Source organism: Acomys russatus, chromosome 13, assembly GCF_903995435.1.
Source record: "Acomys russatus chromosome 13, mAcoRus1.1, whole genome shotgun sequence".
Classification (NCBI taxonomy): domain Eukaryota; kingdom Metazoa; phylum Chordata; class Mammalia; order Rodentia; family Muridae; genus Acomys; species Acomys russatus.
In genome coordinates, this window is record NC_067149.1 from 57,556,734 (window position 1) to 57,612,026 (window position 55,293).

Below are 55,293 nucleotides of genomic sequence, written 5' to 3' on the forward strand. Positions count from 1 at the left end.
GGAACCAAAGCCGAAGTCAAATAAAGGAGAGGTGGAGTTGGAGGGAGGGAGGGAGGGAGGGAGAAAGGGGAAAGGATAGCTCACCAATTAAAAGCACATATTGCTCTTGCAGAGAGGACCCAGGTTTGGTTCCCAGCACCTGTGTTGGATAGCTCATAACAACCTTTAATTTCAGCCTCATGGGATCCAGTGCCCTCTTCTGGCCTCTGTGGGCACACTTACACATAAGTAAAATCATCATCATCATCACCATCATCATAATAATTGTAATTACAATAAAAGGCCTGAATTTACAAAGAAAAGGTAGTTGAATCTTGCCCTTGGTGTCCTGGTGGGTCACAGTAGGACCACAGCAGAGTACATAAAAACACCATTCCTCTCTTTGGCAAGCTTAGCCAGGACACGTGCTCAGCGAAGGCAATACCTGTCGTGGGAACTGTGTGGATGGGCCCTGGGTGAGGGAAAGAGCACATTGACTTCAAGCCTTAGTCCAGCAGGAAGGTACCGTGGGGTAAAGTTCCTGCTCTCAAGCCTCAAGACCTGAGCGCAAGCTCCAGAACCCACACAGCAGAAGGTGAGAACAGACTCCTGCAAGCTGCACCCCACCACCACCAATAAATAAAATGAATTAAGAGGGGGGGAAAAAAGGATTTTCAAAGCTTCAGCAGCTGCTTGGATTAAGGAAGGATGAAAACAAGAAAGGGCAAGGAATGTAGGTGACTCTAAGTATTCTCTCCCCAAGAACAATTGAGCCATCACAGGAGGCGTCCCACCAGTCCCACGGGCTCTAGCGTAGGGTGTGTCTGGCCTCTGCCACCTCCCACCCTCTTCAGGAGGTAATATGCAAACTTGTACTGTGGTGCTTGGCTGGAGAAAACCTAAGTTCTTGAAATGTACTGTTTATGGGATTTCAGGAGGCCACAGTTAGAAAAAGCCAGCAGAAAAAATAAAGAAATAAAGCAAGACACTGAGAGCAAAAATAGCAAAGTGCTCTCAGTTTTCCTTTTACATTTATTTAGTGTGAGTGTGTATGTGTGTGTGTGCACGTGCACGAGTGTGCATGCATGCCACAACACTTATGCACAGATCAATAGACAACTTGGAAGAGTTGGTTTTCTCCTTCCACCATGTGGATTGCAGGGAGTGTCAGGCCTGGTAGCAAGTGCCCTTACCCTCTGAACCATCTTACCCACTCAGAAAAAAAAACTCTCAAACAAACAAGCAAAAAGATTCAATTAAAAAAATATTTATGAGTGTTTTGCTTGCATGAATGCCTGTGCACCACAAGTGCGTAATGTCCCAAGAGACAAGAAGAGGTCACAGAGTCCCCTGAAACTGTAACTACAGATAGCTACAAGCTGCCCTGAGGGTGCTGGGGTCCTCCTAACCTGTGAGCCACCTCTCCAGACCAGGAAAAAAAAAAAACTTTTTTTTATGGGCTCTAATAGTGGGAGCACTACCAACCAACAAAAAGGAACTGGAACAAAATCCACAGGAACCATAATCAATGGTGAATGCATTTTACAAAACAGAAAGTTTAGTGAAAACTAAGTAGAGCACGTCTCTGTTTATAGTTAAAGCCTTTTAATCTCTCCCATATAACAGTGAAAGAATTAAAAATTAGACAAAAGTGTTCGGTGGGTTTGAGTTGATGGGCCAGGCAAGCTTCTTTTCCCTGGCCTCACGGTCAAACGAGTCATAGACGGAGTCTTTGGTTATCGTCCTGCTCATGGGAGGGATTTCCGAGATGCCAACATAGTTTCTTTTGGCCATCCTTGAGCTGGTTGTGATGGTGTAGGCATTGCTGCGGTAGCATCTCATGGAGGACATGCAGAAGGTCTCCTTCATCCCTCTCCGGAAGTTGGCATTATAAATAGAGTACAGAGTGGGTTTCGAGGCTGAAGAGCTGAAAGATACCCAGGTGACTGCTGTGAAGACAAGAGAGCTCTTCTTGTAGTCTTGCTCCAGGGGATGCCAGAGCTGAGCCACGTGGAAAGGCAGCCAGGAGAGCAGGAATACCAAGTTCAGGAGCAGAAACATCTTGACCGTTTTCACCTTTGTCCTGGGGACAATGTTCATCGTCCTCCTCAGCGTCCGCCCATCAGTGCCTATTCTCCAGATATACTTTACGACCTTCTGGTAAAATAAGATTATGAGGACGGAGGGAATCACGAAGCCCACCAAGAAGTGGATGACAGTGTAGGCAGTTCCCTCCCAGGAGGGCGGGAGGAAGTAGTTACAGTGGCTGTCCCAGTTGGAGCCATAGAAAAAGAAGACGGGCGTCACAAAGGCCGCGTCCAAGATCCAGGAGGCCGCAATCATTTTCTTGGCCTTTTCTCTGGACACCTTGAAGCTCAGCGGGTAGACGATGGTGTAGAAGCGGTCTATGCAGATGGAGAGGAGCACGTAGATCTGCACGCCTGGAGTGAGGTACTGGAAGTAGCGCACAACCTTGCACATGGCACTGCCGAGGGTCCACCTCCCGGTGGTGAACTGCAGCACGACAAACGGTGTGCTGGCCACGCTGATGAGGAGGTCGGCACATGCCATGGAGACCACAAAGTAGTTGGTGGTAGACTGAGTCCTCCGGCTCCTGTGGATGACCAGACACACCAGGGAGTTGCCAAAGATCGAGAACAACCACAAAGCGCCAAAGAAAATGCTGGCTGTGGCCACCTCTCCAGGGTTTAGCCCGTATGGAAGGTCTGTCCTGTTGCTCATCCAGCTGCGCTCCTCGTGGAATTCCATGCAGCTGTGGTTCTGAAGGGGCACCAGCAGGGTAGCAGGAACCACAGGTGGCTGCTCGTTATCCATTCTGTGAGCAAAAACCATAGTCACTCTTTCCCTCTTAGTTCTAGATAAGACAAGAAGAGCGAGGCCTCCTGTTAAAGTGATATCATGTAAGCAGGCTACCAACAGGACAATCCTTTTTACCACACGCACTTACTCTACTATGTTTCATAAAGCCCTTTTCATTCAAGTGAGTCACGTGCTTGACCACACTTACCCTCCAAAATATTCCTTTCTCCCCTCTTCTGTTAGTCTTTCTTCTCCCAGACAACCTTGCTTCTACTTCATGTCTCTCCCTCACACACACACACGTATACACACACACACACACACACACACACACACACACACACACACACACACACACAATTATAGACCAATAGTTTTATGTATCTATTCCAAACCTAGGCTCCAGAGATGAGAGAAAGCATGTGATACTTGTCTGGGACCTCACTGCCATCCACTCTCCTGTAAGTGATATCATTTCATTCTTTATGGCTGGATCGAACTCCACTGTGTGTACATATGCATGTGTGTATGGATGATTCACACTATCCTTATTCATGTGTTGGCAGACATTTAGGCTGTGGTGAGTTGTGCTGGTGGGTGTGCTGGGATCTCTGTGACACACCGACTTAAGAGTCCTTTGTGTATAGTACCCAGGAATGGTAAAAACACTATCCACTTTATTTGACACTTAACTTGGTGGTCAATATTAGGACTTGTGCACTATAAAGAAAACATTGCCACTGGACTGAGTAGAGAACTCTGCAAGTCCCAGGATAGCCAAATCTACGACATAGTGAGTTCCAGACCAGCCAGGGTGATATAGAGACCCTGTCTCAACAAGGGAGAAAGGAAGGAAGGAAATAAGAAAGGAAAGAAACCCTAGAAAGACCAGGGAGAAAAGATTCCCAGTAAAAGAGCACAGAGAGGGCTGGAGAGATGGCTCAGAGGTTAAGAGCACTAGCTGCTCTTCCAAAGGTCCTGAGTTCAATTCCCAGGAACCATATGGTGGCTCGCAACCACCTATAATGAGATCCGGTGCCCTCTTCTGGTATGTAGGCATACATGCAGGCAGCACACTGTGTACATAATAAAGAAAGAACACAGAGAATAAACTTAGAAAAAATAAACTTAGAGGGCACTCTTCTGGGCTGGTTCCTTTTGAGGCCCCTTTCTCCTTAGAGATGTAGCTTCTTTCAAACTATACTCCCTGAAGTACTTTTCTTTGTGTGTGTGGTGCTCATTTGTCTGTGTGTAGACATCAGAGCAGTCATTGTCCACTGTACTGCTTTTTACATAAATGTGGGTATGGGTAGGTTGTAACATCCACACACTTTTTTTCAAGTCAGGGTTTCTCTGTGTAGCCTTGGCTGTCCTGGACTCATTTTGTAGACCAGGCTGGCCTTGAACTCACAGCAATCCACCAACCTCTGCCTCCCAAGTGCTGGGATTAAAGACATGCGCCACCATCGCCTGGCCCACATTACATTTTTTAAAGATTTATTTTATGTATGATGTTTTCCCTACTTGTATGTATATACACTGTGTGCATGCCTGATACCTTTAGCAGTCAGAAGATCATCAGATGCCCTAGAGTTACAGGCAGTTATAAGTCACAATGTGGGTGCTGGGAACCAAAGCTGGGGTGTCTGCATGAACAACAAATGCTCCTCACTGGGGAGGCACCTCTTTAGCCCCTCCCTCCGCTGTATTTTCTGACACAGGGTCTCAGGTTGGCTAGCACCTCCGAAGGGTTCTGTCTCTGCTCTGCACTAGGGAGATACAGGACCACTCAGCAGTGTCCAGCTTTTAAAGTGGGGTCTAGGAGATCAAGTCCGGTTCTCACACTTGCTTGGCAAGTACCTCACTGATTGAGCCATCTCCCCAGCCCCTAAAGCACATGTTTTCTAAGTGCTTTGCAATCACAGAGACCTAAGACTTTGCCATAGTTACAATGAGAGGCTATATTTTCTGCATTCGTGGACTGAAATGTGATTGAATAGGGGATTAGTTTGTCCAGAATTGCCATACTGCCTTATTGATTCAGTACTTAATCCCTCACTAAGTTTTCCAAGTTTGTTTTACTCTCACTTAGCAATACACTAGAATTCCCAGAGACCCCTAAAATATGCTGATGCCTGGGTCCCATCCCCCATCCCTGGGATTCTAATTTAATGAGTCTGGACAATACAAGGAAGCAGTATGTGTCAGAGCTCCCCGGGTGAGCCTACTGTTCCGCCATGACTAAGGGACACAGCTTCAGATGGCTTTCCATGCTTTGGTCTTCCACTGCATTATGAGTTCTGGAGAAGGTGTTATTCTTTGCTCGGTGCCCCACAGTCTAACTGAAGAACCCTGCATTAACAATTGCTTGTTAAATATTAACTAAATCAGATCTGTAAGGACAGAGAACTGGAGGTCCCCCTGCCCGTGGCCCTGCTATATGTCATGATGATCCTCAGGGGCCCAGGACACTGGTGACTGCAGAAACAGAGGAAAACATGGCTGCTGAGAAGAGGGGGACAGGTGACATTGAAATCACTCAGTTCCACTGCTACACTGAGGCTGAGGAAAGGAAGTTTAAGAGACCGCAGACAGCTCTACTGAACCTGGGGAAGCCAGCCACCAGTCATTCCGCAGTCCCAGAGTAAGAGTTCTCAAAGGCTCCTGTAAGCTTGGAATGACTGTTTCTCAGGGAATGTTTCTGAAATGAAAGAGCTCCTTAATTGGTAGCTATGAAACCTATACATGGTACTTTTAGCAGTGACAGATACAAAAAGGTACAAGTTATCTTTGCTGTTCTGCTGGGAGAGTCTCCCCTGCCATGCTTGGGGCTGACTGAACCTAGGCGCTAGTGTGCACTGGGCAAAGGCTCTTACCTACCATGGGACATCCTTAAATGGGCCTCCCAAAAGATCACGTCTCTGGAAAACAAAACAAACCCATGCTTGATTTTGCTGTTTACTATCTGAGTAGCGGCAGACACTGTGAAGTTATATGTTAACTTGTACATTCCTGTCTAGCTCAACAAATAACCCCAAAGGTTAGGCACTTGCGGCCTTGTAGGAAATTAACCAGTTGTGTCTAAGCAGTTGACACTGTTTAAACACAAACTCTTTTTTTTTTTTAAATGCCTCTAAATCTGTATCCATTCCTTCAAGGCTCTTGTAGCACCTTTATCTCCGCGTCTCCTTCAATAGTAGGTGACTCAACCTTTCTTTCATGTTCGCCCTGCTTATGTTAGTTACACATTTAACTTTTTGAGACTCAAATGTGGTGGATGGATAAAGAAAAGACTGGAAGCTAATGAGATGAAGAGAAAGAGCATAAAGAATGGAGGGATTGTTGGATGTGATGACACATGCCTTTCATCTCAGCACTAGGGAGGCAGAGGCAAGTGAATCTCTGCAGGATCAAGGCCAGGCAGAGCTGCATAGTGAGGCTTTGTCAATAGAAAAACAAACAGTAAAACCAGAGGGGCAGCGATGTGTCCTACAGGGGATGACCCCAGCTAAGCTGATCAATGGCTAGTTACTTCCTACTGAGTTCAACATCACACCTAGGAGGTCTTAAAACTCTGTAAGAGGGAGCTAGAAAAACATCAGTGGATAAAGTGCTAGCCACAGTAGAATCAAAGAGGAGCTTTGGAGCCCCAGAACCCACATAAAATCTGGGTGGGCATAAAGGCCTGACTAAGCCCAGCACTTGGGAGGCTGAAGCCAACCTGGATGACATAGTGAGATTCTGTCTTCAAAATCATTTACATTTCCTCTAAAAAGAAAACGCAATCTTGGCTTAGGGTTTTCAAAATGCTAGTTTTTTTTAAAAAACATAATTCAGTTGAAACAATCTGTAGAACGGTAATATGAAGTGCTGCAACTAAGGTCATGTTAGAACGCAGCAGTAATTTAATCGCAATGGGACTGTGACAACATTAATGCTGCCCACAATTAACACTTCCTATGGTCAAGGATGGCCTATGTGAAACCCTCCAAGGCAGATGATATTATTAGCCTGTTTTACTTATGAAACGAGCTTCAAACTTTCCCATAGGTCATTCATTTGGAAATGGTGGTCAGTTCCGGTCTTCACTCCAGACTGGCTCAGGGAGACCACAAGGGGCTTGATCTGAATCCAAAGGGTCATACAGGCTGTACTTGGGGTCTTTCTGGACTCCTCATCCAAAAGTAGAAATATAAAGTTATTTCCCGAGCCAGGCATGGTGGCACACACCTGTAATCCCAGCACTCAGGAGGCAGAGGCGGATAGATCACTGTGAGTTCGAGGCCAGCTTGGTCTACAAAGTAAGTCCAGGACAGCAAAGGCTACACAGAGAGACTTTGTCTCGGGTGGGGGGTGGGGGGGGGGGTGGGAAGAAAGAAAGAAGAAAAGAAAAGAAAAGAGGTTATTTCCCATAGCCTCTTGCCTATGGACAAATGCATACGCTCAACTTGAGAGCTCTGAAATTTGTGATCTGTCCATCCCTATCTGAGAAGCTATTGACTATTGATGGTGGCTAAGAAAGGCAGTCAGTTTTCTTTAAGGTGTGATCCCTGGTAGATTGACAAGCGCCACTGGAGGGCCCTACAACCATACATACACTCTAGAGGCAGAGGCAGGTAGGTCTCTATAAGTTCAAAGGCCTGCCTGGCTATCTCAAAAGCAAAATGCATAAAAACATAATTTTGAAAGGCAGGGGTGAAGGAGGAAATCTGACAGGAGTTAGACATGGGAGTTGGGGCCAGATATGATCAAAATATATGTTACGTATGTATGAAATTTTCAAAGAACATTATATATTTTAAAGGACAAATGTGACATGGCAAGTTTTTTCAGAATCACAGCCACCAAGTACCCACTGGAAACAGCAGCAGACAGCCTGGTCGAGAGATACCAGCTTAAGCACAAAGAACAGCACCTTTGCAAATTCAGTATGGCACGAGTGTCTTGCTTTCTAAAGACTAGACACGGGTTTGAAAATATAGAGAGGGAGTCTCTGCTTTTAAGTTTGCATCATTTTAGAAAATACTGTGGTGGGGCTGGAGAGATGGCTCTTGGAGAGACACAGGGTTTGGTTCCCAGTACCTACATGGCGGCCTACACTTACCTGTAACTCCAGTTCTAGGAAATATGAGCCCCTCTTCTGGCCTCATTGGGCACTGACACACACACACACACACACACACACACACACACACACACACAGGCAAAACAACCATACATTTAAAATAAAAATACATATATCTTTGTTTTTTAAAGAAAGCACTATGTTGATGGTTTTTCCCTTTTCTTTAACCATTCCTTTACTGCGGGCTTGCGTTGCCTGTACATAAGAAGAGAAATGCCTTTGCCAACGGCAGCTAGTGAGCTCTGAGTGCGCTCTCAGTTAACTGTACACATTTCTCCCCACCTCTAGATTCAAGAACATCATGCTGAATGACATATGTAATTAGTCAACTACAGTAGAAATATTCATACCATAGAAAAAGACAAAAATGATAAGTGATTTCTCTTCTTCTTCTCTACAGAGCCAGTTACTGAATATCTACTACCATGCTTGGTAACTTGCCCTTAACTTACAGAAACTTGTGGGTGCTGTAATGCTTTCTTGCTTTCTGAGGTGAAGACACTGTGAAAAATGCTCTTTAGAATCTCTTGAGGTAGCCAACACACGTTATAGAAAATCAATGAGATTAATAAATGTTCTAAATGATAATTGGGTACCAAAACCCTTCACAAAGGCCATTCATCCTTAACAAGTCAAACTGTAGGACTAAATCAACGGTGACAATCAAAACTAACCACCACATATGTTCTAAACACCAGACAAGGTCTGTTTGCTTGACATGATCTTAGGTGACCAGGAAAGCTTGTATCCCTCCAGGCTCTCTCATAACTACAGCAGCATTCTTTTAATCATGGTCTCCCATAATTGTGATGGCACATACCTGTATTCCCAGCACTTAGGAAGGGAGGGGACCACTGAGAGCTGAAGGCCAGCTTGGTCTACATAGCAAGCTGCAGGCCATGCAGTTTCAGACTGTCTCAAAAGACATAGAAAAGGCCAGTGGTTCTCAGTAGGCACTAGCCGTGTAAGTGAGAAGCTGAGGTAGATTCCTGGGACCTATACGGACAGAGAAACAGCTCCTGAAAGTTCCTTCTGACTTGCACACGCACACTATGGAATGCACACCCCCACACTAGCATACATCATATATAGCCATAGAGTAAGAACTTTTTTTAATTTAAAGATATAAATACTTAAGCCAGCAGTGGTAGCGTACACTTTTAATCCCAGCACTTGAGAGGCAGAGGCAAGTGGATCCCTGTGAGTGTGAGTCCAGGACAGTCAAGGCTACACAGAGAAACCTTGTCTCAGAAAAACCAAAAACCAAACAAACAAAAAGACATAAATACTTTATTAAAATACATCTGCTTTTCTTCTTTCTCTCTTTTTGCTTGGTTTGGGTTTTTGGTTTGTTTGTTTGTTTGTTTGTAGACAGGGTTTCTCTGTCCTTGTCTATCCTGGAACTCGCTCTGTAGACCAGGCTGGCCTCAAACTCAAGAGTTCCGCCTGCCTCTGTCGCCTGAGTGTTGGGAATAAAGTTGTATGCTACCACCGCCCAGCTAAAATGTAACTCTTAAAGAGCACTTAAAAAACAAAACAAAACAAAATACAGTCCTGATCTCTAGGACCTATTCAAGCAGCAAAGTCCATGGTTTAGTGAAAATGAATTCAGGTGTATACTGTAACACTCTGGCCTCGGCAGGCTGGGCAGTGCTGCAGCACTGGTGTTTACAGGAGCCGGAGGAGAGCACCTTGACAGTGATTGTGCCCAGAGCTCAGCCAAACTCCACAGTACTGAACCACAGGCCAGCGACTCAGGATGAGGCACAGGGACCTACCTGTGGCCCGGGACACTGAGGGAAGGACATTCCTTTTTTAAGTGCCTCAAGATGAACAATACATCAACTGTGTATGTAGTTCAGGCAGATCTGGATGGCCCTCTAGTGCTAAAACTGTGGCAACACACAAAACCATGGACTTGCATGAACCCGCACTTAGGACGCCATCTAGTGCTGAAACAGCAGAGCACCCACAGGCACACAGGCTTGTCTGAACTGTAATGACAAACTAAGAACCATGCCAGAGCATGAAGCCAGGGACAGAGAGCTAAGCTTTCAATGTGCAGCACACGTGAACTGTCTTTAAAAAAAAAAAAAAATGGGATTATCTCTCTGCAAGAAAAAGGATAAAATTAAATTCCCATTTCTTGGCAGGTATAAAAAGCAACTCAAAATGGGTGAAAGGTTTGAATGCTAGACCTGAAACTGCAAAACTACTAGAAGGAAAAAGGGGAAGGCCTGAGGACACTGGGACTGGCAGGTAAAGTCCACAGAGCCTACAGTCACCTGACAAGGGAGTTTCAGTTGAGGGGAATGCTCAGCTCAGACTGGCCTGTGGGCATGGCCGTGGGATGACTGTCTTGATTATTCCTTGAGGTGGGGGGTGGGGGCGAGCTCATTGTGGGAAGCACCATTCCTTGGGCAGGTCTTCCTGGGCTGTATGAGAAAGCTAGCCAGTAAGCAATCTTCCCATTTAAATGCCTGCTTGAGCTTCTGCCCTGACTGTAACCTGAAGCTGAATTAAACCTTTTCTCCCCTAAACTACGCTTGATCAGAAGAGTAAACCAGGAAAGACAGGTGCTGATGATATAGAAAACAAAAGCAAAATTAGACACATGGACAGGGGTTGGAGAGACGGCTCAGCAGTCAAAGAATGCTTGCTGCACGCCTAAAGCTCTTGCAGACCAGAGTTCCGTTCTCAGTACGCATGTCTGGCAGTTCACAATTACCTCTAACTCTAGCTACAGGGGGTCGGACAGACACCCTCTTCTGGTCATGATGGGCACCTGCATGCACAGGCACATACACATACAGACAGAAGTAAAAAGAAAATAATCTTTAAAAGAGAAAAAGAAAAGAAAAACCTGAGAGCCCTTCGACTCACAAGGCTCTGCTAGACAGACGTGTACGGAAGGTAGCGGGTTAGAAGCTGACTGCGATGCAGTGCAGAGGAGTCAGGACAAAAACTGATCCCAGCCAAGCGTGGTGGTGGCGCACGCCTTCAATCCCAGCACTCGGGAGGCAGAGGCAGGCGGATCGCTGTGAGTTCGAGGCCAGCCTGGTCTACAGAGTGAGTCCAGGACAGAAACCCTGTCCACACCCCCCCAAAAGTTGATCCCAAAGAAGAAAGCACCGGGAGTTCACAAAGAGCATGCTAGGCCAGCTGAACAGTTTGGAGAAATCAAAGAGAAACTCAGCACAAAGAACAGAGCTGCCTCAAGGACCTGAGGACTGATAGTCAAGGGAGGAAGCAGGAACCAACCTGCCACTGCCACCAGATACGAGACATCAGGACTGGTGAGAGGAGGCGGTGCTTGGGCAGTGGGCCCTACAGGGGGAGGTAATTGTCCTGGGTGGTTAGGTGCTGACCTCAAGAATCACTATAAAGTTTGACAGCCCTGAATCCAATGTCAGTTTGTGGGTCATTTCTATCTGTCATGAGGATCACTGCTGTAGAGTCCAGGAAGCCTGCAGCTCCAGTACATCATGTCCGCAGCCTCACCCCTGCAGATCTCAGCGCTGTGCTTGCCTCCCCTACACCTGCCAGCGGCTCTACACCAGAGCCACCAGAGGCTCTACACACTGGAGACTCTCAAGAGGGCAGAGCGCCTGCCCAGACAAGGCTGCAAAGCTAACTATAGTAACAAAGGTCCCTGGGGTGCAGCAAAGGAAACTGCTAAAGTGGAGACAGCTGACACCTGTCCAGCACAGGCAACACCTGCCCCTGCTTCATGCACCTGACAGGCCCAGAAAGAAGCCGTCCCAGAATTGTCTTTCCCCTCGTAAGTTCTGTTTTCCTCTTTTTTGCTGTATAGCTCACAGTGTTTTTGCTCTAACTTTTTATGTGTACACATATGTGTGCGTGTGTGCATGTGTGCATGGAGGCAGGACAATCTCAGGTTCTTTCTCAGGAATGCTGTCTATCTCCTTTGTGACAGTGTCTGTCATTGGCCCAAAGCTCATTAATTAGCTAAAACAGCTGGTCAGCAAGTCCCAGGGATCCTCCTGCCTCCAGCTCCCAGCTTGGGGATTAGTCCACAACATCCAGCATTCGCACCACGCCCAGCACATCACACAGGTGCTAGGGAGTCACATCAGGTCCTCCTGCTCACAAAACAAGTGCTTTACCTCACTGAGACCCTGAGACCTCTGAGCTTCTTCATTTTACTAATTTTTATGTTTTTGTAATTTGTTTTCGAGACAAGTGCTCACAGCCCAAGTTGGTCTCAAATTTGAAATGTAGCCATGGATGACCCTAAACTATTTTGAGATTACAAGTATGCACCCAAGTCTGGCTTTTACAAGTCTGTTTTTTCCTTTCACTGTGTGGGGCCCAGTGATCCAACTCTGGTTGCTAAGCCTGGCAGCAAGCACCTTTTCTGGCTGGGCTACCTCGCTGGTGCATTTTAGATAGGAAGAGCTTACAGAGGCCAGGGACTGCACTGCAGCTCAGGACCAGTAGTTCTGAGGTGGAAATTTCACCTCCCAGGAGACATATGGCAAGTCTGCAAACACTAGGTTCAAAGGTTACCGGTTATCTGGTAGGTAGAATCCAAGGATGTTGCTAAGCATTCTACAACAAGCATCAAAGAATTATCTGCCGCAGATGCTAACTGTGGTGAGAAACTGCTCCAGGGCTAGACTGTCTGGGTTTCAACTCATAATCTGTTAAATTAATTATCTTTGTGATTATTGTTCTCATCAATAAAATCACCGTATCCACCTGACTTACTGTCGGAATTAAGTATATGAGAAAAGGGCTAAGCCAGGTGTGGCGTTGCACGCCTGTAATTCCAGTACTTGGGAGGTAGAGGCAGGAGAATAAGGAGTTCATCTCTAACTCCTTAGCCCTTTTCTGGCTTCCAGTGGCACACACACAAAAATTAAAGTTAAAAAATAACAACAACAAAGAAAGGTGCTAAGACAATACCTAGAACAAAGCAAGATCTCAACAAATATCTGCTTTTAGTGAGACAAATTGAAAAATAGTAAGAAATACATGAGGATTTTAACAGATGCTCTTGCTTACAATGCTATATTTTCCAAATTTACTTTAAAAAAAAAAAAAAAAAAAAGGTACCGGGGCCGGAGAGATGGCTCAGAGGTTAAGGGCACTGACTGCTCTTCCAGAGGACTCGAGTTCAAATCACAGCACTCATGTGGCAGCTCACAACTATCTGTAACTCCAAGATCTGACACTCTCACATAGACGTGCAGGCAGACAAAACAGCAATACACATAAAATAAAAAATGTTAAAGTATGGTATTAACTGCATGTGTGCCTGTCCATTACCGCATGGCTAGTTACCTCAGAGTCCACTAAAAGGCATCAGATCTTCTGAAACTGGAGTTACAGATGGTTGTGAGGCACCATGAAGGTGTTGGGAATTGAACCTGGGTCCTGTAGAAGAGCAGCAAGCGCTCTTAACCAATGAGCCATCTCTCCAGTCCCTGGCTTTCTAATTTTTGAGAGCTGTTTTTATTAGTCTGACACCCAAATACATTCTTTTTAAGGTACAGAGGAAAGAACATTATTGACAATATGCTAGGATCTAACTTAGTGGTAGCTAGCAGTTTGACTTTAGACAGATTAGCTAATCTCTGAGCTGTAGTTTCCTCACTAGAAAACAGGCCTGATAATGTATATACACAATTGCTACTGAGATTAAATATGACAGCTGTTGCATGAGAGACTCCAGGAGAGGCCTCTTTAAAATTTCTGCCAAGGGGAAGTGACATTACAAACAGAGATATAACTCTCCTTCTGCTTTTAACCTATCCCCTTAAAGAATTCAACTCCAGAGTGCTGGAGAGATGGCTTGCTCTTCCAAAGGTCCTGAGTTCAATTCCTAGGAACCACACGGTGGCTCACAACCATCTATAATGAGATCGGGTGCCCTCTTCTGGTGTACATCCTGGCAAAACACTGTATACTTCAATAAGTAAATCTTTAAAAAAAAAAAAAAAGGAAAAGAAAAAAAAAGAAGAACTGAATTCCATTTCCTCCCACCTTTTGCAATGGCTCACGTAGGACATCCCACCCACACCTTGGCCCTCGGCTCTATTCCCTGCCCTTTTGATATAAAGGCCCTAGGGAGAGCTGTAACTATGCTCTACAAGGTGGGACCCAGCCATCGCTTTCTCTGATTCTGCACCTAGGTTTGCTGCCCACCTCCTCATGGATCTTTCACACTTACCTTCCAAATTAAAACCACACTGTTCTGTTAGGTCTTCTATTCAGGAAGCTCAATGGGATGCTCCTTTCAGATTCAAGCTTCAATTGGGCAGGTGGAAAGCCCAGCCAGGCCTCAGCTGTGCTGCCCTATGTACCTGACTCAGCAAGCACCACAGCAGCTCTGTTCCTGCTGTAGACCAAACTTAGCAGATCACACTGTAGGGAAGGAGGCTCTGTAGTCACCTTCCTCATAAGCTTCCCCTTTCTGTCTCTAATTAGGTTAAAAAATAATAAAGACTATATATGTGTCTGAGCATGAGCTTGCAAACTTGAGTTCAAATCCTAAGAAAGTTTTCAAAACTGTGCCCTGGCAGGGCCAGGAATGTAGCCTGCGGGCACACACAAGGCTCTAGGTTTGACCATAATGTTGCAGAGAGAAAAAATGCCTTGAGACACTTTTTCATTCAGGTCCTGACTGACACATTTTGGCTCCAGCTTGAGCTGACAGGGTCCCTAGGGAAGGGTCCATTCAGTTGTGACATTTCTTTGAGCAGTGCTCTGGGAACTGGGTGCCAGACCAGATAAAAGAATGCATGGAAGCCAGGTGTGGTAGTGCACACCTGTAATCCCAGCACTTGGTAGGCAGAGGCAGTCGGAGCTCTGTGAATTCGAGGCCAGCCCGGTCTACAAAGCGAGTCCAGGACAGCCAGGACTACATGGAGAAACCTTGTCTCAAAAAAAAAAAAAAACAACAACAACAACAAAAAAAGAATGCATGGGGCAGAATCACTGGAGACGTTCACTCTCAACCTGAGGTGAACTGTTTCATGGCCAGAAGATGTGTTAGACAAAACATCTGAGCAAAGTGAGAGACTGCTGGGATTGCTCCTGTCTATCTCTCCACAAAACACCATGAGGATTTCACCTTATGTAAAAGTGAAGGGATGAGGAGCAGTGATGCACTATGGATGCTGCTGAGCTCTGGTTCAAGATGAGCCTGGCTAATATACATAAACTCCAAGCGTAGGTTTGACACGGCCAGGTGCTCACTGCATACTTGCTGCTTCATTATAACATATGCAAACAAACAGACTCAGAGCTGGGCTTGGTGTCCAGGGACTGGGAAGGGGAGGAGGCAAAGATGGTCAGTTCAAGGCCCGTGCCAGCTACATGGCAAGTTTAAAGCCAAGCTAGTCTACATGAACGAACTAAAGAAATAAGCAAATAATAGACACAGCCCCCAAGATGGTCTCTGGGAAAATGCTTTTAAGAGTCCTGAGTCTTCCCATGGTGCATTCGCATATGCGTACTGAGAGCTGATCACTCACTGGGCCACGTTTCAGATTAGGTGTTTGGGGGAGACGTGTGTGTGTGTGTGTGTGTGTGTGTGTGTGTGTGTGTGTGTGTGTGTGTGACTGAGGGTACAACTACTCTTCTAAGTACTTTGCAAAGAGGAAAACACAATGTTTTGAGGAAAAGAGTTTGCAAATCTTTCCATATTACATTTTAGACCCAGCAACTCTTCCAGTTTCCCACACTTTGTAGGAATGAAATCAGGCACTCTATCATCAAAGGCCAAAAGGAAACCCACACAGATCAAGGGAAAAGACCTTTTTTTTTTTTAAGTTTTAGACAAAGGCTCACTTGGTAGCCCAGGCTGCCCTTGAACTCTTGGCCGTCCTCTTACTTGGATTTCTCAGTCCACACCTGGGATTGCAGGCACTGTCCACCACTCATGGTAAGAAAATCTTTTTATCTCAGACATTCTTCTGTGTGTGTGTGTGTGTGTGTGTGTGTACATGTGTGCACATGCATGCTCATGCCTGTGCAGGCCAGAGGTAAAGAATGACAAGCCTGAGAGACCCTCCTGTCTCTGGCCCCCAATGCTAAGGTTACAGGTGCACACAGTCACACTCAACTTTTAACCTCAGGGCGGATTATCCAAACTCAGATCCTCACATGTGTGTGCCATGGACTTTACACACTGAGCCATCTCCCAAGCCACAGGAATCCCTAACTTTATATATATATATATATATAAAAGTATTAATTTTTTTTAACCTTTAAAAAAATAAAATAAGGCCTGGCAGTAATGGCACGCACCTTTAACCCCAGCACTCAGAAGGCAGAGTCAGGTGGATTTTTGAGTTCAAGGCCAGCCTGGTCTACAGAATGAGTTCCAAGACAACCAAGGCTACACAGAGAAACCCTGTCTCGAAAAACAAACACACAAAACTCCAAAGTAATTTACATAAAGAGATCTTTGTTTTAAAACAAAAAACCCATTCAGGCATCATAGTTAATATGCATAATTTTTAAAGTTCTTAGTCTTTTTTTGAGACAGGTGTCTCAAAAAGCCCAGGCAGGCTTCAAATATGTGGCACTCTTTCTTCCCAAATGCTAAGATTACAGGCATGAGCCATCACACCTGGCTTGATATATTCCTTTTTTTTTTTTTTTGAGAATCAGATGAAAACAATATGATTAGGCTGGGTTTGCGACTAGGTTCCAAGGATGGAAGAATATTTCTAGGTTTGATTTAAAAAGTCAACCATAACATGATTCTAGGTTTATCCTTTTTCCATTAGGCATCAGTGATTACCACAGTAAGACCTGTTTTACTACGAGATATCTATGCCGCACAAGAGGGAGAAAACAGGCAATTACTTACTGGTTATGGAGGGTACAGAACATGACTATGAGGATAATTCAAAATTAAGTATAGACCTCACTGGGTATCTGTTTTAGCCAGGCAAGCTGACTCAATCTTCTAGTAGCATCAGCTGAACAAAATTTGTAGCTCAATAGACTGCTGACATCATCTGAGATAACACAAGCAGGCAAGCAGCACAGCTCAGTGATTAAGAAGGGGGATTTTTAAGAGTCTTCGGATTCAACTCTTCTTCTATTGTGTGCTACCTAAGTGACCCTATGTGTTCCTGACCTGCTCTATGCCCAAGTTCATCTCTAAATTGTATTCTGTACGATTACTTATGCCTGGAACGATGGCTTGCACACATCAAGAACTTTCCCAAGTATCTGGTAAATGAAATTAAACGTGTATTTGCTAGCTCGTCTCTTTGTGCTAGGTGGTAATACTCAGAGAAACCAAGATGAGTGTATAGCAGATTGTAGCCTTTACGTTTGGCAGATTCCTGCAAGAGCTTCCCTGAGGCTTTCCATAAGATGTAGAATTCTGTGCCAGTCTAGTGTCCTAATGGCTTGGGGATAATCACTGGTGCTCCTGGTACTGGGGACATCAGAAGGAGGGTGAGCTAACAGCACAAAGGAATAGCAGGACTGCCCACTCAGGCTCCCTGAGCGACTGCCGGTAACCTCTGGGAACACTGGCATGGAGCAGCAGCTCAAAGGGATGAGACAGGGTTTCTTATAGTGACAATGAAATCTCGCTCTTCTGAGTAATGACCCTCCCCCTCCAGGATTAAACAGGGAGAAATCCTTTCATCAATGAGTTTATGGTTTTATTATCAATTACTATATGCAATTTCCAGCCAATTTTTTTTCCCCTCGATAGGAGCTTACTCTGGAGAAGTATTTATTTTACAGAACTACCTAGGCATCTTTTCTGGACCTGTAACAAATCTAGCACACGTAACGAGCATCTAAGCCAGGACAAAAATCTCCAAATTGCTTGGGGCGGGGGGGGGGGGTAGACAAGAGAAACAGAAGGTACTGTTCTCTCAGCCACATTTCAGCTAGGACAGAGGACCTCCAGCACATACCTTCATCAGGACTTGGTCTCAGAGACAGGCTCCGTGGGTCTTCTTGGTCAGGAGCAGCTGTCAGACATGACTTCAGAGGTTGCCACAAGCCACCGGGAAACCTTCGGAACACACTCATATCTGTTGTCTGCCTGCCCTCACCGCCTGCTTCCTGGTAGGCAGACAAGATGACGCTGTGCAGGGTTGACTGTTAAACCATCTTCCCACCCCCAGCCCCACTCTCAGTGCCCCTCCCTTCTCCTTTCCAAGGCTCTGGAATGTGTCACATGGGAAATGGATCATGTGGCTTGGGGGGAAATGTGGCCATCTTTTCTCTCCCTTCCCCCCACTTCTCTTTTCAGGAGCAAAGCCACAGAAATCTCTGACCTGATTGGCTCTGATCTGAAAATCTCCATATGAAAAGAGCAAGATCCAGCTACACAGACCTACAGCCTTGCTCGGTTTCTTATCTTTCTTTCTTTCTTTCTTTTTTCCAATCAAGTAATTTTATCCTGAACTTTCAGAATTGCTTCATAGGGGAAGAAAATTATGCTTTCTCTCCAATGCCTCATTCTCTTTCTATTATCAGCATCCGGATGTGGCAATGTGTTCCTTACTCTATCTCGGGGGCACCCTTAGAGTGGTGTTCAGCACCACGGACAGCATTGCCCTCCTCCTGCACTCCTTAAAGCCATTTGTCTATTTCAGGTAAATAAAACTATTTTTTAAAGCTTTCCCCTGAAGTTTTGTACCTAAATATAAAGCACACCATGTACTGGGGCTCTGACTTCCTCTACTGCCAGCCGACTTCACGTAGGAGAACAAATAACTTTTTAAGTTCACTACGTCTTTATCTGCTTTCTAGCCCCGATTCTGCAACTTACCATTACCCCTTAAATATACTCTTAGGGGTTTCATTTCTTTTTGGGGGGAGGGGGACTCAAGACATAGTTTACTATATGCTCCTACATCTCTACCTACGGGGGAATCCCCATCAACACACAGGAATGGTGGGGTGCATAGCCTAGATGTTTCTAGCCCTGACAGTGGGCCTCAGGCAGAGTTGAACTGGAGGCAGGACAGAAGCCTGGTTGCAGCTATTTTGTGTGGGTCTCTCCTGCTTTGCTGACGTCCTGGTTGCCATGGTGCTAGGTAACTGCTGAAGGGGACTATTGCTTTCAAAACCGGTCACCATGGGACCCTGCTGACTAAAGAAAGGGAAAAAGAACTGAATTGTTGCAGAGGGCTTTCAGTTAACACTTGCAGAAACAAATCTACCTTTCGGACTTCTTCCTGACTGGATCGCTGTGTGGCCCTACATGCTGCCAGGGTTCTGGAAACCCTTATTTTATACTGAGACAGTAAGTCCTCCCATTACCCCCCCCCCTTGCTTCTTTCTTTAAAAACCTTTCTCGAATGAACTAAGGGTACCAGCTCTGTAGAGCATGCGAGGACTGCTTCCACAGAATGCTGGGAAGAACACAAAATAGGCATTTCTCTTTGAAACTAGATATCTGCCTTTTGGAAGCCGCTCACGGGACTCCTAACAGCATGCTGCCGAGATATCTAAGAAACATAGTTGTCTGGTGACCACGAAAACCAGCCTGCAAATGCCTTGTCATTTTATAGGAAAAATTAAAATATATGTGCAAACAGGCTGATAATTTTTTTTTTTTTTAACTAAATTCAGGTACTAATCAAAGGGCATTTGGATTACCCCAAATAAGGAATTTAAAGTAGCTTAGCTGGGTGTGGAAAGGCCCTTCCTGACTACTCAAGCCCACTCCCAGGATCAACGAGCCGAACCAACTCCACACACGCTATGTACACACACAGTGTGTGTGTGTGTATGTGTGTGTGTGTGTGTAGCACATTCTGATGTTGAATCTTCTCTGCAATCACTCCCTAATTACTTTCTGAGACAGGGTCATGTCCTCATCAAACCTGGAGCTCACTGACTTGGCTAGGCCTGCAGCCAGCTTCAGCTTTTGACTTGAGTACTAGAGACCAAAACTCATGTCCTCAAGCACTTGTACCAGCCAACTCATCTCCCTAGCCCTGTGTTTTCTACTTTCATTTTATGAAAGGAACCAGGTTCATTGCTTTTTATATAAGACTCAGAATATCTTGCTATGTGGCCCAGGCTAGCCTCTAGCTCATACTCCCTCTAACCCTACCTCCTAGTACAGGTATATGGCCTGATGCCCAGTTAGAAACTCAGCTCTTAATTTTAACATTTGCTGCATTTAGAAATAAGGATTATCTACTTGTTTAGTTTTGTCTGGCTTAGGCTGTCCTCAAACTCATCATCATCCTACCCGCCTTCTAAATTGCTGGGATTACATCATTTGTTGCTGAGGTGGGCTCCACTGTGTTTGGCCAGTCAGCAGGATGGAGACAGGGTTTGTCTGTGTAGCCCTGGCTGTCTTGGACTTTGTAGACCAGACTGGCCTCAAGTTTACAGAGATCCACCTGTCTCTGCCTCCCAAGTGCTGGGATTAAAGGCATGGGCCACCAGGCAATAGTCAGTAATTATAACAGCACCAAGAACAACTAAGCTGGGAGTGGTTCTACCAAACCTCTACCCATAGCATTTGGATGGCAGGAAGACAAGTCCAAGGCTAGCCAGGGCTACAAAGCAAGTCTCTATCTCAAAAAACAAAGAAACAAACAAACAAAAAAAGCCATCAAATGTGCCTTGGGTCTATTACTATCTCAGCACTTGGGAAGCTGAAGCAGAAAGATCATTAAATTTAAGGCCAACCTGGGCTACATACAAAGGTCTTATCATTAAAAACAAAACACTATGGCTGGAGAGATGGCTCAAAGGTAAGGTCCTGAGTTCAATTCCCCGCAACCACATGGTGGCTCACAACCATTTATAATGAAACCTGGTGCCTTCTTCTGGCTTGCAGGTGTACACTCAGGCAAAACACTGTATACATAATAAATAAATCTTTAAAACAAAACAAAAACGAAGCACTATACTCACCCACTCTTCTGTCAAAACTTCCAAGGGTATATCCATTGAACTTATAAACCTCTTGAGGACCAAACAAAAGTGAATAGCTTAAATAACTGGGTAACTAATCTTTTTAAGAGACAGGAGCAGGATGGCTTGCTTGTAAAGGTGCTTGCCACCAAGCCTGACTGCCTAAGTTCAAGCCCCAGGACCCATGTGGTAGGAGAGAACTGACTTCCATACATTGCCCTCTGTAGAGGAATTTTTATTTAGAACATGGCTGCTCTGGCAAGAGATCACATCCATCTTCTAGGTCTGTATAGCTAGACTACAAACACATCTTTAATGCAGGAGACAGAGGCCAGCAGATCTGAATTCAAAGCCAGCTTGGTATAGAGCAAGTCCAAGCATCTTTAATCTTTAAAGCCAAACAATAAAGGTAAAGACAGTTTGTAGAAGGAAGCACCCATGTTTGAAAGTGATGTCCAATTTGAGTGGCAGAAAAGGTGACAACCAGAGAAAGACTTGACAGATTAGGATATGCCCAACACACACACTCTCTCTCTGTTTCTCTCTCTCTCCCTCTCCCTCTCTCTCTCTCTTACCTCAAACTTAACAGAAATCTGCCTGCCTCTGCCTCCCAAGTGCTGGGATTAAAGGTGTGCACTACCACTGCCCGGCAATATGCCCAACTCTCACGAGACGGGAAAGGAAAGGGAAGCTACTCGAGGGCAGTACAATGAGGAGAGAGGAGGCAGTTTTACCCGGAGAGTTTTACAGAGAGGTTGAATGAGAGAACAAGCTAGACACAGGTGAAGACAGAACATGGGGACGAGAGAGAACGGGGAATGAGAAAGAGCCAGAAGACTAGAAAAGATTGCTGGAGTTAGACTGAGGCCAAGCAGGGCAATTCTGGGCTAAGAGAGAAGCCGGATTGAATAAATCAGTTGGGAGCCAGAACAGCTGAGCTGAACTAGCCAGCCCAGAACTCCGTAAGAACAAAAGGTGAACTTATTAAGCAGGAAGTCTCGGAGGTTGAAAACATTCTAGGCCTAGGTTAGATTGTACAGAAGCTAGAAGCTTCCAGGACTAGGCCTCGGTTAGCAGAGGAAGCAAGCCTCCGAGACAACAAGTGAAGTAGGAGGGGGGGAGTTAGATTTACAGTCCTCTGACCTACACACACACACACACACACACACACACACACACACACACACACACACACACACACACACACACACACACACACACACACACACACACACACACACACACACACACACACACCCTGGCGTGGATATGCATGCAAAGATACGCACAGACTCAGTAAGTGCAATCAATATTAAAACAAAAAATAAGGAGGATCTTCCTAATTGCTTCCAACATTAACTGAAGAAAAAACAAAAACAAAGCAAAACTCCCACTATCCAAATGTCCTGGGACATTCACTGAATATTTCTCTCCTTTTTAACTTATGTCTCAAGCCTCCAAACTTTAGGCTTGAAAGTTTCTGTCCTGTCCACTCCAAAACAGACTAGTCTCTCAAACGGTTGTTTTGGAGGTTTTGTTGTTTTTTAATATAATCTTCTCCCTGTTTCCGTGTGTCATCTACTTCCCACCTATTGTGGCTAATTATCAGCCTGGCTAGACTAAAGAAACCGCGCCCCCCCCCCCCCCCCCCGCCCCCGGAACTGGGAGACATCTCCATGGATAAAGTGCCAGCCCTTCACGAGAGGCCCAGCACTCATGCAAAACCCTACACAGAAGCAAGAATCTGAGATGCCAGTGCTGGGGAGGCGGGATCCCTGGGCCAGCCAGCCTAGCCAAACTACACACACCTACACACACACACACACACACACACACACACACACACACACACACACACACACAGAGCAATAGTGAGGCACACTTTTTTAGTTTATCTGTGAGGATGTTGCCAGTGCATTAACTAAGGAAAAAAGATCCATCCTGGATGTGGGCTACAGCAGCCCGTGGTTAGGACCCTGAAATAAATAAAAGAGAAAGGGAGAAAGCTGAGCACCAACACTCACCTTGGCTTCCTGAATGAGATGCAATGTGACTGCCTCAAGCTCACACTCATGCCTTCCTTCCCTTCACGCTATATCCCCTGCAGCCCTGGGCTCTTCTCTTCTCACAGTGCTTTCTGCCGGGTGTTCGGTCACAGCAACAGAAAAGCAATTCTCACAGCACCCCTCCAACTTAAGTTACTCACATCTTTCTTCTTTTATCTTTGGTGCCGAGGGCTAAACCAGGGTGAAGGGCAGGCTAAGCACTCATTTTGTAGTAAGCCCCACCCCTAGCCACATCTTCCTTTTTACCATATACTACTTTAGTTTCCACATATATTTCTAAGCTAACTAGGTGCTCAATAACCTTATATTCCAGCATATTAAATAAATGTGAATTTGGGTATTTACCCTAAAGCAAATTAATTTTTTTATTTTTTACTGTTCTTTTAAAAACATCTTGTGTGTTTTGATTCTTTTACCCCTGAATTAAAATTCAAGTAGTCCTATTATTTTTCCTGGATATTTTTTCTTAAAACACACTACTAACTAACATATTTTTGTCTTTGTTTTGATTTGGTTTTTGAGACAGGGTCTCGTGTACCCCAGGCTAGCCTGAAGGGCTCACTCTGCAGCCTGGAAATGACATGCATCACCAATGATGGGGCGGAACCTGTGGCTTCATGCATGCTAGTCATGACTCTACCAATTGGCATATGTCCTCCCAACCCCCTTTGTGGCTTTTGTAATTTTCAACGTGCTTCTTTCTTCACTCCACTCTGCAGAATTTGTTCTTCAGCCAGTTCATAATTCTAGTGACTGTGCCTGCGCAGTGGACTCTTTGCCTCCTACCCGAAGGGTGCTCAGCCATTTCACCAATGTTCTTGCTAGAAATGAGAAGCGCTAAAGCCTTTGTCTTTACCCCCCCACCCCCACTTTAGCAGCCTCCGGCTGACAACCTTTCCCATTCGTTCTTAGTCTCGAATATTGAGAGTTCCTGATGCCGCATTACTGGATTTTCACAGCCTGATGCTCTCTAATCTCAGCTGGGTCAGCTGGGGTTTGAGCAAGTCTTCTGTACAATCCAGTCCTTAGCTGCCACACCTCCAGGATGACACTGCATTTGGTACAGAAAGCTGCAACTTCAATAATGGCAGATACAACATAACCTCAATCAGCCATGCACAGTGGCGCACGCCTGTGATCCCAGAACTCGGGGAGGCAGAGGGATCTCTGTGAGTTCGAGGCTAGCCTGGTCTACAAAGCCAGTCCAGGACAGCCAAGGCTACAGAGAAACCCTGTCTCAAAAAAAAAACAAAAACAAAAACAAACAAACAAAAAAAAAAACCCATAACCTCAATTTTCACAGCATCAACCCCAAATACTTTCTGTAGAGAAAAAAATAAACTATATTACAAAAAAAAAGTTCGCTGTCCCCAAGGATTCGATCTCTCTTCATTCTCTTCACTTCATTAGGGTTCTATTTCTCTTCCTTTTCTGTTTTTTTAAGACAGGGTTTCTCTGTGTACCCTCAGCTCTCCTGGAACTTGCTCTGTGGACCAGGCTGGCCTCAAACTCATAGAGATCCTCCGCCTCTGCCGTGCCAGGATTAAAGGTGTGTGCCACCAGGCTCAGCCCTAGAATTCTGTTCTAGCATTGCCCTAAAGAAGCAAAAAGATGGACTGGACACCTTCCACAAAGAACCAAAAATTCATACTGGCATAGCACTAAACTTTGAACAAGGTCTAAAAGACACTGTTTCTGTTTTTAACATCTACAAAGAAGAAAACACAACACTAGCAGGGTTTGTTAATTGGGAAGGGCTTTTGAGCTTATGAAGGAACACAGGCTTTATGAACACTAAGCATGTGTTCTACCACAAACCTCCTAACTACATTTTCCCTCCAACTAGGCCTCTCTTTTTCTTGTTTTGTCCCCTATGCAAAAGCACTGGTCCCCAGCAGACGAACCTCAAGTATCATTTGTCTTTGGCTCACTCAACCTCATGAAAATCACCTGAGGGTGGTGAGATGGTTCAGGGAATTAACTGCTTGCCCCACAAGCCTGGTGGCCTGAGCTTGATCTCTACAACCTACATAAAGGTGGAAGAGAAAAGTGACTCCATAAAGTTGTCCTCCAATTCCCCATATCCATGCTTTGGCATGTCCATGTGTGTGTGCGCGCGCACACACACACACACGCACACACACATCAATAATAATTAAAGTTTAAATAAAACACTACCTGAGACAGGGATCAATCTCTCATGCATGCCTGCTCGTCCGACGAGGAGTATCTTTCATATGTATGCTTGGTGTCCTAAAAGCAGGACCCACTCAAAGATAGCATGCAGGGCTGCAGAAACGGCTCAGGGGTTAACAGCATGGCCTGCTCTTCCAGAGGAACGAAGGTTAATTCCCAACACTCAAATCAGGTAGCTCATAAGTGCCTGTAACTCCAAATCCAGGGGGAATCCAATACCTGTGCTCTTCTGAGGCTACCTGCACATACACACAGCCATATACAAATACATACAGAATTCAAAAAAACTTTAAAAGCATCTTTAAAAAAAAGAAACACTGACTCCCTCATAGGGCAAAAGATATTCTTGGCCATAACTACTGCACTTGGGTCTTAGTGTCCAACCATGGTGGTTTCAACTTGTGAATTACTACAAGTCAGAGTTATGCTACTAAAAAATAGTTTGTGTCTAAGAAAGTGAAGTTCCTGGGGCTGGAGCATGTACCTCGATTGGCACAGCACCTGTCTACCTGCCTAGCACATATAAATAGAACCCCTAGGCACTTGAGGACAAAAAAAAAAAAAAAAAAAAAAAAAAAGTACTGACATATATCTATAATCCCAGCACTTGGGAGGTGAAGGCAGGAGAGACAGAAGTTCTGGGGTTACCCTGGGATACATAGGGCCTCGTGTCCAAAATCAAACAAACAAACAAAAAAGAAATTTCACTCCCAGACATTCTTCATTCCCCCAAGAGATTTTGTTTTCACTGAAAGGCTATAAAGAGGCTTAAACCTCACTTTTCCCATCTGTCAATAACAACAAAGCTATTGGTGTGGTGAGAGCCATCTCATTCTCTGATAGGCTGCACAAAGGCTTCATAACCAACGCCTGCTAAAAAGGCATTCCCACCTGCCCTCCCAGGAGAGAAGGCCGCCCGGGTGCAAACACTTTAGTCATGCCTTCCCCAATCAATGAGCAGAACAGCTCCAGGTGGCAAAGAAACCAAGCCATCTTTTGTGTTGCCTGTACTAGATCAAAGGGAGGCTCAAAGTCTTTCATATGGCTAATTCAGTATGCTCCTACCATCCAGAGTAATGACAACACTAACTGCTCCCAAGTTCATATGATTACTCCAGTGCTTTTCCTCCACAAGACACACCACTGTGGCCACCTCATCTGTCTGCTTATCTCAAGGCCCTGCCTTTAATCTCCAGAAAATCTTCTAATATATAACTAGGCAGATCAGGAGGTCGTAAGCCATGTGTCTAGTTGCTTTTTGTTTTCTACTGGGAACTCTTTAAATGGTGGTTCTCAACAACAATTAACAGCTTTAAAAAATACTGACGGAGGCTGGGCGTGGTGGCACACATCTTTAATCCCAGCACTTGGCAAGAGAATCTCTGTTGTGAGTTCGAGGTCAGACTGATCTACTTAGAGAGATCCTGTCTCCAAAAAAAAAAGGAATTTTAGATTACAGTGTGTGTGTGTGTGTGTGTGTGTGTGTGTGTGTGTGTGTGTGTGTGTACACGCATGAGAGAGTATATGCATGCCACAGCATGTGTGGAGAGGCCAAAAGAGATGGCTCATCAGGGTAAAGGTGCTCTCTGTCCCACAAAGCAGAACTAACAAGCTGAATTCCGTGCCTGGAACCCAGAGAACAGACTCCACAGAGCTGTCCTCTCACCTACAAACGCACACTGTGACACTGAGCTTCCACATTACATCATACGCAGACACACACTAATTATAAAGATAAAAGGTACTGATGCTGAGCCAAGGCTCGGCTGCCCCACGTTTTCCTGTCAAACCTGATGACTTGAGTTTGATACCTGGGACCCATATGACGCTGGGAGAGAATGACCTCTTGCAAGCTGTTCTCTGACCTCCACACACATGCTGTGGCACGCATGTACTCCCTTATGCATGCACACAAACACTAAATACCTCCTAAGTCTAAAAAGCCTAAAGAAAAAATACTGCTGTCTAAGCAGCAGTCCCAGACATTTTGATTTAATTGATCTAGGATAAACCAAGTATTAGGATCTTTCAAAGCTCCCCAGGTAATTCTAATGTGCAAGGTAAAAAGCCTTAAGGCTTTCTAATACAGACAATCTTATGCTCGATGCAGCACCCACAATTGGTGGGTGGATGGCAAGCATGAATGTTGCTCATGAAACTCTCCTTTAGTGATCATATATGATATGCTAAGTTCTACACCGTTAAATCACAATCTTTTCAATAGTAGCTTCTTTTGTCTCTACACTAATTCTTTTAAAAAAAAAGAAAAAAGAAAAAAGAAAAAGATTGCAGAGCTGGGCTAGGTGGTGCACGCCTGTAATCCTAGCACTCAGGAGGCAGAGGCAGGCGGATCGCTGTGAGTTCGAGGCCAGCCTGATCTACAAAGAGAGTCCAGGATAGCCAAGGCTACACAGAGAAACCCTGTCTCGAAAAAACAAAACAAAAAATTTTTTAAAAGACTGGAGAGAGGAAGAGGTGTCTCAGCAGATAAGAACATTGTCTGCTCTTCCAAAGGACTCGGTTTCAATTCCTAGCACACACATGGAGTCTCACAACTATAACTCAGGAGATTCAACGTCCTCTTCTGGCCTCTAAGGGCATTGGGAACACAGAGCACTCATACATAAAATGAATAAATAGATCTTTTCAAAAAGCTACGTTCATCCTTATTCCACTTTCACTATAACCCTGACTTTACACATAGGAACATGAGGTGATGGGATGTCCTATGGCATGACTGGCAGATCCAAAGGTCAAGCAAGCCTCAGGTTTTGGATTCCCAGTTCTCAACCGTTTCTGTGATATTACATCTAGATTGTGGATGATCCTAGGCCCCAAAACAAAATATCTAGGCCTCCACCCAGAAATCCTATTCCGTTGCACCCCTAAGTTTTCCCTGCATTTTCCTGTGGATTCAGCACATATGGCCCGCAAAACAGAATACTGTGTGTCCAAATACAGTGCTTGGGAGAGACCGTCCTACCAAGGTCTACCTTCATTCCTTCCTCTCTCCACCCCCACTCCCTACCCTCCAACCCCCTGGCTGTTTCCCAGCTAGGTTTAAGCAATTCTCCTGCCTTCGCCTCCCTGGATAGCTGGGACTGTAGGTGACTCCGTCCCTGGTTTCCAAGGACTTTCCTCTATACATTAATAACTAGATCCCTGTCCACCATTACCAGTTTTAATTTCAAGGCATCCCGTTCTTTGTTTTCTTAAAGATATATTGCCTCCCTAGCCACTGCTCTTCCGTTGAGCCTAGTAAAATTATATAACCCTGAATCAGTCTTCCTATGTTTACTCCACAGAGCACACAAAGGACCAAAATATATTCACAGCTGTTTGCAGCACACACCTGGAGTGTCAGCTATGGGGAAGTTGAGGCAAGAGGACTCTCTGAGCCTAGACTTTGAGCCCATTTAGGCCAGTTGGATCAATACAGTGAGGTAAATCTTTCACACAGAAAGGGAGAGAGAGAAATAGCCCCCACCCCCATCCATTGGTTTCACATCCTCAGCTTCAGCCAAAAAGCAGATATAAAAAATATTGAGAAGAAAAAACTACATCTGTACTGAATGCTTTTCTTGCCACTACTTCCTATACAATATAGTACAGGCCCTATTTACACAGTATTTACATTGATTTACATATCACAAACAACCTAGTGACTGTTTAAACTGTACAGAAAGATGTCAAAGGTTATATGCAAATAGTACAGCTTATTCCACAGGGGACTTGAGCATCATGGATTTTGGTACTCGTGTGAGGTCCTGGAAACCACGGCTGGAAACCACGGCTGGAAACAGCGAGAATGACTGAATACCGACTGTACCATATAGCGCTGCTCCCAATACTGACGTGAATTCTACTGGTAGACTATAGACTAGGAACGTGCAATCTTGTAAATGAGCCAGTGCCACATCTGAATGACATGTTAGCTAAAGTTCTTTCTGGATGAGGGGTGAGGCTGGTGAGAGGTGCCAGGGCATTAGACTGGAAAGAGGACACTTCAGGCGGTGGATGGTACCTTTGAGAAGCTGCAGGGCAAAAATCCAGTGTTTGTGCTGGTGTTCCGTGTGTCCTGGGAGAGAAAAGAGGCCAGATCAGTCAGACCCCTCCACACGTTCAGCTTTCCAGCCTCCAGATTATTACCTGTTTAATCCAGGCCCAAACTCAGCTCTTGCTCATGACAAACTCTTCAGAAATCTCTTTGCTCTAATCGAACACACTCCCGTTTCTATTTGCTGGCATGGGCTAAATATGTGGCACTTCTGCCTACTTGCTTATAAATATGCATAATTATTTTAAGCCAAACTTCCTCTACTACCTACAATTCCTTCTAGCCTCATCCCTCAAGCATGTGGTACTGCCTTCATTTATCTCCTCCATCTTTAAATTTCCCCATCTTCATCCCATTGTATTACCTCGGTCACATTCACAGCCTCTGAGTCTTCAAGAAAGAAAAATCCTTTCATCCCTCAGATTTATCCTTTTGTGCCGCTCGCAGAGTTACCGTTACTAAAACTCAACATCTTATTTTAAAACCTTTGGGTTCTCCCACCCTGGCTATTTGATTCGCTGAAAATTCTCAAGAATTCATGACCCACACAGGAAAAGAAAAGAGGGGACAAGTTTCATTCAGGTGGAATTTCGAACGAAAGTCCCTAAGAACATGATGCAGTGAGCTTGATTCCCCGGGTTCCACCTGACGGACATTTCTCAGGGGCCGAAATTGGCCACCTGTGACTAAGCAGGAAGTTTTTGAAACGTTTGCGCGCCAAAAAGCCAAACGCATGCGCACACAATCGCCGGGAGGCGGGGGTGGAGTCACGTCCTGGCGCAGGATCTCGCGTTGTCTGGGCAAAGGCCGTGCTGAGGAGGTTTGTATGTGGCGGTGTGGGGACCGCCCACCACCACTCCTTTAAAAAAAAAAAAACTTTTTCTCTCTCTCTTTCTTTCTTTCTTTCTTTTTTTTTTCCCCGTCTTTTTTTCCTTTACAGCCTCAGTGCAGTCCGAAAACGAAAGACGCTCAAGGCCCACAGTTCTGTGGAGGATTTCTGGCTCCCATGGTCGCGCGGGCGGTACTTAATTAACAGAATTAAAGTACAAGAAGCAAGATAGTTAGTTGGTCGACCTAAGGATACAAGGGTTTTGTTTGGCGTCTCTCCCTGTTTTACTATGCAAAACAAAAGACAGAACCCTTGGGCCATGGCGCCTGCGCAGTGCTTGTTTACCGCGGACCGAGCGCAGGCCCCTTCCCGCCGCCCAGAGGCTGCGTCTGCGCCTGCGCGGGTGACGTGGATTTCTCCGGGAAAACCGCGCCTGCTTGTCCCGGGACTAGGGAGCAAGGAGCATAGGTGTAGGATAGCGCAGAAAAGCCGGGAGAACAGAAAGGAAAGCAACAACGCCCAGAAGTCGGTGTGGCTTCAGAGTCAGGAGCACAAATGACCCAGGTGCTGAGCCTTCCACCATCGCGAAAGGGAGCTGCGGAGCTTGAGAGCCGAGGCTGCCTGCGCCAACGCCTGATAAAAGATGGACTTTGCTTTGGCAAAGATGCAAATAAGCCTGACCCTAGGGCCGCCGAGTTCGAGCAATTCCTGCATGGGTTAAGAATGATTCTTGAAGTAAACTCAGAAAGGCAGCCATGCAAATTTTGAAACTAGAAAGAGCAGACGCTAGAAGCAGTAACCAGATAAAAGGAGAAGCCTATGGGCCAGTTTTTAAGAGTTTGTCCCTTCAAAGTTCGCTTCAAGTGGACTCAAGACAGTGCTTATAAAATACGATCTGATAAACACATTTGATTTAGATTATTTTAGATATGATTATCCATTTGCAAGTAGAGGCAAACTGATTTTTTAAGTTTTGTGAAAAACAGTATGCTCAAAAACCGTAAATAACTGGTACGTCAGCTAAGCATGAATATTTTTGTAGCTTTAAAAACAATAGATGCTTTGGGCAATTTTATTAGGCTCTAGTTATTTTTGACCGGTGAATCTGAAGTCTACAGGAAAATGAGGTTTTAATTAGTAAGAGGAGGAAAATATATTTATGTAAGCAGACAAAGCCAGATTTTGAAACCTTTCATGCTTCCAACCAACATCAGCCACAAGAGAAGCCATGACCTCACCTCTGAATTTTCTTTCTTTTTCTTTTTTCTTTTTTTCTGTTTTTTCGATACAGGGTTTCTCTGTGTTAGCCTTGGCTGCCCTGGACACTCTTTGTACACCAGGCTGGCCTCAAACTCACAGCGATCCAACTGCCTCTGCCTCTTGAGTGCTGGGATTAAAGATGTGAGCCACCACATCTGGCCTTTAAATTTTCTTTATGTTCAATATGATAGCAAAACTTAGTATAGTATTTTGAACAATTTTTCTGTACCATCCAGCTATGGTGGTACTTGGCAAAAAAAAAAAAAAAAAAAAGGAGGGGGAATATAGGTGGCTGGGGTTTGTAGCTCACTTGGTAGGCTCCTTGCATAAAAGCTATGGGTTCCATCCAGAACTGAATAAAATGGCACCTGGTGGCACATTCCTATGTATTTCCCACTGTAGGGGCAGAGAAGTTCAAGGTCATCCTACAGCCTGGGCTACATGAGACCCTCTGAAATATAGAAACAGTTGGGAACTCTTAAAATTCTGTCATCTCCAATAGCTTATTTGAGGTACGGTGATAACCAGATTTCCACGCCTATATTGAACTGACATTTTATTTCATTTTATTTATTTATTTCCCCCCGAGACAGCATTTCTCTGTTATCTTGGCTGTCCTGGACTCGCTTTGTAGACAAATCTGGCCTCGAACTCACAGCGGTCCACCTGCCACTGCCTCTGCCTCCTGAGTGCTGGGATTAAAGGAGTGTGCCACCACACCCAGCTCCGACCTTTTCTTCAAGAGGGAGAAAGAATACAGAAAAGGTGAATGAATTTCTTGTTCCCATTTATGACTAGACTAGCTCAAGAAGTGGGCTTCCTTTGTCAAGACTGACAGCTGTCAGGAGCATACTGTCTTGGTGTTTTGTTTGTTTTTTTCCAGAGACGCTCTTGCTGTGTAATCCAGGATAGCTTCAAACTTGGAATCCTCTTGGCTCGGTCTCCCAAGTGTTGGGACTACAGAGGTGCGCCACCATAGCCACCCTGAAAGATTGCAGTGCACATTATGAATGGTTCTAAGGGAGAGTCTGTGCAGGGGTTAGAAGAAGAGTTCATACAGTCAGCAGTGGAGAGCTGGCTCAGTGGTGAAGAGCACTGGCTGCTCTTGAAGACTACTGGGGTCCAGTTCCTAGTACCCACAAAGCAGCTCTCCGTCTATGAGAACTGCAGCTCCAGGGGATCTGATGCCCTTTTCTGTCCTCGGTGGGCACTGCATGTGATGTGTATGAATACATGCAGGGAAGAACAGAACCTTTTTTTTTTTTTAAAGAAAAAGAGTAGATAAAGTCTGATGTGGTGTGCTTCAGCAGTGCCAGCTTGGGAGGCTGAGGCAGGAAGTTCAAGTGTTCAAAGCCAGCCTGAGGAGCACAGCAAGACATTGTCCCAAACAAACAAAACCCAGCAATGGATAACAACAGAACACACCACACACACGCACACACACACACACACAGCTAAGAGGTTGCTAGAAATGTGAATCTGGGCTGACAGGATGGCTCAGTGAGTAAAGGCATTTGCCACCAAAGCCCTAAGGACTTGAATTCGATTCCCTGGATGAACACAGTGGAAGGAGACACCTTGCTCCTAAAGATTGTCCTCCAGCCTGTACATATGGGCTGTAGTGTCCGCACACTCAAACACTAAACACAAGACATTTGAATTTAAAAAGAAAGGACGGTTTTAAGTTTCTAACTTACCCATGTGATAAAAATTACTGTCAAACTAGTAAGTGGTCCAACAAATGTCTTCCTTCATTGAAAAGGAATCCTTTGGTGAACAAAGAATCAAACCAGAGTTATAGTCCCCCACTTAGTCTCCTATGTACTTCAGACAATATACTTAACAGTTTTTACAATCAGCTGAAAAAATTGGCAATGCCATTTCTTCAGCCAACTTTCTTGGCATGTTTGCCTGTGATTACCATGACATTGTAAAGTACTGAAAAAGTTCTGTCATTTGTGTCTACATATTGAGTGAATGTATGTTCTTGGCATTTCTGGTGGGCGGTAGGGATTGTTTTTCTTTAATCTTTGCTGTCACTTTTAGCTCTACACTTGAAGTACTTGGCGTAGTCCAACACTCTTGTTACATTTTAAGAAGGAGTGATGTAGGCTGGGTGTGGTGGTGCATTCCTTGAATCTCAGCACCCCAGAAGCAGAGGCAGGAAGATCTCTGGGAGGTTTGAAGCCATCCTGGTGTCTCCATATGAGTTCCAGGACAGCGAGGGTTACAGAGAGACCCTGTCTCAGGAGGAGGACGAGAACCACCACCACCACCACCATCTTCAAGAGAAGGAAATGACAGGAAGAGAGGCAGGTTTGGGTTGTTACTATTTAGGCAGAGCCCGTTGAGGACCTTGCTGATGAAGTCTTCCTTCTGATAGTGAACTTGTCCTTGCCTCCCTCTGCCCTGTGCTTTCTTGGTTGGCTTCATGAATTTACATCTCTAATAAGAAAAATACCCTGTGTTAGCTTTACTGTGTTAAAGAATCTTTTGTCGTTATCCCAAGATAGTTATCACACTCCTAAACATGTTCTCAATATGAAAGAAGCAACTGGGCATGGTGACATATGCCTATAATTCTGGCATTCAGGAGGCTGAGACCAGAGCCAGCCTGTATTAATCTTATACTACATAAAGGGTAAGGAGTGTGAATAGCTTTCCAATGTTCTTGAAGTCCCTCTCATAAAGACAGTTTCTTTCCTGTATGATTCAATAGATACTTCTTTGTATTTTATTGCCTAGAAATCCATCATATACTGAACTCATACTAAGCTACAACTATGTACATGGAAAATAGCATTCTTTAACATTGTAAGCTGATTATAGTGGTGGATAGATACCTGTTGTCCCAGCAGTTTGGAGGTAGAGGCAGGAAGATCTGGAGTTCAAGGCGTGGCTGGGCTATATGAGACCCTGTCACAAATAAGTGCCTCTTAGGCCAGGCGTGGCAGCACACAACTTTAATCCCAGCACTTGGGAGGCAGAGGCAGGTGGATTGCTGTGAGTTTGAGGCCAGCCCGGTCTACAAAGTGAGTCTAGGACAGCCAAGGCTACACAGGGAAACCTTGTCTTGAAAAAAACAAAAAACAAAACAAATAAGTGCCTCTAAAAAGAACAAGTTTGGCATTAGAAGTAGGCCATTTAAACCTTACCTAGGAGCCTTAAAAATAGTGTGCTGGTGAAAAGTACACAGTGAAATTTCAATTGGCATTTGGACTTACCATCACAGCCTTTTAAGGCTACCTGTGATAGAAAAATAGCCCCTGTTATTGACCAGCACTCTGGCTATGAAACACTAAACTGCACTGATCCAAATTATGGACTGTAAGCACAAAACCTACTAGACTTCAAGAAGTAAGAACGGAAAAGAAAATATGAATGTACTAACATTGGGTGTGTTAAGCCATCTGTAACCCTGGAATCTTGAAGAGTGAAGCAGGGGAAGGGCTGTAATTTTAGGCCGGCTGGTGCTGCATGCTGATACCTTGTCTCAACAGTAGCAACAAAGTCTTGAAAAAATTTAGATTCATTATATACTGCAATGACATTTCATGCTTTTCTTTCGTTTTTTTTTTTTTTTTTTTTTTTTCTTTTTTCTTTTTGCCTTTATTTTGTAAAAATGTCTCTATTAGGAAACCCAAATTGCTTGTGTATCCTGTTTCTATTAGACAGTTCCAACTTAGAGCCTTTAATCCTCAACTAGGTGCTGCTTTCTTGAAAATACTTACCCTTAAAAACATTTGTTGCAATTGACAGCAGTTTTGGGCCAAGTATAGAGATGTATGCCTGCCTGAGCCAGCCTGGGTTACAGAATATTATTTCTCAAGAAAGCAAAAAAGCAGTACAGTTTTCATCCTAGTATCACAGGCTGACAGGCCCAAATAAATAAGAGCATGAGACAAGAGGATAGCAGTTCAAAGCTTGTCTGAGCTACAGAAGGAGTTCAGGGCCAGCCTGGGCAACTTTGTGAAACACTGAGTCAAAATGAAAATCGTAACTAGGACTGGGAATACAGCTCATTGGTAGAATGTGACAAAAACACTAAAGCAAACAAATGTAACTTCATCAAAGTTTCAAATCTGATCCAAAAGTTTGCTTTAAAACAGAGAGAAAGAGAAAGTGCCTTGCATGTGCTAGACAAGTACACAAAGACTTTCCTGGCCTTGTTTTGTCTTAAGACAAAGTCTCACTATACAATCCAGGTTAGACATAAACTCACTGTGTATCTCAAACTCTCTCAGTGATCTTCCTGCCTGAGCCTTCCTAGTGCTAGGATTACATATGTAAGCATAGTGCCCATGTTTTGTTTTGTTTTTTTAAGATTTATTTGTTTATTATATATGACTGCTTTTTACCTGGAGGCCATAAGAGGGTACCAAATCTCATTGTAGATGGTTGTGAGCCACCATGTGGTTGCTGGGAATTGAATTCAGCACCTCTAGAAGAGCAGTCAATGCTCTTAACCTCTAAGCCATCTCTGCAGCCCATGTTTTGTTTGTTTATCTGTTTGGTTTTTGGTTTTCTGTTTTGTTTTTCTTGAGAGGTTTCTCTGTGTAGCCTTAGCTGTCCTGGAACTCACTGTGTAGACCAGACTGGCTTCAAAAATCAGAAATCCATCTGCCTCTGTCTTGAGGCTGGGACTACAGGCCCGTGCCACAACTGCCAGCTGGTCTGTTTGTTTGTTTGTTTGTTTGCTTGTTTAAATAAGCTCTCCCAAAGTTTGACCAAGCAGGCCTTGAACTTGCAATCCTTTCTCAGCCTGAACAGTACCTGGAATCACATGGGTGAGCCACAACATCTGGCTAGATACTGCTTTCTTGATCACTCTACACCCCAACGTACACAGGAGAAAGTGGTTTCACACCTTCATTTACACTTTGCAAATTTACCACATAACTCAGTTGTGAAATGAGTAAAGAGTTTTATTGTTTTGGGGTAGGAATCCAATGCTGTCTTGTCTTTTCTTTTTCCCCCCGGTGGGGTTGCACTCTGTACTGCAGGCTGTCCTGGAACACACTTTGCAGCCTGACCAGCCTAGAACTTACGGTGATCCTCCTGCCCCAGCTTTCCCAGTACTGGGATTACTGTGCCAGCTGAATTGAGGACTTTGTAACATGCTATACCATTAAAATATTCTCTCACCCTAAGAGCTGGTGGTATTTGACTCACATCTCCACACCCTATCAAAGAGTCCAACAGAGCTCTCAGAATAAGTAGTATTAAAGTCAGACTTAACGTTAGAGTAGGCACATGGGAGTTTTTCAAACTTTTTTTGTTTTGTTTTTTGTTTTTTCGAGACAAGGTCTCTCTGTGTAGCCTTGGCTGTCCTGGACTTACTTTGTAGACCAGGCTGGCCTCGAACTCACAGAGATCCACCTGCCTCTGCCTTGCAAGTGCTGGAATTAAAGGCATGTGCCACCACCGCCCAGCAGGGAGTTTTCAAACTTTATTTTAAGCAATTATGACTACATCCATGGTAAACAAGGACCTATGATAAATCTGGGTTCAAACAGTAATGAGTCATATTTATTTCTTAAGGCTTATTTTTATTTTATGTATATGAGTTTTTTGCCTACATGTACTGTGTGTATGTTTGTGCATGCATGCATGCATGTGTGCCTGGTGCCATTGGAGGCCAGCAGAGATCCACAGAAACTGAAATTACAGACAGTTGTGAGCTACCATGTGGGTGCTAGAAAATGAACCCAGGTCCTATGCAAGAGTAACAAGTGCTCTTAACCACTGAGCCATCCCATCAGCCTCTGCGGTGAGTCATATATCTCAAATGAAGAAAAGAAGTCACTATGGGATATATAACTTAAGTCCAAAACATCGTATCATGTTAAAATCTTGTCAAGTGTGCGTTCAAACAATGGTTACACTGAACTTTGTCATTACTAAGGCTGGCCACCTAGTTAAGCCATTGCACATACCAGTGGCCAAGGCACTGAGAAGCTATGGTTTAATTCTGTCCTTTTGTTTTCACTTGGCTAAATGTGAACTGACAGACCTCATCATTACTGACAAACTGTATGGACAGAGGAGTTCTGTCAGAAAATTCTGAATGCCAAAGAGAATCTACCACTTAGGTAATGAGAACTGTTTATTAGAGACTCTAAATTTTCCATCATTTTTTTAAAGTTATGTTTGTTCAAACTACTGTAACCACAAGAGGTCAGAAAACACTTTCAGGAGTTGGTTCTCTTCTACTATGTAGGTCGCAGGGACTGAACTCAGTTCATCAAGCTTAATAGTTAGAGCCTTTACCAGCTGAGCCATCTCACTGGCCCCATTGTTTGGGTTTCATATGGTGCATCTGAGCCTTCCCCACTGATACTTTGTCTTATTTGTCTGTGGGGCTTATTTGTGTCTATGACTGTAGCACCAGCATAATTAATGCCTGTCACATTGTAGGTCATCAAGGGATAGTAAGGAGAGAATGAATATACCTTTGATCAAACTGTTACTGTTCTGTGTGAGCTGTGTTGGGTTGTGCACTAGTCTTAGAGGTGGAGAGCTAACTATTAAATCTGACCTACCTCTGACCTGCCTCTGACTAAGTCTGTAAGATGGGGTTGAATTAGGTCTTTGAGATAAAAGGAACTCTCTCATTTGTCACCACAGATGTGTGCCACTGGAATTTAGCCATTCTGCCAACTTCTTAGAACATGAAAAACTGGGCTATGGGACATTACAAAGGTCACATATTTTGGGGGGTTGTTTTTGTTTGTTTTGTTTTTGTATGTGAGTGTGTGATAGGGGTGCATGTTTTGTTTTTTGAGACAGGGCTTTTCTGTGAAGCCCTGTCTGTCCTGGAACCCACTATGTAGACCAGCCTGGTCTCAAACTCAAAAATCCACTTGGCTCTCCCTCCTAAGTGCTGGGATTAAATTCATGTGCCACCACCACCCAGTTATAGGAGTCACACATAAATAGGAATAGTAGATTTCCTAGAAATTTGGGGGATCAGCCACCTTTGCTATAGACATCCATGATTAAACATTCTAGCACATGCCGACTGCTAGTCCATATACATCTTCACTCTGTCTAGCCTCTTATCTCTATTATCTTTGAGTCTACAGAAGAACCTCCTGGTCAAATTACTTTTTGTTTTTTATGGTTTTTTGTTTTTGTCTTTTGTGTGTGGGTTTTTTGTTTTGTTTTGTTTTGTTTTTGAGACAGGGTTTCTCTGTGTAGCCTTGGTGTCCTGGACTTGCTCTGGAGACCAGGCTGGCCTCGAACTCACAGCGATCTGCCTGCCTCTGCCTTCCAAGTGCTGTGATTAAAGGCATGTGCCACCACTTCCTGGCTATTTTTTGTGTTTTGCTTGCATGTACATCTGTGTACCATTTGTGTCAGGTACCTATGGAGGCCAGAAGAAGAAATCATATCCCCTGGACTGGAATTACTAATGGTTGTGAGCTGGCATGCAGGTGCTGGGAATTGAACCCAGGTCATCTGCTGTGTGAACAGTTCTAAGTCTTGAGAGTGGAAGATTGGCTTAATAGTAGCCGTTTCTCTTTTTGAGAGCCAAGTCTGTACTGATTGCTGTTATAGGAGGCTAGAGAGATAGCAGCTCTCAACCATCCATAAGCATAACCCAAATATGCCTGCAGGCAAAACACAGAAAAGACGAAAGAAAGAATCAGGCTTTGTTCAGGCTGTGTGTGTGTGTGTGTGTGTGTGTGTGTGTGTGTGTGTGTGTGTGTGTGTGTTTTATATTTATGTGTAGGTGTATGCATAAATATGTGAAGGGCACATCCAGCTGACAGGTCACCTTTTATCTTTCTGTCTTTCTTTCTTTCTTTCTCCCCCCCCCATGTATCCCAGACCTAGAGCTCGTTGTGTAGCTGAGGTTGACGGTGAATTGTTGATTTTCCTGACTTTGCCTCCCAAGTGCTGGGGTGACAGTCATGTCTCTCCATGCCCGTGTACTTTACTTCTTAAGGGTCACACTGAAGAGGTTTAGTAATAAGATAGAATTCCTATTACCAAACACTTTATCATAAATGAAATGTTAAGTTCATATTATCATGTTGTACTATTCAAAAAAGTTTAGATGGTAGAATGTTGCCAGTTTGGAGTTCAACTAAATCTCTAAGGATTAAGCTGGGCCTGATGGTTCAACCCTTTAAACCAATACTCAGGATGCAAAGGCAGGAGGATCTCTGAGTTTGAGCCCAGCCTGGTCTACAAAGAGAGTTCTAGCACAGCCAGGGTTACACAGAGAAACCCTGTTTCACAGGAAAAATAAATAGAATAAATAAAATAAAAAATTCTAAGGATTAAAACTTTATTTTAAAAATCTTAGATTATTTTATGTGTATGAGTGTTTTGCTCACATGTTTGTCTGTGTATCATATATGTCACTAATGCCAAAGGTTCAGAAGACGGTATTGGATCCTTTGAAAATGGAGTCATGATGGTTGTTGAGTTACCTTGTGGATGCTGAGAATTGAACCCAAGTCCTTTGCAGGAACAGGTGGTGTTCTTAACAACTGCACCATGTCTCTAGCCCCTAGGATTAAAATGTTTGCCTGTAAATTAGAAAAGTGGATTACAAATACAGTTGTAGTTTGGAATAGTTGCAGAATTGGAGCAGACGGTTCTGGCCTTGTGGTGCCCTCCGTGCTGTTTAAGCAGAGCCACAGTCAATTATATTCCTGCTTCCTGGGTGTTATGCTCAGGGAAGAGTAAGGAATTCTATCTTACTACTAACCCTCTTCTGTCCTCCTGAGGACTCAAAGGGCCTGACAGTTTTGGATATCTCTGCCTCTTCAGGAAAGAAAGGGAAACAAAGTTACTCTGAAGTAACTAAGCTACATTCTAGGTCAGAAAAAAACAAAAACAAAACTATTTCTGAGTTAAGGGAAAGGCAGATAGTTGTATATTGGAGACAGCCAAGCCACTGAAATAGAAAAATCAGAAACAGACAGTTAAGATATGAAGAACAATGAGTGAAACATTAGTAAAGCCGTTTGTAACAGTAAGTATAGCAGGCAAGGTAGCACTCAGAAGGCTCACCAAGTGCTTCAGACCAGCCTGGGCTACATTGCAAGTTTCCCTGCATCTGTGGCTACATAGTGAGACACTGTTTCAAAATAAATCAAAACACGTATCTTACTGCGCTTTTGGTGTAATAATTGGAAACAATGCCTTACACTGTTTATTTTTGTGAGTTCGGATGATAGTATACTGCTGTGATTGGCTAAGAAACAGCTGCGTGAAGCCTTCTTTACATTTAATCCCAGCATTTGGGAGGACAAAGAGGAGAATCAAGTGCTGAAGGGCAGCCTTAGCAACATAGAGGAGTTCCAGGCCAGCCAGTGCTACACGAGACCCTGTCGGAAAAAGAAATTTGCTTTCAATTCTTTTAGTTGGTTTGTTTAGTTTTGTTTTGAGACAGTGTTTCTCTGTGTAGCCCTACCTGTCCTGGAACTCACTCTTTAGACTAGGCTATCTTCAAAGTCGGAGACCTGCCTGCCTCTGCCTCCTGGGTGCTGGGATTAAAGGCATGGGCCACCACTACTTTTTCAATTCTTGAAACAGGGTCTTTGTGACCTAGGCTAGCCTTGAATTCACTACATAGCCCAGACTAACTCAAAGCAATCCCTCTGACTTAGCCTTCTAAATGTTATAGGCAATAGCCACCACACGCAGCTTTCTCAAATGAGCCAGCTGTGGTGAGCTGCCTTGGCTTCACTTTGTAGACCAGGCTGGCCTTGATTGAACTCACAGATGTCCATCTGTGTCTGCTTGTTGTGATTACAGGCATGCCACATTGGGTGATACACACCTTTTATCTCTCAGTCCTTGGAAGTAGAGGCAGGAGAATTAAGAATTGAAGACTATCCTCAACTATATATCAAGTATGAGGATGGCCTGGGATATATAAATATAAAGTCTTATCTTTAATAAAGTTTAAAATTTAAGAAAAGAAATTGAAGGTGGCTGTAAAACCAATCAATGAAACAAAAGAGAAGACGGTCAGTGTGGGACACTCTTTTTTCAATGCTGGAAACAGAACACAGAGCCGTGTGCACAGCTGTCTTCCCCTGAGCTACACTTCAGTCCTATGAGAAAAAGTTTTTTTGTTCCCCCTAACAGCAGACCTAACTGCTGGCCCCTATCTGGTCTGCTCCCAAACTGCTTTCCTGATATTAAGCCTATCATCTGCTTCAGATAGCATTTTTTTTTTCATGTGGGCACATCCACAACTTTCTTCTCAGCCTTCCTCAGTAAACTTCCACATCTTCCACTCTTCCAACATGATTATTTTGTTTGTTCCTTTTTTTTTTTCCCCTGAGGCAGGGTTTCTCTATGTGGCTGTGGCTGTCCTGGAACATGTTATGTCGACCAGACTAGCCTAGAACTCACAGAGATTTTCCTGCCTCTGCCTCTGCCTCTGGAGTGCTGGGGTTAAAGGTGTGCACCACCACATTCTGCTCCAACATTATTCTTTTTATTTTTTTCCCAACATTATTCTTATCAAGATCAATTAAATAGAGCTGTGGGTTCCAAGCCTTCTTTTTACTTGGCCTGTCAGTTGCATCTGAGATCTTCCGAGTCAAGAAACATTTTTACATGGTCTCTGGGTCGTTTCTCAAAGTTGTAGTGCCTTAATGCTTACCACTTGGGTTTTAATCTCTCTAACTCCATCCTGTAGCTTTTTTAAAAAAACAAAACAGAATCCCGGGTCTCCTTTGTTTAGGCTGACCTTGAACTTGCTAGGTTGCTAAAGGAGAAGAATGATCTGGAACTATTGACCCTCTTGCCTTCACCTCCCCAATGCCGGGGTTACAGGCATGCAGCACCGTGTCCAGCTAGTCCTCGGGTGTTAATGTCACCCACGCTCTCAAAACTTTCAGGGTCACATTTCCTATACAGATTTCTCTCCCCTGACTTCAGCCAGGTGCCTGTTCAAACTTTGATCTGGATGTCCCTAAACATCTCAAATTTAACATTTCAAAAAAATTTACCTTGAAGCAATCCTCCAACCTCTGTCTCCCCAAGTGTATGCTACTATGGTTGGCTCAAACCTAATATATGTAAAGCAAATTTTCTTCTTCCTTCAGTCAAACTCATATCAGCCAATGGCTTCTTTCATGGTTTAGGCCAAAACTTTCACTATTATGGTCTCCTCTTTCTCATACAGATTATTTTCCAAAGCTTTTGAAAATCCCACCAACTTTCCCTGTTTCTTTGTGTGCTCTGCTACCACCCTGGCCTGAGACTTCTGCTAACTGGTCTCCCCACTTCTCTCTTGTCTTTTTGAAGTGATTTCCAATGAAAGGAATTGGAATTGAAGTTGGCCAAAGTCAGATCAAAACTCTGCTCAAAGACAACTTAGTTCAATTGGAACAAAATTGAGTCTTTATCATGGCCTATGAATTGTACATCATCCTGAGCCCCTACTTTCCTCTTTGATCTCATTTTCTACCACCCAGGCCCCATCACTATGTTTCTGGCTAACTGGCTCCCTGTTGTCCCTCAACCACCTCAAGGACATTTTGAACCTCTGAGAGTTAGTTAGATTTGCTGTTTTCCCTGGAACACAGAAACTTCCATGGTCTATGCCTCCCCCATTCAGGTCCCTACTCGGATGCCAGTTTATTAAAAAAAAAAAAAAAAAAACCTTTCCTGTTGATACAGCATAGGCCTTCATTCCTCTCTCCCTCCCTCCCCCCTTAACTTGTCTATTTGTCCTTTTTGGCACTCACAACAACATGACCTATTATGCTTATTTATTTGTGTATTGTGTGCCTTCCATACTTGAGTGTAAACACCATTCCATGACAGCAGGGACTTTGGTTACTTTTGTTCTCTGCTGTGTCCCCAGAGAGTCTGGCATCTGCTAAGGGCTCATTAAAAATTTAATGAATAAAGAAATGAACAAATAATCATGTGAATGATTATTCAGAGAGACTGATCAGAAACAGAAAGTGGGGAATTTCCAGGTTTTGTTGTCAGGTTTTTGTTTTTCTTTTGTTGTTGTTGTTGTTGTTGTTCTGTTTTTTGGTTTTGTTTCTGGTTTTGTTTTGGTTTTAATTTAGGTGTAACTTTAAATAAACTAAAAATCGAGGTTAGAATCATGGGGGATTTTCTCCATACTTTCTCAATGTGAAGAAGAGAATGTAGTTGAAAAAAGTGGGTCAGTGGCAAGAATGCTTGTTATTCTAAACTCCATATTTCACTTGCAGATGCAAAGAGTAAATTATGTTCATGCTTTTGAATTCATGTTTTTATGTTTATTCCTATTCATAGGACACTGACAATACTGCTCAGCTTGCCTTTGTTCACTACATTTTCCTTGAAAGTATTTTTTTCTCTAAGAGTGGCCAAATTTTTAAAACTCTGACCTTACCATATTTAAATCATTTTTCATATTCATCTTTGTATTTATTTAATCTTATGTGTATGGCTGCTTTGCCTTCAAGTACGTATGTACACCACACTCATGTCTGGTGCCTAAGAAGGTGTAGGATCCCTCAAGCTAGAGTTACAGTTGGGTGTGTGTTGCAGGATATTTGATCCCACTGTCTAGGGCAATGTGTATTCAGATGCTGATTTTTGTACCCTGAAATCTGGTTGCAGTCCAGATGTGGGCATTGTTATGATCATTGATCAATGTTGTATAAGTATTACTCCCCAATTATCTCTGATTAGTTAATAAAGAAGCTGGAGATCCTATAGCTGGGCTAGGGAGGAGAGCAGGTGGGACTTGCATTCCCCATCTCCCAGTCTTGGGTTCTGGGGAGGGACCACAAGGTACAAAGGGAGAGCAAAGAAGAAGTAACAAAGGCAATGATGACTGGCCTGATGGAGCAGAAGCAGCCCAGGCAGGACCACTATGGCGAGTAACTCAGGGCATGGAAGTACCCAGACTAGCAAAAGAGGTTAGAACAGATCAATATCTGCCCAGTTAAAAACCCTAAGGCTTATAATTAGTCTAATAGGCTATCTTGTTATTTGGGAGCGAGAGCAGCTGAATAGAAAAGGGCCCCCAAATTATACCTTTATCATTACACACTGTGAACCCAGAGATTATGTTGTCTACTGGAAAAAAACATGTTTCTAATTGTGGTGTAGCTCAGCTCTATCACACACCTTTAATCCAAGAGCTTTCTGCTGGAATTATATAAAGTTAACCCTTGGTCAAGAGGCTGAACAAGCAATCAGTTGACAGGGAGTGAACGTAGGGGGAAAAAACAGAGAGAGTAAGAGGAAATCAGAAGGATGGATAGAGAGATGCACAGGAAATAGAAGAGACATTCAGTTTTAGCTTTGGAATTTTTTGTTTGCTTTGTTTTGAGCAGTCTTTTTTTTTTTTTTTTTAAACATCAGCTGAGTAGGAAGGTCAACTGGGTACTTTCTGTTGCTCTCTGAGCTAGCAGGCTTTCGCCCTAGGTTCTGGCACCTGAGACTTTATTGGTAAAATCAAACATTTGGGATTTTGTTTAAAACATGTGGTGCTCCAGCTGTGGACTGAGAAGCCATCAGATTTGGTAAGTCACCTGTGAAGTCCTCAAGCAGAGAGTTAAGGATGGGAAATACCATAATACAAGGCATTAGGGCCCTGTATAGTGTTACTTTAGATGGCTTGAAAATAGAAGCAAAAAATGAAAAGCTAAATGACTTAAATGAAACTGCTCAATACTGATTATGATTATTTTCACTTTGGTATTTCATATTTTATTCTTTATAGCCATAGTGGCTTTCTGTACCTTATCAAAGAAAAAAATCTTTAGAGATACAGGAAAAATAAATATATTAAAAGTGGATTAATAAGATACAAGCCTTGCAGCTGGGCATGATGGCACATGCCTTTAATCCCAGCACTCAGGAGGCAGAAGCAAGTGGATCTCTCTCTGAGTTTGAGGCCAGCCTGGTTTACAAATCGAGTCCAGGACAGCCAAGGCTACACACATAGAAATCCTGTCTCGAAGAACAAGAACAGGACTGGAGAGATGGTTCGGAGGTTAAGAGCACTGACTGCTCTTCCAGAGGTCCTGAGCTCAATTCCCAGCAACAACATGGTGGCTCACAACCATCCATAATGTGATCTGATGCCCTTTTCTACCTGCAGGTATACATGCAGGCAGAGCACTGTATACATAATCAATCAATCAATAAATAAATAGAAAAAAATAAAAACAAACAAAAAGATATAAACCTTAGAATAAAAATTAGAGAGACTTATAAATGAACATGAGAAAAATACTCAGACACAGACAGAGGAATTTAGACAAGAACCTACTGTACCACTGCATAATTAAACTGAAGAGGGGTGGCCCAAGGTTGTTAGAAAACCAACCTTAGTTTATTCAGTTACTATGCAAGACCTACTAAGAGATGTCAGACACTCCTAAGGTTATGAAGAAGTTAAATAGAATGCTATAGACATATTCTATTTGAGGAGATTTAAGGAAGTGATCGTTTCATATGACGTGCATTCACCCTATGTGAAGCAGTTATTAAATTCATGGGCAACTCAGAAAAAAATTATTCCACAAGACTGGAAAGATTTGGCAACAGCAACATTGGAAGCTGGACGGTCCTCAGTTACAATGGCAAACGTGATGAAAAGAAGAAGCTAGGACCACAGAACAACAAAATAGGGCTAGAGGTATTAATATTTTCCAGGATCAGTTGCTAAGTGAAGGTCAATATACTAAGTTTCAAAGGCAGCTTGAATTTGATGATTACACCTTGGCACTTTGTCATTTAGCAGCTTTAAATGCCTGGGACAAGGCTGAAGAATCATGAAAGAGGTCTGAGTCATTTACTGAAATTATACAAGGCCCCAAATAAGCCTTCACTAATTTTTTCCCCAAAGACTGACTTCAGCCATAAATAGAATAATATCAGATCCAGAAGTCAGAAAAATATTAATTGAATCCTTGGCTTTTGAAAATGTTAATTCAGAATGCAAAATAGTGATTCTGCCTTTAAAGGCAAGATCAGCACCAATGGATAAATGGATTAGAAATATGGCTGATATTAGATCTCCTGTTTATGCTGCTACTCTGATAGAAGTAATTTCTAAAGGTTTTAAGAAAAATCAAAATGTCAAATGTTTTCATTTTGGTAAACCAGGTCATTTGACAAAGGATTGTAGGCAAGGAGTCCCTAGAAATAATTTTACCTCCTAGAGATAATCCAAAAAGGCCTCAGCCTTCTGGAGTACGCAGAAGGTGTGGCAAAGGCTGGCCTTGGACTAATGAATGTAGATCAACAAGAGACAGGCAAGGTAACCTTTGCCATCAGGAAGCACTCTAAGGGGCCTCCAGCAGGCCCCATACCGAATTTGATTCAATCATTCCCTGTCACCATCAGAGAAACTCATCCACAGAGCCATTAAAAGACTTAATGCCTATTGTTACAAATAACACTGCTCTGGATATAATCAAGGACAGAAAAGCTTCAGTAGAGAAAACAAAAAATTCACAAGAGACCAGAAAACAAGTATTTTGGCAAACTGCTCTAAATGATCAGAGACCAAAGCTTTAAAAAAAAAAAAAAAAGCATTGAGATTAAAGATTTAGTAGACATAGAAGCAGATCTAACAATAATTTTACTAAAATCTTGGCATCCAGATTGATCTCTTTAGGATGTAAATAATCAGTTTCTAGTGACTAGAATTTTATCTGAGGTAAAACAAATGCAAGATGGGTCAAGTGTATAGGGCCAGATGGACAATAGGAAATTTAGAGCCCTATGTGGCTTATATAGCCATAATTTATGGGAACATAATTTGTTACAGCAATGGAAAACACAAATTAACATTCCCCCAATCTCAGAAACAAACCACAAAATAAAGAGTGCTTCTGAGAAAAAAAATTAAAAGCTATTATCAAGAACAGTCACACACTGTCCAGGTTGTCCATAAGGAGGACATGATAGGTGTTGGTCTCTCAAAGGTACTAACACGCCTACCTTTAAAAGAGTTAACTGACAAGCCTGTGTGGGTAGAGCAATGGCCTATGAAAAAAAGAGAAGTTATAGGTAGTAGGATAGCTGGTACAGGAGCAGCTAAATGCTCAACGCATTGAAGAATCTACCATCCCATGGGATTCTTCTATGTTTGTTATAAAAAAGAAATCTGGAAAATGGAGAATGTTAACAGATTTAAGAGCCATAAATAAGATTATTCAGACAGGGGCTGGAGAGATGGCACAGAACAGAGGTTAAGAGCACTGGCTGCTCTTCCAGAGGTCATGAGTTCAATTTCCAGCAACCATATAGTGGGTCATAACCATCTATAATGAGATCTGATGCCGGCTTCTGGCCTGCTGGCTCACATGCAGGTCACTGTATCAATAATAAATAAATGAATCTTAAAAAAAAAAAAAAAAAAAAAAAAAAAAAGATGACTCAGCCAGTGCACTTTTACAGCCTGGAATCCCATCACCTTTTTTATTATCTAAGTCATGGCCTTTGCTAGAGCACATGCCTTTAATCCCAACAGTTGGGAGGCAGAGGCAGGCACATAAGAATTACAGCAATTTAAATTTAAAATCTGCTTGGAAAAGGCAAGCTGAAATTTAAAGTGAATGTCATTTGTCATCTAAAATAAATCAGTTAAACCATGAAATTATATGTAAAGAAAAAGGGGAAAATAGGAATATTTATCCATACATACTAAGGTATATTTAGTTACAAATTTTCAAACTTTTTTTTTCATTGCAATTGAAAGATAAGCTGGGTGGTTGGTGGTGGCACATGACTTTAATCTCAGCACTCAAGGCAGAAGCAGGCAGGTCTGAATTAGAGGCTATCCTGGTCTACACAGTGAGTTCCAGGACAGCCAAGGCTATACAGAGAAACCCTATCTTGAAAAACCAAAACCAAAACCAAAAAAAAAAAAAAAAAAAAAAAAAAAAAGAAGAAGAAGAAGAAAGAAAGAAGGAGGGAGGATACAAGTGATGGGATAACAATTTAGTTATAATCTGAATAAATTAATAAAATTTAAATTTAAAAAAAGAAAATAAATCCTAAAAAAGAAAGAAAGAAAGAAAATACTTTTTCTGTTGCCAAGAAACCATTTTGCCCTAGGAAAAATATAACCTGCCAAAAATGAGGCCCCCTCCCCAACTGAGTTAGAGCTGAGGCAGGGTTTTGTTTCATCTTTCCACTACAGATCTAAATCCCATCTTTTCCCAGAACTTAAAACACACACACACATACATACACATAATACGTGTGTGTGTGTGTGTGTGTGTGTGTGTGTGTGTGTGTGTGTGTGTGACATATGACAGGATCTATGTGTGGAGGTCAGAAGGCAGCTCTGTGAAGCTGGTTCTCTTTCCATCTTTGTGTGTATCCTAGAGATTGACCTCAGCCTATTAGGTTTGCAAGGCATGCACATCTACCTGTTAGGCTACCATCTCCCAGCTCTAGAACCTTCCTTTTTTATGACTAGTTCTCTGTTAAGTCAATAAAGCCTGGGGTGCTGCAGTGTGCAAACCCACCAAGTCATTGCACCTCTTAAAATTCACTGAGTCACCTCCAGAAGATGGGTCCCATAGTCTGAAAGCCTGCATCAGGACTGTGGCCATCACAGGCTCAGCTGTGACAAAGCCAGAAGACACTGCTTCAGATACAGAAAGTACTGTGTTAGTCGTGTACAACCGGGCCCATAAAGAGAAGTCCATGTCAGTAGTTTTGAGCAAAAGATGGTTAACTATTCTATTCACCTAGGACTGTGTCTCTGAAACTAGCTTCAGGGAGTGGGGCGCATATAAGCTACAGGAGCCATGTCTACACCACCATGCACTCACTCTGTTCTGACCATCTTCGCATGTCCTTTTTCTTCTCTTCTGCCACTCTGCAGGCCGACTTTATCAGCATCTCCATCACACATGGGCTGAAGAGTGTTCTTAAAGAGTACTTCTCATCCCAAGTCCACAGTACCTTATTAGTCTTTAGCTCACCACAATCTGTTGACTGTGTTCACAGTAGCCTCCTAGTTTACTTCCCCAGGCTCATCACACCCAACCTTTATTTTGCCATCCGACTCACACTTTCTAAGACAAAGATCCCATTGTCCAAGATAGTTTGGGCCCCTTAACAGTTACTTCCCTGTGCACAGCCAAGGCTGGAGGCATGGGAAAGCAAATGCAGCCACACCTTTGAAGTTCAGGAGATCAAGCCAGGGTGCTTCCACCCCCTCCACTGCCCACCCTAACCCCCTCCCCTCTACCCTACCCCCACCCCCGCTCCAAATGTTCCTCCTCCTCCTCTCATGGCCTCCCTGCCTCCTACCTGTACTGGACACCGCTTCCACATTCCCTCTGGATTCATTCTACAGTGGGACGGTCTGCCCATATTTTCAGTTAGCTCCATCCTTAGGCACAGTTTCTCGGATGACTGTTAGTTTCAACCTCTGGAGATGACTTGTCTGATAAATCCAAACCTCAGGACCCTAACACAGGTCAAGGCCCAGGCTTGCTTTCATTCAGGGGACAAGTTTGGACAGCAGTCATATCATTCTTTTCACCAAAAGTTCCAGCAGTACCCACCACTCAATACTTAAGACAGATTTTGTTTTTGCTTTGCCTTCTATGGCCTATCACTGTCTCATCTCACTCCCCTATTACCTTCCCTCCTCTTATATGTTTATCATTTTATCAGCATTTTCTTTCTTTATTTTTTGAGGTGGGGTCTAACATAATGCAGACTGGTCTCTAGCTTTCTCTGTATAATCAAGGCTGCTCTTAAACTGATCCTCCTGCCTCCACCTCCCAGGTACTGTGATTTCATCTGCACACCATCACATCCAACTTCTTCCCTCTGAGACCGAATTTCACATAACTTGGCCTGCCCTGGCCTCAAACCATTCAAGTAGTTAAGGCAGGCCTTGAACTCTTGATCCTCCTGCCTCTACCTCCCAATGGGATTGTAGGCCTGTTGCACCATACTGAGTTGACATTTTTCTTTAAAAAATTTTTTTTGTAATGAGATTTATTTATTTATTTAATATTTGTGTGTGTGTGTGTGTGTGTGTGTGTGTGTGTGTGTGTGTGTGTGTGTGTGTGTGTACACATGTACCATGGCGGTCAGAGAACCAACTTGTAGGAATTGGTTCTCTCTTTCCACCATGTGAGTTTCAGAGAGTGGAGGCAAGCATTCTTAACCAGTTGAGCTATCTCGCCGGCCCATATCTTTCTTATCCTTCAAGACCCTAGTGTACATGTCAGCTCTTCATAACATCCTGTGTTTGCTTCCTATCTGTAGTTTGTGTGAATGTGGTGGTCTGTCTGCCAAGGGTATATATGTTCCACACAGGCAAGAACTGACTGATTCACCTCTCAATCCCTCACGATGCTGAAACAAACAGATACCCTGGGAACTTCCTCACATGTGGTAAGGTCATATCACTCTGCTACTTTACCGGCCTGATTCCCCGGTGTCTTCCCTTAGCATTTGCTGTGAACCACTGTATTCTGAGGCTCACATGGTCCAATGTGAGTTAATGTTCCTGTCCATGATCTCGCCTTGCTTTGCCTTGTCCACACCACAGGTGTCCTTGAATGCATCCTGCAGGGTCTCACCCAAAGCTTTTGCACTTGCTTTCATCGTTACTGGAACACACTCTTAGATACTTGGCCTGCCTGTTTTCTCAAGTCCCCAGGCCACTTTCCCTGTCCACCCTGTCCATATTATAACGCTTTGATCACTTTCTCTTTCTCCATTGTTGCTTTTTCATGGTGTATCACCTTCTTACAAACTTACTGTATTTATCTTCTGTGCCCTCCCCTTCTCTATTAGAAAGTAAGTGTCATCCTAATCTCAAACTCTTCAGTTCTATAGCCCCAGTACCTGGGACAATGCCTTGTTTATAGGAGATGCCAAAAAATGTGTGATGAAGGAAACCAAGCAATCTACGTGGTAGTGCAAGACTGTAATACAGAGGGTTAGGCAGGAAGAGTGCAGTAAATTCAAAGCCTGCTTGGATTACACAATGAAACACTTTGGAAAACAACTAAACAAATAAACAATAAAAACCCCAGCGGAAGGAAACCAAAACAACTCCCCCAACACAAAGAAACAAGCAAGAACAACAGTGAGAATAACCCCAGTTGGGTAGGAAGGTACACTTCCCATAATCTAAGTACTCACGGGGGCGGGGAGAAGTGGAGGCAAGAAGGGAGGCCTGCCTAGGCAGCCTAAACTGAGGACCACGTGGTGGGGTGGAGCAAACGATCAAGAAACAGCAAGATGTGCTGGGAGGGTGGCCTTTAATCCCAGCACTGGGGAGGCAGAGGCAGGTGGATCTCTGTGAGTTTGAGGCCAGCCTGGTCTACAAAGTGAGTCCAGGGCAGCCAAGGCTACACAGAGAAACCATATCTTGCGGGGGGGGGGGGGGGGGGGGGAGAAAGAACAAAAGAAAGAAAGAAAGAAAAAGAAAGAAAGAAACGGCACGTTAACCGAAGAAGCCCAGTAAATATTTGTGAAGTTAAATTAAAAGTGTCAGAAACAGGCAACTTTCCCAGCTCTAAGTATAAGGCAGTTGGAGGACTGGTGATGCTGAGTGAAGGCTGCTTTGTGTGGTTGCAGCTAAAGGCTGTTCTCAGACACAGTTGGGACTCCATAATTGCCTTGTGAGAGGGTAGCACCTGGGAGGCAGGCTGCTGGGCGCAGCTTGGCAGCCACCACTTTGGAACACTTATCTCCCACACAGGTGTTGTAAATGTTGTAAATTGTTTTGGTCTTCGCCTCTTTAGCTAAATTCGTCAAAGTCTCAGATCCCGAAGGGGAGGGGTGGGGGTGGTGCATGAGTGACACTTCTCAGAACTAAGTAAAAAAAAGCACCCGGAGTGGAAAAGATGATCGAACTTCACGGAGGAAGTCCTTCACGAGGGGGTCCTCGATAAGCAAGCCCTGTTGAAGGGCAGTGTGCTTTAGAACTTCATTCTACCCTTGTGAAAATTTTGTCCCTGGTTTACTTTTCCTCAGGTCCCTAACTTTCTACAAGGGATTGCGCTCTGCTCCCCGCCTCTTCCTTCACGACTCCATAGTATTTTTTTTCCCTCTCCTTTCTTTTTTTACGCTTCGCTGCTACTACAGTAGACACCCGCCTTCCCACTATTTGCCTTACGATCTTGGGTGCCTTGATTGTAAACAAAACACTTTAGATCCGTAGTGAGGCCAGCTAAACTAAGCTCAGCCTTTCTGCTGGCAGCCAGACTTCTTAAGGTGGAGTGGCCGGGATTGCTTTAGTGTGAGATTAACAGAGCTACAAAATGGTGCTCCTGCAGAACGCTGAAAGATTCAGGCCGTGCAAGGCAGAAGTACTAAGTTTCTGCTTTCATACGGATAGGACTGTGATGAATAAAAAAATTTCTGTAGTGAGTTGGAATTTCTCCATTTTACATAAAGCTATAGCTCACACACAGAGAGACAGAGGAAGAGAAGTTCCTTGCAGTCTACCAATTATATCTTAATTTACTTTAATTTTGAGACCTTGTCTCACATAGCTCAGGATGGCCTTGAACTCTTTGTATAGCTGAGGATGACTGTGAACTCCTAGTCTTCTTGCCTTTACCTCCACAGTACTGGGATCTCTAGCAATTTAAAATTTTTATAGTATCAGTGTCAAGGATGGACATATATTATGGACATGAGGCTCACCCAAACTGTACTGTGCCTTCTTCCAAAGCTCAGTAAATTAAGTAGGGATGTTAAATAGAGAGGGCAAATAGCTGGGGGACTGGTGAGATAGTTCAGAGGGCAAGACACCTGCCATAGGTGCCCAACAACCTGAGTTTGATCTTCAGAACCCATACAGAGGTAAAGGGAGGAAACTGACCCACAAAGTTGTCTTTTGACCTGCACACACACATGTGCATGTTGTGCACTGCATATACAATAATAGTTTTTCAATCATTTTATCACAGTGTGTGTGTGTAGGTCACAGACCATAATACACCTTGTAGGCGTCAAACCCTTCTACCATATGGATTCCAAAAACTGAATTCAGCTTGTCAGGCATAGCAAGTGCCTTTACCTGCTGAGCCATCTCTCAGAGCAAATCAAAAACAAAACAACAACCTGGGCACCATGGGGTGTGCCTATAGTCACAGCTACTGTGTTTTGTTTTTTGGGATAGGATCTCATATGTCATGATCTGGCCACCAACTCAGCTATGTAGTCAAGAATGACCTTGAATTTCTGATCCTCTTGCCTGGCTGAGGCAGGATGTCGACAAGCTCAGCATCCTAGCTACTTGGGAAGCTGAGGTAGAGGCCAGCCTGACCAACACAGTGCAAAACCATCTCAAACAAAACACCACAGAAGACGCAACTCCCACCATGATCCCACTTTCTCTTGTGAGTCAGTTCAGAAGGCCTGGCTTTGACGCCCACTCTGGATGCTGCCTTCTTCACTACTCTCTGGGCACCACCCATCTTTCTGGAATCTGTATTTCAGTTGAAGTAGTAGATGGTGGTACCACAGGTCAGGGTCAGCTGCACTAAATAACAGTGACATCAAGGAAACATCTGCAACAGCCCAGGCCTGGAAAGGGCCATTTTGGATCCTTGTAAGAGAGAAGGGCCTGCAGAATGCAATCCATGCAAATCCAGGACAAAACCCGGAACACCGCGACCACCAGGAAGGAAAGGGACAGAAAATGAACCAGCCTGAGAATGAGAGCTGCATCTAGTCCTGGCTCTGCCACCAACTGCATGGAAGTCCCCAGACAGGAAACCTGAGTCTCAATTTCCTCACTGGTGAAAAAGAGGCTAAAACCACAGGGTCGCTAAAGGCCTTCTGGACTGTTACATTCTGAATTTAGGAGGCTAACACACACACACACACACACACACACACACACACACACCACACCACACACCTGGCAGACAAGATGTGGCTAAGAAAACAAGTCAATATTCAATGTCACCTAAAACATAGGAGCATAAGAAAACTATGCTGCTATGTGACACAAGGCAGAAATTTAATTTCCAATAAAATTTGTTGTGTTTAGCTCAAACCAAGACGGTATGGAAATACCAGTAGGTAAAGCACTTAAAATCCCACTGAACTCTGAGCTATGATAGATAGGCCTATTCTGTTTTAACTTCTATCAACGTGCTCCAAGAGAAATGTGAAGTTGCCAAGAAGGAGCAAAGAAATACCCAAATAATATTACTAGATATTAGAAATACCATGCTGGTGGTATTATAAATCACTTGCTAATCTACACTTTGGACCCTAAGGATGTATTTCACCCTTTAAAAGCCAGCAGTTCTCTAAAAGTATTTGCTTGCATTTGAATATTGTTCTGAGTGGGTTGGGAGCGACAGGCTGGTGGGGGAGAGAAGGGAAGGAAGGAAGGAGCTGTTGAAGCTGGCGGCTGGACTCAGGTGGAGGAAGCTGCTTCAGAACTGAAAAGTATAGAGGCGAGTTCCCACATGCAGCCAATGGCAATGGCCTTCACTGTGCTTGGGAACCAAGAAAATCAGAGCCGGGGTGTAACCTGGCTTTTTCGAAATTTAATTTCTGGGATGGCTACAAAGCAGGTGAAGAGGCTTGAGAGAGTACTAGGGGTTTTCAATCTCCAGAGTCTTATGGAGCGAGTGCATGGATTCAGAAATACCCTGATAAGAGTCGTCAGCCCTGGCCCCTTCCTAAGCCCCTCACCCCACCACACCCCAGCTTGTCCTAGCATTGTGGAGACTTCTGGGGTCAGGCGAAGCGGCCGATTCCCGCACCCCAGCTAAGGCATCATGACAAGGGGGCTTCCCAGTTGCTGGAGCCAAGGTATTCCCAGTCTCCCGTACACCCTCTCTCATTCCCACCTCAGCGAATGCAGAGGAGCTGAACTTGCCACCGAGGCTCCTAAAAAGCCGCCAGCGACCTTGGAGGCCACTGGCCCAAGCCAAGCGTTTTGTGCACTAAGACCCAGGAGGTCGCAATTGGGAGCGCGCCTGCCAACGCAGCTCAGCAGCGCCCAGACCTAGATCCCCAGGTCCCGGCCTGGCCGCCGCTCAGGCCCCTCCCCAGCTCTCCGGCCGTTTGGCTAGTTTGTTTGTCTTATTTTTAATTTCTCCAGGGCCAGCCAGAGCAG

At 44.0% G+C, this 55,293-nt stretch overlaps 1 protein-coding gene across 2 annotated transcripts; it reads right to left on the bottom strand.

Annotated features, from left to right (window-relative positions):
• Positions 1 to 1,445: 1,445 nt before the first annotated feature.
• Positions 1,446 to 29,157, bottom strand: Gpr19 (G protein-coupled receptor 19). 2 transcript variants are annotated; one of them, XM_051155474.1, is made up of 3 exons: positions 29,099 to 29,157; positions 17,842 to 17,992; positions 1,446 to 2,854 (listed from the first exon to the last, which is right to left on the bottom strand). In XM_051155474.1, the coding sequence occupies exon 3, from the start codon at positions 2,830 to 2,832 to the stop codon at positions 1,621 to 1,623; it is 1,212 nt and encodes a 403-aa protein (XP_051011431.1). In that variant the 5' UTR covers positions 2,833 to 2,854; positions 17,842 to 17,992; positions 29,099 to 29,157; the 3' UTR covers positions 1,446 to 1,620. The 2 variants fall into 2 exon arrangements, with proteins under 2 accessions (XP_051011431.1, XP_051011430.1); XM_051155473.1 differs by lacking the exon at positions 29,099 to 29,157 and having other exon boundaries at positions 17,842 to 18,221.
• Positions 29,158 to 55,293: the final 26,136 nt, after the last annotated feature.

Coding starts and splice junctions, on each gene's coding strand:
- Gpr19 (XM_051155474.1), bottom strand. CDS start 2,832: ATGGTTTTTGCTCACAGAATGGATAACGAGCAGCCACCTGTGGTTCCT.